Raw genomic sequence first — 72,089 nt, 5'->3', positions numbered from 1 at the left:
TCTAAAGGCTCAGTCAATTAGTCACTTAGCAAGTGGGTTTATTAAGGGTTTGCTATGTGTGGCACTGTTCTAAGTGCTGGGAATGTAAAAATAAAAAAAGGGGGGGTGGGGGTGGAAACAGCAACTGCCTTAAAGGAGCTTTCATTCTAACACAGAAAACACCATGCAAAAATCTATGACTATATGATACATATGCAATGTAAATGGAAGGTAACTTCAAAGGGAAAATATTGGAGGAGGAAAGCCGTGTCCAAAAAATGGTTCCTTTTTGTTTCCCAACAAAATTTTGTCCTGTCCTGTGCTTCTCAATAAACAAAATGAAGAAGGTAACTTGGTAGCTACTTTTGTAGCTCAACAATTCTGCATAGCCACACTCTCTTACAAATAATTTATGTCTATCTATCTATCCATAGAATTCTCAGGAAAAGGAAAGGAAATAGGATAAAATCAAACAAGAACCAAACCGGTTGTTGGAATCTCACAAGTTTGAGAATCAACGAGCAAAGGATTGGTTGGGGTTGTCAGGGTAGAAAAGTCAGTGAGTAGGAAAGTGAGAAGGAAGAGAGACTTCCTTCCTTCCTTCTTTCCTTCCTTCCTTCCTCCCTCCCTCACATCCTTCCTCTCTCCTTCCCTCTCTCCCTTCTCTCCCTCTGACCATATGGGGGGAAATCATACCCTTACATGTGAGTACCCTGCCCAAAGATCACTAAAACCTTTCAAGACATCTTGGGGTTTGGGGGCTAGATTTTTTTTCTCTTCCCTACTTATTTATTGTATCATTTTGAAAAACTTGGACAATTAACTCTTTTGTCCCTTGTAGTTTCATTTATGAGTTCTTGAAATAGATCAGGATCCAAATGGAGCTACTTAACCATACCTTAAACCCTCTAGCTCTCACTGATGGGCCAATAATAGGCCCCAGCCCAAGTTTCATTTGGTCATTGTTTGAGTTTTGATGGCTCAAAGTGAGTGTAAACAGAAATTGTTTCTGTTATGGACAGAAACTCTGAGTTTAAAAAGGCCAAGATCTCCCACTGCATCTGGGGTCCTCTCCAGTCATCCTGACCTGTGTCTTACCACTGGGTTCAGATGACCCTGGAGAAGACAATGAGGCAAACTTTGCACAGCTCTGCCTCACTTAAATCCAATTCACTGGCAAGTCAAGATATCTAACCCTGATACCATGGATCCTCTTTCAGCAACAACAATAAAAAGAAATGTCAAATCAGTCAGCAAGCATTTACTAAGCACCTACTGTGTACCAGGAACTAAGCTAGACAAGGAGGATCCAAAGACAAAGAATGTTTCATCATTGATTGGACAAACCATTCAGCATATTCAGTAAATGAGATCAGAAACTGAGTCCAGGGCACAGTACAAATGAAAAGTAAAATGAATTCTGTTTGATCTAAGTTTCCCAGAAGACCTTGAAATCTCCTCTTTGCAGCTGAACCCCCAGAGCTGGTAGAATAAATTCCCAGTTCATCTAACACTCAGAAAAACTACCTCCACTGGGGAGGAAATTGGAGGGGGGAAGGTGAGAAGTCAATAGGGATGGAAGATATCACGACATTGAGGTAATGTACAGTGGAAAGGACACAGGATTTGGGAGTCAGGGGATCTGAGCTCAAATCCTGGCTCTCCCACCTCTTGGGAGAGTAACTTTGACTGATGGCAAGTCACTTTAGCCTCTCTAGCCTCAGTTTCCTAATGAATAAAATAAAAGAGTTGAAGCAGATGACCTCTAAAAATCTCAGGTCTAAATATCACAATCTTCTCCTGATAAAAGGGCAAAACGAAGATTCTGGAATCTCTGGGCTGTAAGGTTTGGTCAAGAAAGAAAGAAAAGAACAGTTCCTCAGGTGAAGAATTTAATTAGGACAAGAGCTTTCATTTTGGTCTTCATATAGTTCATTTTTATCTGTCTTTGTACAGAGAATACCCAATACTTGAAATACTCAATGGATGTTTGTTGACTGCCCTCTGAGGGTTTTTTTTTTCCCACCTACTCTGCATTTATCTTATATAATCTGATTTCTGCATATGTTGCTTCCCCCAATAGAACATAATTTCCTTGAGTATACGGACCATTTCTGCTTTTCTTTACCTCTCCAATACTTAGTATGGTGCTTGATGACATAATTAATGCTTAATAGATGTTTGCTGATTGATTGATCCCCTCTCTTCTCCCACCACCAGTTTCTTTGAAAAATGGGTCATTTTCCGAAAGAAGATCCCGCTGTCTTCCTGACATTCAAATTACACAGGGAAGAAACAGAGCAACCACCCCGCAATCTTCTATGCTCTCTCTCTCTGAGCTGGCTACTTTTTCCCAATCCTCAGCCCCTTCCCTTTCCCATCCCTGATCGCTTTTTTCAGAAACTGTTTCCTCTCCAGGGGTGGGGAGGGTTACAGGAGGGGCAGGGCAGACTCATACAGGAAGGGAACAGCACTTACAGCTGATCCCAACTCCCTCCTTTCTCCATTTATCCTTTCTATCTGCCCCAGCTCCACAGGCTCATTTCAGGATGCTTTACTTTAGGACTGAGCAAGTGACTGCTGTAGATGCCATAACTGGCCACCAGGTGGTGCACAATTCCACTCCCCATCTCCCCAGACCCCCAACCTCCCCAGCCAGACTAAGGCAGGGACAAAGAAAGCCCTTTTCATCTCAGTGTTGCTGAGACTAGGCTGGGATTTATCAAAGGACACTTTCACTAGAAGGTTCAGAAAAACAAATGCAGAAACTAATGAATTTACAGGGTGTTCATGAATGATCCTAGTTTCTAGACAATAATTAGTTTTGCTGGGACAGTTGGAGTGGGGGTTGGGGAGGAATTCCCTTATCCTTCACATAGGATAATAAATTTAGAGCTAGGATATAATGTAAATATCTTTAAATTGTTTGAATAATAAATATCAATATTTAAAATATGAAATTAAAATGAATGTTTAAGATTGTTTTTACATGCAATTGAGAAAAATAAAATGTTATTTGAAAAAATATTAAATTAGATCATTAAAATTAGGAATCCCTAATTTTACAGATGAGAAAACTAAGACCCAGAATGGATAAGGTGGAATATGAACCAAGGTCTTCCTGATTATCCACTGTACCACACCGCTTCTCTTCCTCCTCTATCTAGCCCCACCCACCTACCCACCTATTTCAAACTTAATTGGAGATCTGTTTTTAAGAAAACACCAAATGTCTAGCCTGAAGTAGATTTCACTTAGGTCTGTTTCCACACCTTGTGGGAATCAGTCCCTTCCAGAATCTGCTTCCTGAGAACACAATCAAAACAGGTACTGTAGAAATAGAACTGGATTTAGATACAAAGGCCCTGAGTTCAAATTCTGACTGCTATGTAGTCATGCTATATAATTTTGAGTCAGGTCATTCCCTGTCTCTGAGCTTTAACATTAGGGAAGTAGATAAGTGTCAAATTCAACAATGGGGGTGGGGGTGATGGGAAGCCAGATTAAAATGTAATTAATAAATTTTAACAAAATTAATAAAATATAATGGAACATGTTGTTCAGTCATTTTGGTTGTGTCTGACTTCAAGATCCCATTTGGGCTTTTGTAACAAAGTATGGATCAATTCTCTGCTGCCTGTGCTAATTTTGGCCTAACAATTAACACCAAGAAAACACAGGTGTTCCATCAGCCACCACCACACCATCCACATGTGGAACCATCGGTTACAGCAAATGGAGAAGTTTTGAATGCTGTGGATAAGTTCACTTACTCTGGTACCGTACTTTTCAGGGATGTACACATTGATAATGGCATTAACACATGCATTGCCAGAGCTAGCTCAGTGTTTGAGAGGCTACAGAGGAAAGGATGGGAGAGAAAAGGTATTAGACTGACTACCAAACTGAAGTTCTACACAGCTGCTGACCTCATTGTTGTATGCCTGTGAAACCTGGACAGTCACCCGTGCCATGTCAGGAAATCGAATCGCTTCCATTTAAATTGTCTTAGGAAGATTCTAAAGATCACTTGGCAGGATAAGGTACCAGACACTGAAGTCTTTACTTGAACTAAACTGCCAAGCATTCAAACTCTGCTTCAGAAAGTGTAACTCCAATGGGCTGGCCACATTGTTCGAATGCAAAATGTACGTTTGCCAAAAAGACTATTTTATGGAGAATTCAAATAGGGCAAGTGATCACACGGTGGTCAGAAAAAGCGAGACATGCGATATACTCCCAAGGTCTCTCAAAAACTTTGGAATTGATTTTGTGAGGTGGGAGACATTGGCACAGGACCGCTCAGTGTGGCATGCCCACATCAGAGAAGGTGCTATGTTCTATGAGCAAAGCAGAATTGAAACAAGACAAAGGAAACAGGATGCGCAAATTTGGAGTAACCACCCCAGATATTCACACAGACTATCTGTGCCCCATCTGAGGTAGAGCATTCCAAGCTTGTATGGGTCTGATCACCCACAGTCAGACACACTGAAACTTGACTTCATCATAGTCATGTCAGTTTGGTCCTCTTTGACTATAAAGGACAACAACCATACTAGAGTGATTCGCTATTTCCTTCGCCAGTTCATTTTACAGATGAGGAAACTGAGCCCAACAGGGTTAAGTGACTTGCTCAGGTTCATACAGCTAGTAAGTGTTCCCTCTAGCTAGTGGCAGCATTGTAGGAGATCAGGGGTGATCACAACTGAGGTGTGGAGGGGTTGTACTCCACATGAGTAGAGGGAACACCTTCAAATCGTAGATCACTGAAGTCTTGAAATAAACAGTAGCAATTGCAAAGACTGTGGAAAAGGAGAACCAGAATTTCGGATAGACCTTCCTTGACTGGAATCAGTGTACAGCTGGAATAATTCTTAGTTGGGATTTAGACAAAGAAAGTAGACGCTTTAGGTATACTCCTATTTCAGATAATCACAGAATCTCAAGACTTCCATGGCCAACTAATCCAACCCACAGCCAGCCTCTCTTCCTGTGCAGCATGACTTATATAGTGGTGGCTTTTTCTGCTTTGTAGAGTCAAAAACATTTAACCACTAGATGGCGGTAATAGCTACTTTCCTGTTTCTGTTCAAGGAGAATTAAACCAACCTCCTCTTCAATCTAGTATCTACAGTACTCCATTCCACTGAGGGGGCATGCTATGGAAATTCCAGTCTCTCTTTGGGTCCCCAGTGAGTCAACAACCTTTCATTCCCCAGTTCTGCCTCTTGATGTGACTTTACCAGCGCCAACAACTCATCATCTAGAGGTTAAAGATTAATTGATGTGGATTTATGCAATCAGTATCAGCTCTGATTTTGCATCCTAAGGCAAAATCCCATCTCCTCACTGACCTTGTGATCATTTCATTGGGTCCAAGTCACATCACCTTTTTGGCACAGTGAAGTTGCTCCCCACAGAAACGGACAGAAGTGTAGCTTCTATCAGATTAACTATGAACAGTTGTTGCATCTTGGAACTGAACCAAAAAATTTGTAAAGGATCTATAATTTAAAAAAAAAAAAACCTACTGATCTGTTGTCAGCTTCTCTCCGATATGGGCAGTGTCCAAATACATATGTCACTCTGAACTCAAGAACTGTAGGAAATGAGCTTTGCAGTTTGATAGCTGTCCTCCACTCTCATTCCCCTACAACTCTATTTGCAACGGATACAAAGGAATACATACAATTCAAGGTTCATAAGTGATATTTGACTCATGTAGCCAGTAAGAGCAGTCATTAGAAAACTTGGAAACTGAACCGAGGACTTGTATAGCATTGACTCAGGACCAGAACTGGAACTGGTATGAACTGAAACTCCTAGTATTTGCAAACTAGCTCCTCGAAAGGGAGAAAGGAAAGGATTGAAGGAGAGGTCCTCATGGCAGGCACTAGCACGGAGGAAACTATCATTTTCATCTTGCCCTGGCATCACCTTCTCACCTTAACCTTTTATTCTGCTGCAAAGACAGGGCATTTTCCTGCTACAAACTTTCTCATTTTTAATCCCTACCTGCAGTCAAGGCATGTGGCTGTTTTGCATTCTAATGGGAGGGGCTAAGCAGCAAGAGGGAGCTACAGATTTCTTCTCACAGAGACAGTCAGAACAAAGTGGAAAAAAAAAACAGGACGAAGAATATCCCCAGGGCAGTTCCCTGGCCTGTCTTCCCCTTTAGAATGGAAACTCTTTGAAAGCAAAAACTGTTTTTCCTTTGACTTTGCTTTCCTAGAGCTTAGTTAGGACAGTGCTTGGCACCTAGTAAGGGGGTAATAAATACTTGTTGGTTGGTTAGTTGGTTGATTGATTCCACTTGATTTCAAGCAGAAAATATGAGATAAGCAGAGGCTTCAGGAACAAGAAAGAGGGTTGCTCACCCTTTTACCCACAATTCTACATTCCCTAGAAGCTATAGGAGAGTTGAGAAGACAGAAAAGGAGACATTCATTCAGCCAACCTTCTATTTCAGCAATCAGTGCTGGCACTATTAGGCAAGGTTTGAAAAACATCCACTAGAGAGACTCTGACTACTTCAAGCTAACCTATAGAACTTAAAACACACACACACACACACACACACACACACACACACAGAGTCACTCACTCACCAGTTGATGTATCCTAGGCAACTTCCTATGTTGCCCCTAGTGCCAGGTCTGAAATTTAGCAGTGTCTGGTGGAAGGTAAAATTACAGATGGCTGAGTCTCTATAAAGCTGAGGGGCTAAATGAATTTCCCTAGCCCTTGCTATAGCTGAATAATAAGTCTGGGATCCATAGCTGCCTTGGGTAGTCGATGAGGGGAAGAGGGCTCATGAGACATTTACTTTCCTCTAGCCCTTTAAGGTGTACACAGTTCTTTCCCCCTAGCAACACCGTGTTGTGGGTGATACAAGGGATGATCATGCCCTGAGGCTCAAGTAGGGTTGCCCCTGGTCACATAATTGAATGCAAAAGAACCAAATTCCCATCTAGGACCTCATTCTAGGTCCTACATCTTTAATATTTTATTTCCTATATCCTATATCCTTAATCTACCTCCTACCCTGAATGAAGATTCAGAACTGTAATTCCTAAGTGTTCTTGAGTTATTCTCCATATAAGATTGGTCTTATTATGTACTTAAAAACTGTTTATGTGTGCAAATGCCCATTTTATTTGGCATTTGCTAAGTTCAGAAAAAAAAGTAAAATTAATAAAGATAATTTGATAAAGATGAATGAGACTGAAATGTGGATAGAGTTATCATCATTACTGTGGTGTGGGTATGTATCTCCCCCAATAGCTGTGCCTGTAATACTTTTCCTTTGGACTAATATTCTGTGCCCAGATCTGACTTAAGTTAATGCCAAAAGCACCAAACCAATGTCACTGTGACCCAATGACCAAGCATGCTTAAATGATTGCAGGAAGTGTTCGTGAAACCTAAAATTCAGTAGGTGAAGATTTTTTTCCTTTCCTTATTGATTTAATTTTAAATGTAGTAAATTGCCTGTTGGGGACACAAAAGTAGAGAAGACCCCCACCTACTCCTCTTCTACTTTTCCCAGCCGCACACTAACCCCTAAAATTTTTTGTTCCAAGGAATTCCTCCAAGCACCATAAGACCTTTCCCTTTTCTGGGCAGACACCCAGATGCTAGCCCCTGATAACAAGCAGTCCACCCTAGGTCATGTACTTAGATTATAATCCCAGGCACACTCATTTTAAATGGAATTTTCTCACATGGAATGACATAAGACTTGGTTAAAAATTATTCATTTGAAAAGTATATTTGAGTCTTAAGAGTAAAACACAACAAAAATATTGATAGAAGCTCTTTTCGTGATGGCCAAGAACTAGAAACTGAGAGGATGCCCATGAATTGAGGAATGGCTGAACAAGTTGTGGTGTATGAATGTAATGGAATACTATTGTGCTATGAGAAATGATGAAAAGGAGAACCTCAGAGAAGTCTGAAAAGACTTATATGAACTGAAGCTGAGTGAAAGGACCAGAACCAGGAGAACTTTGTACACGGCAACAACCACAGTGTGTAAGGACTGTTTTTGATAGACTTAGCCTTTCACAGCAATGCAAGGAACTAAAACATTCCCAAAGGACTCATGATGAAAAATGCGATCTACATCCAGAGAAAGAACTATGGAGTCAGAATGCAAAATGAAGCATTTCTCTTTTGTTACATTTGGTTTGGCTTGGTTTTCCCTTTGTTTCTCCAATTTTTAATTCTTCTATGCAACATGAGTAATGTGAAAATGTGTTTAATAAGAATGTATGTGTAGAGTCCATATAAGATTGTGTGCCATCTTGGGGAAGGAAGGGGAGAAAATTTAAAACTAATGGAAGTGATTGTTTAAAATCGAAAACAAATAAATTAATAAATTTGGGGGAAAAGAGTAAAATACAATATGGACAATGGAAAGCCTATTTTAATTGACATGAAATTTCTAAAAAAATTAATTCATCAAGTAAGAAGTCTCAGAGAATCCTGTTGGGGAGAAATGGGGCAAGAAGAAAAAATGTAAGACCTTCAAACAAAAATTATTGACAGTTCATCTATCCCACAACAGCTTTAGCATGTTGCTTTAGACTAGTGTTGGGAACTTTTAGCCCTATCTCCCCACACATCCCTCATAAAAATGGCATGTTTCTCTTCTTGGCAAGATCTACTGGATAAAGACAAATTCCAGACCTCAGTAGAAAGAAAGAAAATAATAAATACACATAATATATTTAAAACACAAACTTTAGCACTTTGTCTATGACCAGGGTAAAAAAAAAAAAAAAGCCAAGAGAAGTTTCAGTTTTGCTGAAATACTGCCAGACTTCCTCCAGAGAGTAAAAGAAATATTAAGACTTGGAGTAGTTCCCAGAAATATTAAATAACTGTTGTCTATTGTTTTGGTTATAGGAATGAGTGCTTGCTAATATGTGTTCAAATCATTAGGGTGACTATGTATAATAAATTGGTGAAGGAAGGAAGGAAGGAAGGAAGGAAGGAAGGAAGGAAGGAAGGAAGGAAGGAAGGAAGGAAGGAAGGAAGGAAGGAAGGAAGGAAGGAAGGAAGGAAGGAAGGAAGGAAAAAGTATTTATTGCTTACTATGTGCCAAGAAGGGCAGCTAGGTGGAGCAGTGGATAGAGGTTAGGTTTGGAATCAGAAGACCTGAGTTCAAATTCCACCTCGGACACTTACTAGCTGTGGTAAATAGCTAACAAATAAAACCCCTGGGCAAATCACTTAACCCTGTTTGTCTCAAACGGGGTCACGAAGAATTGGATATGACTGAAAACAATTAAACAAGAAATGTGCCAAGAGCTATGCTAAAGTGCTGGAAAATAAAGATCAAAAAATCAAGATAGTTCCAGCTCCCAAATGAGATATGCTTTAATTAGGAGAAACAACACATAAAAGAAAGTTCATCAATAGAGAATATGAAAAGATCCAGAAATCCTAAGGGTACAACAGTAGGATAGATGGCAAGATCCAGGGGTGCTTAGAGGTTAGTTAACAATGCTAGGGGAGTTCAGAATTTAGAGGTAGAGCAGATGGTAAAGACTGGTGGATTTTTCTCTAAACTTTTGAAATCTGATTTTCTAAAATCTAGGGTGCATGCAGTGAAGTCACTAGGGGTTGCCAGAGAGTCTATCATAGGCTCCTGAGTATTTTTCCTTTAAAGTCCAGGGTAATTAGTCTCAGAGGTTTATACCGTTCTTTTCCTCTGAAATTTTTGGGAGCCTAGTTATGTCAAGACTTCAGGAGATAATGGAAGATAGAGAGTCCCAGAGTGCTATGGTTCATAGATTAATAGAATTCAATAAGTTTAGAACATCCAGATAAGGAATCGTTTTCTTTCTTTAAGCTCTAAATAGAGTCTGGTCTCTTTGCTCTATCATAACGTCTGAAAAAATTATCCATAGTAGGTATATTTAGACTTTCTTACACATATGCTCTATGGCAAACACTTGTTCAGAACACAGTAAAAATTTATCTTTGTTGGAGAAGCAGTATGGTATAGTTGACAGGAATCTGTGTTTGAACCTTTGAAAGCCTACGTTCAATTCCCACCTCTGACACACACTGGCTGTGTTACCCTGGGCAAGTCGCTTAACTTTTCAGTGTCCTCAACAATTCTCTAAAACTATAAATTTTAGAGATATCCAGCCTACATTTGTAGAATGTATTTACCTACAAATTCCCTTTGTCTATAAAAACACAGGTCTAGTTCCTATTGATATATCTATCTTTATCTGGAAACATAATCCAAAATTAAATTTTAAAAAATAAACCATTAAACAAGTCTGAAATAAAAGAGCAAGAAACCCCAAAAGGTAAGTGATGCCATTCATCAGTCTATGATAAGGAGGAGGAGACAAGTAGAGAGTGCATAAATTCACCAGGTCCCACAGGTACCAAGAGGGAGGAAGTGACATAAATTGCAAGTTTTGTCCAGACAGATCAGTCCCTAAAGAGATCAGTGACCAAGGAAAGAAAGGTTCCAGCTGCTCATGATTTCAGTAAACCCAAGATAATAGTGTACTTCACTTAGGATTGGCTCCCACTGCTCTTATGTGTCCACACTCCCTGCTCCCTCTCTTTAGAATGCCAATATTCTCAGGCCCTCCTATCTCATAAGGCACCTGGATCTCTCAGTCCTATAGCTTTTCTTCTGGCTCAGAATATTACATGTCCCAGCCATCCACATGACCAACATGTGACTACATCAGCCTACTCAACAAGGATTTGTCAGGAACTTACTATGTTCCAGGCACCGTGCTAAGGGCTAAGGATACAAAGAAAGGAGGAAAAAACACTTCTTGCCTTCAGTGAGTATATTTTCTAATGAGAGAGACATCATGCAAATAATTGGGCACATAAAAGTTATATCCAGAGTTGATGAAGGTATGAAGGCACTAATAGAAGGGGTTAAGAGAAATACGGCCTCCAGGGATTTGATCTGAGGCTAGCAGGGAATTCTTGATAGTATGAAGCATTCCCTGGTGCTTCTAGCACAATAATCAGGAATTCATTGGTGTGGAACAGGGTGTAAAGAGGGCAAGTCTAAATCAGATTAAGGAAAAGTCCTTCTTTGTCCTTCCTGAGTTCTTTTCCTGAATGGATGTGGACATCACCTTGGATCAATGGAGAAGTGTGATGAGAAGCTGCTGGAGCTTGCCCTCCAATTCACCTGGTATCTGTTCACCCAGTCCTGTCAACGCTAAAGCTCCTGTATGAGTCCTCACTTGAAGTTATTGGATTCCAGGGCCCAGAAGAGCTACATAATAATGTCCTACTACCAGGTTAGATGTTGATTTCAGTGTATGAAGAGAATTTGGGGGAAGGAGAGGTGATTTTATAGCAGTGGTCAAGAGCTGGACTGAAGCAGCCACATTCTTTCTTTTCCTTTCATCACCTCTCAACTAGTAGTTCTCAAACAATTCAAATCTCTGATCCAAAAGACCTGTGGGAGTGTAGTTTGACTTGAATACCCACTCTTGGAACCTGAGACACTCTTGGAGACAGGATGAGGGGAATAAGATAACTTGCAAAAGTCCCGTAGAATAAAATTAAGGATGATTCAAGGTTGTACTGAGACTCTAAACCTACCAGAGTCAAGTCAAGTGGCCTCTCTGGGTCTCAGCTTCCTTAACTGTAAAAGGGAATTATATGATCTCTATGAAAAGCTTTATTTTTCCATTATTCTTTAATTTGTACTCCCTGGGGGGATTTGGGTAGGAGGTGGTAAGAAAGTAGAAGGGAAACTAACATAAAAGTTTTCAGTGCTATTCAAGATTGTCTTGGATTCTTACATTCTATTCATGAGTCTTAGGGGTTCAAAGGTGAGTTTAACTGTGTCTCTGGCTCATTAAAGGGACTCTCCTTGCTACTTCTAAAAGCAGGTAGATAGTACAGTGGATAGAGTTCTGGGCCTGGAGTCACTAATATCTGAGTTCAAAATTAACCTCAGACATTTAGTAGTTATGTGATCCTAGGCAAGTCACTTAACTTCCATCTGCTTCTATTTTTCCTCCACTGTAAAATGGGGATAATAGTAGTACATCTACTTCCTAAGATTGTTGTGAGATCAAATGAGATCATATTTGCAGAGCAATTAGCATACTGATTTACACTTGATGCTTGTTTCCTTCCTTTGTTTCTGCAGAAATAATTCATTTTCTTTTATACTTAAGTAATTTCTTTCTCTCCCTCTAGTTCATAAACAGAACTAGTCAATGGGGCTATTTCTGACTGTGGAGGTGTGTGTTCCTGTGTGTTTTGATTTGGGGTTAGAAGCCATAGCCAGTAGGATGAGAAGAAAGAAAGATGTATGAGGAAAGGACAGGCAGGATTTGGTTCACAGAACTGTAGAGATTTGGAGGTTTATACTTGCCCAAATTGCTCTGATCTTACCTCAGTCATCTGAGTTGGGAATAGAATTCTGATTCTAAAGAGAAGTAAGAGCAGGGAAGCAGGAGGTGATTTTGTATTTTGTATCTGGATGAGATCAGTCCTGGAATCCCATTCCCAGGGATATCCAGAGGAGGCTGGAATGATGAAGAGATGAGGTAAAGTGCTCTACACTATAACTCCTAATTGTGGGGTTATTGTGCATGGAAATGCAAATGGTGGGGTACAATAACTTTTGTGTGAATATGGGCACAGACCAAGACAAATCTGCTAGGCACTATAGGATTTCTCTGCACCTAAGCACAAATTGGACTCCCAAACTCCTCCTCCTCCAAGGGGTCACTTGGAAAACTGTCTACTGACACTGACCCCAGGACCTGGGTTGGTGGAGAATGGGGGTGGATCCTCCACTGCCCTAGCCCCTCTGCCTTCCAAATATGGCAAGAGGCAGAAATTCCTCTATGGAATGGCTTAGACCAAGATTTAGAAATCCCTCCCATTGCCTGGTTGTGTGCATACCAACCTTCTCTATCCCTGGATGATCATCAACACATTTCTGGATGTTAGGATATTCGTCAGTGAGTGTTTTACCTACCCATCACTTGGTGCTCACATGCACACATGCCTGCCTATATTCCAGAATCCAGCTGCAAGTGCTGCAACCCTGAGGACTTTAACCCCCCTGTCTCAGACCCTTGGTCCAGGAATACCTCTACACTAAGATCACCTGACTGATATGACTCCCATTTTCTCCCAACCTCATCCATCATCCACTAAAACTAACCCCAGCACCATTGCTAGGCAGGTCCAAGACTCACCCAGCTGATATATTGCTTCCTCTTAAATGGAATCCAAAATACCATGCCACTCCTCCATCCTCAAAGACTGAGACCTCCATCCACTTTGTGAAAATACACCTGGCCCTAGAGCGCTGCCTTCTCTCTGATTCAGATCCAGGCACCATTCCAGAGCCTCATTTAACTTCTAACATTCACACAGGAATCCTCTCACTGCAGCTGAGAAATCAAATCCATCAACCCCATTGAGACTGAAGACAGGATACTCCTCTGCAGTTCTGAGTCCTATGAATTAGTGTTAGGAACCCTAGAATCCCACTGGAGCCCACCCAGAGCATGAATGGGGCACCCAAAGCCTTCCACATATCCTTGCAGAGGCCATTTGGAAAACCACCCACCTGCTGACATGGACCCCTATGCTAGATCCCCAGCCAGTCTCTGACAATTGCAGTGTCCACAACAGCTTTGGAGTCACACTTGAGGAATCTCTCTACAGCTGCTCTCAGCCACCCACTCACTCATCTTTTATTTTTAAATAGTAATTAAATAGTAATTTAAATAGTAATTCCTTTTTTCCAATTTCCTTTTTACATATGTAAAGACAATCTTTAACATTCATTTTTACAAAATTTAGAATTCCAAATTTTCCTCCCTCCCTCCCATCAAGACTGGTTTGATAAAAATGATGGGGAAATTCAGAAGCTGCAAAATGAAAAATGAGAACTCCACAGGGTTTACCAGCAGAATAGTTCATCCATCTTTTAGAAGGCAGAATTTAATTCCATCAAAAGTAAAGTACAAGCAAAGCTTAGAGAGATGCAGGATTCTTGGTTCAGAAAGAAGGCAGATGAAATTCAGTTTTTATATTGCTAAGAGCTAATTCATTCATAACTGATCATTCCACAATGTTACTGCTACTGTGTATAATGTTCCTCTGGTTCTGGTCATTTCACTTTGCATCCGTTCATGTAAGTTTTTCCAGATTTTTCTGAAATCTGACTGTTAACCATTTCTTTTTTTAATTAATTAATTTATTTCTAGTTTTCAGCATCCACTTCCACAAGTTTTAAATTTTCTCCTCCTCCTTCCTCCTTCTTCCCGAAGATGGCATGCAATCTAATATAGGCTCTAATATAGGCTCTATTATTATTGAACATATTTTCATATTAGTGATGTTGTATAGAAGAATTAAAATGAATGGGAGGAACCATAAGAAAGAAAAAAACAAAAAAAATTTGAAAAAGAGAGCAAATAGTGTGCTTTGATCCATTCAGGATCCATAGTTCTTTCTCTGGATGTGGATGACATTTTCTGTCATGAGTCTTTTGGAGTTGTTTTTGCATTGCTGAGAAGAGCTAAGTGCATCATAGTTAATCATCACACAATGTTCCTGTTGCTTTGTACAATGTTCTCCTGGTTCTGCTCACTTCACTCAGCATCACTTCATATAAGTTGTTCCAGGTTTTTCCGAATCATGTCTTATAGTACAATAGTATTCCATTCGATTCATAGGCCATTTGTTCAGCCATTCCCCCAATTAATGAGCAGTTTCAAATTTTTTGCCACCACAAAAAGAGTTCCTATAAATATTTTTGTGCACATAGGTCTTTTTCCCTGTGTTTTGATATACTTGGGATAAAGAATTAATAGTGGTATTGCTGGATCAAAGAGTATGCAGTTTGACCTATTAGCATAGTTCCAAGTTGATCTTTAGAATAGACATGTTCACAATTGCACCAACAATACTTTAGTGTCTCAATTTTCCAACATCCCCTCCAACAATTATCATTTTTCTTTTCTGTCATATTAACTAATCTGATAGATATGAGATAGTAGTTCAGAGTTGTTTTAATTTGCATTTCTCTAATAAATAGCAATTTAGAGCACTTCTTCATATGACTATAGATAGCTTTGATTTCTTCATCTGAAAACTGCCTGTTCATATCCATTGAGAATTTATCATTTGAAGAATGGCTTGTATTTTTATAAATTTGACGGAGTTTTCTACATATTTGAGAGATGAGACACTTGCTATAAATATTGTTTCTCAACTTTCAGTTTTCCTTCTAATCTTGGTTGCTTTGGTTTTGTTTATGCAAGATCTTTTTACTTTAATATAATCTCTATAGATCTCACAGGTAAGTATGCCTTGCTCTCCTAATTTGCTTATGGTATCACCTTTTATGTATAAGTCATATATTCATTTTGACCTTATCTTGTTATATGGTGTAAGATACTGATCTATACCTAGTTTGTGCCCATTTTTTCCAGAAGTTTTTGTCAAATAGTGAATTCTTCTTTCAGAAGCTGCATTCTTATGGTTTATCAAATAGTAGATTACTATGGTCATTTAGTACTATGTCTTATGCACCTAATCTATTCCACTGATCCACCACTATTTCTTAGACAGTAGTAGATAGTTTTGATGGCTACTGATTTATGATATAGTTTGGGTTCTGATACTGCTAGGCCACCTTGATTTGATTTTTTTTTTCATTAATTCCTTGATATTCTTGACCTTTTGCTCTTCCAGATGAATTTTTTTATTTTTTTCTAGCTCTATAAAACAATTTTTGGTAATTTGATTGGTATGGCACTGAATAAGCAAATTATTTTAGCCAGAATGGTCATTTTAATTATATTGGTTTGGCCTACCCTTGAGCAATTAATATTTTATGATTGTTTAAATGTGACTTTGTGAGAAAAGTGCTTTGTAATTGTGTTCATATAGTTCCTGGGTTTGCTTTGGCAGGTAAACTCCCAAGTAATTTGTATTTTCTATGGTTATTTTAAATGGAATTTCTCTATCTCTTGCTTATAGGCTTTTGGGGTAAAATGCTGATTATATGTGTGGGTTTATTTTATATCCTACAACTTTGCTAAATCTGTTAATTATTTCAACTAGGTTTTTTTTTAGTTGATTCTCTAGGATTTCCTAAATAAGCCATCATATCTGTAAAGAGTATTAGTTTTGTTTCCTCATTGTTTATTTTAATCCCTTTAATTTCTTTTTCTCTTCTTATTGCTATACCTAGCATTTCTAGTATAATATTGAATAATGGTAATAATTGGCAATCTTGTTTCACCCTTCATGTTATTGAGAAAATTTCTAGCTTATCCCTATTACAGATAATGCTGGTTAATGGTTTTAGGTAAATACTACTTATCACTTTAAGGAAAGCTCCTTTTATTCCCATACTCTCTAGCATTTTTCATAGAAATAGGAGCTGTATTTTACTTAAAAAAAAAAAACTTTTTCAACATCTATTAGATAATCATATGATTTCTGTTGGTTTTGTTATTGATATGGTCAATTATACTGATAATTTTCCTAATATTGAAGGATCCCTGCATTCCTGGTATAAATCCCATCTAGTCATAGTGTATGATTTGATCCATGTGATATTTTGCTATAATATCCTTACTAGTATTTTATTTAAAATTTCTGCTTCAATATTCATTAAATAAATTGGTCTATAGTTTTCTTTCTCTGTTTTTGCTCCTCCTGGTTTAGGTAACAACACCATATTTGTGTCATAAAGGACTTCACCTATTTTCCCATATAGTTCATATAGATTGGAATTAATTGTTCTCTAAATATTTGGTAGAATTCACTTGTGAACCCATCTGGCCCTGGGGGTTTTTTCTTAAGGAGTTCATTGATACCTTGTTCCATTTCTTTTTCAAAGATGGGGTTATTTAGACATTCTATTTCTTCTTCTATTGATCTGGACAATTTATATTCTTGTAAATATTACTCAATTTCACTCAGATTGTCAGATTTAATGGCATATAATTGGACCAAATATTTCTTAATGATTGCTTTAATTTCTTCTTTTGGTAGTAAATTCACCTTTTTCATTTTTTTATTAAATTATTGTATTTGTTTTCAGTGCTCTACAATGACTGCCATATATCTTAGATTTTTTCCCTCCTTCTTCCTCTATCCCCTCTCCCTCCCTACTCCCTCCCTGAGACAGCACACAGTCTTATATAGATTTTACACATACATTCCTGTTAAATACATTTTCACCTTAGTTATGTTGCATAGAAGAATTAAAATGAATGGGAGAAACCATAAAACAAAACAAAGCAAAACATAATACAAAAGAAAATGGTCTGTTTCATTCTGCAATCCAATTCCATAGTTCTTTCTCTGGATGTGGAAGAAATTTTGCCTGAAGAGTCCATTGGGAATTTTTTAAATCCTTGCATTGCAATGAAGTACTAAGTCTACCAGAAAAATTTCTCGCACATTGTGGTTGTTGCTGTGTACAGTGTTCTCCTGATTCTGCTCCTTTCACTCAGGATCAGTTCATGTAAGTCCTTCCAGACCTCTCTAAAGTCTCCCTGTTCATCATTTCTTATAGTACAATAGTTAGTATTCCATTACATTCATACACCACAATTTGTTCAGCCATTCCTCAACTGATGGGCATCCCCTTGATTTCCAGTTTTTGGCCACCACAAAGAGAGCTGCTATAAATATTTTTGTCATGTGGAACTCTTTCCCATTTCTATGATCTCTTTGGGATACAGTCCCAGAAGCGATATAGCTGAGTCAAAGGGTATGCATACTTTTGTAGCCCTTTGGGCATATTTCCAAATTGCTCTCCAGATTGGTTGGATTGGCTCACAGTTCCACCAACAATGAATTAGTGTTCCAACTCTCCCACATCTTCTCCAACATTTATCATCTTCCTGTTTTGTCATGTTAGCCAATCTGATAGGTGTGATGTGGTACCTCAAAGTTGTTTTGATTTGCATCTCTTTAATGAATAGTGATTTAGAGCATTTTTATATGACTATAGATAGCTTTAATTTCTTCCTCTGAAAACTGCCTGTTCATATCTTTTGATCACTTATCAATTGGAGAATGACTTGTATTCTTGTAAATTTGACTCAGTTTTCTATATATTTTAGAAATGAGACCTTTATCACAGATACTAGTTGCAAAAATTCTTTCACACTTTTCTGCTTCTCTCCTAATCTTGACTGCATTGGGTTTGTTTGTGCAAAAACTTTTCAATTAATGTAATCAAAATTATCCATTTTGCACTCCATAATGTTCTCTCTCTTGATTGGTCAAAAATTTCTCCATTCTCCATAAATCTGACAAATGCACTATTCCTTCCTCTCCTAATTTGTTTATAGTATCAATCTTTATACCTAGATCATGTATCCATACCTAGATACATGTATCCATGTATGCATACCCTTTGACTCAGCTATATCGCTTCTGGGACTGTATCCCAAAGAGATCATAGAAATGGGAAAGAGTTCCACATGACAAAAATATTTATAGCAGCTCTCTTTGTGGTGGCCAAAAACTGGAAATCAAGGGGATGCCCATCAGTTGAGGAATGGCTGAACAAATTGTGGTGTATGAATGTAATGGAATACTAACTATTGTACTATAAGAAATGATGAACAGGGAGACTTTAGAGAGGTCTGGAAGGACTTACATGAACTGATCCTGAGTATCAAGCATTGGTCTATGCCAAGTCTCTGACACACTGTTACTCAGTTTTCCCAGCAATTTTTGTCAAACAGGGAGTTCTTATCCCAGAAGCGGGAGTCCTTAGGTTTATCAAACAGGAGATTGCTATATTCATTGACTACTGTGTCTTGAGTACCTAACATATTCCACTGGTCTACCGCTTTGTCTCTTAGCCAATACCAAGTGGTTTTGATGATTACTACTTTATAATGCAATTTGATATCTGGTAGGGCTAGGCCACCTTCCCTAGCATTACTTTTCATTAGTTCCCTTGATATCCTGGACCTAGCATTACTTTTCATTAGTTCCCTTGATATCCTGGACCTTCCAAATGAATTTTGATATTATTTTTTCTAGCTCTAGAAAGTAATTATCTGATGGTTTTATTAGTATGGCACCGAATAAATAAATTTAGGTAGAATTGTCATTTTTATTATATTGGCTCGACCTACTCAAGAGCAGCTGATCTTTTTCCACTTACTTAGATCTGACTTTATTTGTCCAAGTAGTGTTTTGTAATTGTGGTCATATAGTCCCTGGGTTTGTTTTGGCAGGTAGACTCCCAGATATTTTATAGTGTCTACCATAGCTTTATATGGGATTTCTCTTTCTATCTCTTGCTGCTGGGCTTTTTTAGTAATATACAGAAATGCAGATGATTTATGTGGGTTTGTTTTGTAATCTGCAACTTTGTTAAAGTTGTTTATTATGTCAAATAGTTTTTTACTTGATTCTCTGGGATTCTCTAAGTCTATCATCATATCATCTGCAAAGAGTGATAACTAGTTTCTTCTTTGCCTATTCTAATTCCTGCAGTTTCTTTTTTTTTTCTCATATTGCTACAACTAACATTTCTAGTACCATAAAGAATAACAGTGGTGATAATGGGCATTCTTGTTTCACCCATGATCTTATTGGAAATGCATCTGGCTTACCTCCATTGCATATGATGCTTGCTGATGGTTTTAGGTAGATACTGTTTATTATTTTATGGAAAGCTCCATTTATTCCTATGCTCTCCAGTGTTTTCAATTGGAATGGGTGTGGTATTTTGTCAAAAGCTTTTTCTGCATCTATTGAGATAATCATGTGGTTTCTGTTAGTTTTGTTATTGATATGATCAATAATGCTAATAGTTTTCCTAATATTGAGCCAGCCCTGCATTCCTGGTATAAATCCTACCTGATCATAATGCATTATTCTCATGATAAGCTGCTATATTCTTTTTGCTAATATATTATTTAAAATTTTTGCATCTATATTCATTGGAGAAATTGTTCTAGAATTTTCTTTCTCTGTTTTGGCTCTTCCTGCTTTAGGTATCAGAATCATATTTGTCTCATAAAAAGAATTTGGGAGGACTCCTCCTTCCGCAACTTTCCCAAATAGTCTATATAGTATTGGAATTAACTGTTTTTTAAATGTTTGATAGAATTGACTTGTTTAATAGAATTCAGCTGACCCTGGAGATTTTTTCCTAGGGAATTCATTGATGGCTTATTCAATTTCTTTTTTCTGAGATGGGGTTATTTAAGTATTCAGCGTCCTCTTCTGTTAATCTGGGCAATTTATATTTTTTAAAATATTCATCCATCTCATTCATTAATCTGGTATTTACTTGGGGATTTTCAATTTGTTTTTTTTTCTAGCTTTTTCAGCTGCATCCCCAATTCATTGATCTCCTTTTTCTCTATTTTATTCATGTAGGCATTCAAAGATAGAAAACTTCCCCTAAGAACTGCTTTTGCATATCCCAGAAGATTTGGTAGGTGGTCTCATTATTGTCATTCTCTTGAATGAAGTTGTTGATTGTTTCTATGCTTTGTTGTTTAACCTACTCATACTTTAGGATTAAATTATTTATTTTCCAATTAATTTTTGGTTTATCTATCCATGACCTTTGACTACATATAATTTTATTGCATTATGATCTGAGAAGGATGCATTGACTATTTCTGCCTTTCTGCACTGGATTGTGAGGTTTTATGCCTGAGTACATTTTCAATTTTTGTATATGTGCCACATACCATTGAGAAAAAGGTATATTCTTTTCTATTCCCATTCAATTTTCTCCAGAAATCTATCATATCTACCTTATCCAGAGTTTTATTCACCTCCTTAACTTTTTTCTTTCTTATTTTGAGGTTCAATTTATCAAGTTCAGAGAGGGGGAGGTTGAGGTCCCCCACTAGTATAGTTTTGCTGTCTGTTTCTTCCTGTAACTCCCTCAACTTCTCCTCTAAGAATTTGGATGCTATACCACTTGGAGCATATATGTTTAGTAATGAAATTGCTTCATTGCCTATGGTGCCTTTTAGCAGGATATAGCTTCCTTCCTTATCTTTTTTGATTAGGTCTATTTTGGCTTTTGCTTAATCTGAGACTAGGATTGCTACCCCTGCTTTTTTACATGAGCTGAAACACAATATATTCTGCTCCAACCTTTTACCTTTACCCTATGTGTATGCCCCTATTTCAAACTTGTTTCTTGTAAACAAAATACTGTTGGATTATGGTTTTTAATCCATTCTGCTATCCGTCTCCATTTTATGGGAGAGTTTATCCCATTCACATTCACAGTTATGATTATGATCTGTGTCTTTCCCTCCATCCTCTTTCCCTTCATTTATGCTTTCAGTTCTCCCTTTTCCCTTCCCCTTTACAATAGCTTTAATTTTTTACCACCACCTCCCTCAGCCTTCCCTCCCTTGTTTCTGCCCCCCTCCCTTTTACTCCCCTTTTCCCTTACTACTTCTTACCTGCCTTATAGCCTCCCCTCCCTTTCCTTTCCCCTTCCCTTCCTATTGCCTACAGAGCTAGTTATATTTCTATACTTAATTGAGTTTGTTGTTCCCTCCTTGAACCAAATCTCAAACTGTGCTCATCTTCCTTCCCTCTTTCCCTCCACTGTAATATATTTTTGTGCCTCTTCCTGTGATGTAACGTACCTTTTTCTGCCTCCTCCTCTTCACATCTCCCATTACAATCGCTTCTAAACCCTTAAATCACTTTTTTGTCATCATATCATTTACCTTATCCCCCTCCCTCTATCTATGTATATCATTTTATATATCATAATGAATATACAATTCTCAAGATTTTAAGGAGCTATTCTCTTCAGTGAATTCTTTCTTCATATTTTTAAAATCATTGGCCAGTTTTTCTTCTATTTCTCTAATTTGACTTTTAAAATCCTTCCTGAGCTATTCCAAGAATGTTCTTTGGTCTTGAGACCAGTTCATATTCCCTTCTGAAGTTTCGGATGGGAGTACAGTCTCAGTGCTGACCTCTTTGGTATTCTTATTTTGGTCCTTGTCCCCATAGAAAGATTCTATGGTCTTTTCTTTTCTGCTTTGCTTCTTACTCATTATGATCACCCTTTTCCTGGCTTTTAAAGTAGATCTCTGCTTCTGGAGCACAGAGGGCTCTGTCCCACAATTCTTGTGCCTTGAACTTGAGGCTATGTATGTTGTGGCCTCTGGTTCTTTCAGCTGGAAGCTAAAATGCTGCAGCTTACCTAGTGCTGAGCTGGTTGGTGTTTGAAAGCAGAGGCCAGGTGAAGTCTTTTCTTTTCTGGGTTTCCCCAGAGTTACCCTAGCTGTGTAAAGTATGGGCGAAGGGTGGTCTGACCACAGGAGGTCTCCTCTGCTGAGCTAGAGCATAGGCAAGCTCAGCAGTTGGTGAACTCATCTGCACTACTGTCTTCCCAATTTCCCTGGGGTGCTGAGGTACATCTGGGGTCCTGGTGTTGGTGGTTGTGGGCTCCACCCCCCTGGGGCTCAGGATCTCCTCCCAGTTTGCTGAGGTGACATTGTCTGGGACAGCTCTGGTCCTGCAATGATCCCCTTCAGTCACAGCAAGAGGGACCCTCCTTAGCGATTTTCCTGACCTCACAAGACAAGAGACTGTTTACCCCTTCTCTTGATCCCACTGTTCCAAGTTTTTTCCTGGAGAAATATACTCTGGGCTCTTCAAGGTCAACAAGGAGGGGGAGATAGCAATTACCAATCACTCCACCATCTTGGCTCCTGGAAGTTCAAGTAGGTGACTAACAGATATTTAATCTGTGGGCTGATAATCTCAGGAGCAGCTGCTGTAATTACTTGGGGATCTGTGCTTCTCTCTCCCTCCATTCTGCTGGAGTCCCATCCTGAGCTGATATGTTTGAGGATCCACAGCCCATCTTCAGCTTTAGACCTCCTGAGGCATCGTGCTCCACCCTGCCATGGCAGGACATGCTAGTACACCCTGTGCACTGTGTGCTCCTCCCGTCCTGCAAAACAGGCACCCTTTTCATTTTTGATACTAGACGTTTGGTTTTCTTTTTTTAAATCAAAATAACCAATGGTTTATCTACTTTATTGGGTTGGGTTTTTTCAAAAAACCTGTTTCTAGTTTTATTTATTATCTCAACAGTTTTCTTACTTTCACTTGTATTGATCTCACCTTAGGTTTTCAGGATATCCAATTTGCTGTTTAATTAGGGATTTTTAATTTGTTCTTTATCTATTTTTTAGTTGCATGCCCAATTCACTGATCTACTCTTTTCTCTATTTTATTGATGCAAGAATTAAAAAATAAATTTTCCCCAAAAGTACTACTTTGACTGCATCCCTTTAATTTTGGCATGCTGCTCCATTGTTGTCATTTTCTTAAATGAAAATGTTTCTGTGATTTGATCCTTGACCCACTTTAAGATTAAATTATTTCATTTCCAAATAATGTTTTATCTATGTTTCCACCACCCTTTATTGAATGTAATTTTATTGCATTATGATATGAAAAGGATTGCTAATATTTTCACCTTTCTACATTTGATTTTGAGGGGTTTATATCCTAATATATAGTCGATTTTTGTGTAGATACAATATACTACTAAGAAAAAGATATATTTTCTATCTCTATTGAGTTTTGTCCAGAATTCTGTCATGTCTAACTTTTTAAAAATTCTATTTGCCTCCTTAACTTTGTTCTCATTTATTTTGGGGTTGGATTTATCTACTTCTGAGAGGGGAAAGTTGAGGTCCCCCACTAGTGTGATTTTGCTATTTTCTCCTGTTACTCATTTAACTTCTCCTTTAAGAATTTGGACACTATACCACTTGTTGCATACATGTTTAGTATTAATATTACTTCATTATCTATGGCATTTTTTAGCAAGATACAGTTTCCTTCCTTATCTCTTTTAATTAAATCTATTTTTGCTTTTACTTTTTCTGAGATCTTGATAGCTACCTCCACTTTTTTACTTCAGTCACAGCATAACTGATTCTGCTCTAACCCCTTACTTTTATTCTGAGTATCCCACTGTTTCAAGTGTGTCTTTCTGCTTCAAGTGTGTTTCTTGTAAAAAAATGCATTGTAGTATTCTGGTTTTTAATACATTCTGCTATCAGCTTCTGTTTTATGGGAGAATTTATCCTATCCTCAGTTATTACTGTGTATTTCCCCCCAACCTATTTTTTCTCATTTGTCTTTCTCCTTCTCCCTCCTCGCCAGTGTTATGCTTCTGATTACCACCTCCCCCAATCTGCTTCCTTCTGTCAGTCTACCCCCTTTATTTAGCCCCCTCTCCTGCTGTTTTTCTCTGGGATATGATATTTATACTCAACTGATTGTGTATGTTATTCCTTCTTTGAGCCAATTCCAATGAGAGTAAGGTTTAAGCAATGCTCATTGCTCACCCTCCCATCTCCCCCTCCACTGTAATGGGTCTTTATATGTTGTAATGTAGGATAATTTGCCCCATTCTACCTCTCTGCCTTCTGTTCCTAGTATAATCCTCTCTCAACCCTTAATTGTTTTTGTCATCTTCTCAAAGTTATCTTATACCCACATCCTGTATCTATGTATACTCCTTCTAACTGGACTATTGTGATACAGAATTTCAATTATCACCTTCCATGTAGTGATGTAAATAGTTTAGACATTGCTTTTCTTATTTCTTTTGCCCATTTACCTTTTTATGCTTCTCTTGAGCCTTGATATTAAATATCAAATGTGTATTTCCCTCCATCCTATTTTTTCTCATTTGTCCTTCTCCTTCTCCTTCCTCACCACTGTTATGCTTCTGATCTTGTCTTTTCCTCAGGAAAGCTTTAAAGCCTTCTATTTCATAGAATGACCATTTTTTCCCTTGAAGGATTATGTTCAATTTCACCACATAGGGGATTTTTGTTTGTAATCATAGTTCCTTTGCTTTCTGGAATATCATAGTCCATGACCTCAGATCCTTTAATGTTGCAGTTGTTAAGTCCTGTGGATTCCTGGCTGTGGCTCCCTGATCTGCTTCTTTATGATTGCATGCAATATTTTTCCTTGCCCTGTGAGTCCTGAAATTTGGCTACAATGTTACTGGGAATTTTCATTTTTGAATCTCTTTTAGGAGGTGATTAGTGGATTCTTTCATTATATATTTTACCCTGTGGTTCTAGGATATCAGACAGTTTCCTTTGATCATTTCTTGAAGTATGATGTCTAGGTCCTCCTTTTGATCTTTGCTTTCAGGTAGTCCAATGATTCTTTTTTTTCCTTGTATTCTCTTTTAATTTCATTTCTATGGTTTTATTTAATTTGAAATTTATGAAATAAAACAAGTATTTCCATAACATTGCATAATAAAAAAATTTGATTGCACATGAAACTGCAAACTTATTATGTACAATTTGCTATTCCTTTTAAATTTATAATAAAGTTATCATGTAAAGTTCTTTTTTTCTTAAATTATCTCTCATGGAAGATGGTGGAGTAGAAAGATGCACATATACTAGCTCTTCCCCCACAGTCCATAAAATACCTGGAAAGGTCACCCTGGGCTGGAAGGCTGATGGGAAATGTCTGTCCCACAGGACATGGAGCAGAGCCCAGCCCAGCCTTGGCTGTGCAGCTCGGCTCTGGGAGGAGGACGTGAGCAGTCCTTGGGGGCAGAATCCCCAGTCACAGTACCAGTGGTTCACAGATCCCTCAACCCACAGGCACCAAAGGTCAGTGACAGGGTTTATTCAGCAAGCCAAGAAGGGAGAAGGGCCTTCCCATAGCTCCAACCTCAGGTGGAGGCTGCTTCAGGAACCCAGCAGCAGCTTCCAAAGCAGGCCATATAGCAGCTTGCATCCATTTTGGATCATAAAACCCCTGAGGGTACTGAGCAGCTGACTCTTACCTCAGCCCTGAGTAGAGGCCCTGCCCCCATCTAATACTCCTCAGGAATTTGAGCAGCTGATCTTTATCTCACACTGAATGGTGGGCCTGCCCCTGCAGCTTATCTGAATCTCAGCCCCCAGTGCTGTCTTGGTGGAACTGGAGGACAGGTGGTTGTGAAGAGGAAACTCTGTTACTCAGATTCTGGGCACAAAAATTTCTACTTGCTCTCAGACCAGTGTACACACTTGATTGTACCACCTTGAAGGAACTGAGATCTTACAGACCCCCAGAGTATACCGTACTCTTGACAAAGGACCCAAAAGTCAAGTAACTGGTTGGGAAAATGCCAAAAAAAGGGGACGGGGGGGAAATGAGACTATAGAAGGTTACTGTCTTGGTGAACAGATATCTTCTCCCATCCTTTCTTATGAGGAAAAACAATGCTTACCATTAGGGAGAGACATAAAAGTCAAGGCTTCTGTATCCCAAACATCCAAAATAAATATTCAATGTTCTCAGGCCATGGAAGAACTCAAAAAGGATTTTGAAAATCAAGTAAGAGAGGTGGAGGAAAAATCGGGAGGGGAAATTAGAGAGATGCAAGAAAAGCATTAAAAACAGGTCAACACCTTGCTAAAGGAGACCTAAAAATATGCTGAAGAAAATAACACCTTGAAAAATAAGGTAACTCAATTGGCAAAAGAGGTTCAAAAAGCCAATGAGGAGAAGAATGCTTTCAAAAGCAGAATCAGCCAAATGGAAAAGGAGGTTCAAAAGCTCACTCAAGAAAATAGTTCTTTAAAAATTAGAATGGAACGGTTGGAGGCTAATGACTATGAGAAACCAAGAAATCACAAAACAAAACCAAAAAGAATGAAAAATGGAAGATAATGTGAAATATCTCATTGGAAAAACAACTGACCTGGAAAATAGATTCAGGAGAGACAATTTAAAAATTATGGGACTACCTGAAAGCCATGATCAAAAAAAGAGCCTAGACATCATCTTTCATGAAATTATCAAGGAAAACTGCCTTGATATTCCAGAACCAGGGGGCAAAATAAATATTAAAAGAATCCACCAATCACCTCCTGAAAGAGATCCAAAAAGAGACACTCCTAGGAACATTGTGGCCAAATTCCAGAGTTCCCAGGTCAAGGAGAAAATATTGCAAGCAGCTAGAAAGAAACAATTTGAGTATTGTGGAAATACAATCAGGATAACACAAGATCTAGCAGTTTCTACATTAAGAGATTGAAGGGCATGGAATATGATATTCCAGAAGTCAAAGGAACTAGAACTAAAGCCAAGAATCACCTACCAGTAAAACTGAGTATAATACTTTAGGGGAAAAAATTGTCATTTAATGAAGTAGAGGGCTTTCAAGCATTCTTGATGAAAAAAACCAGAGCTGAAAAGAAAATTTGACTTTCAAACACAAGAATCAAGAGAAGCATGAAAATGTAAACAGGAAAGAGAAATCCTAAGAGACTTACTAAGTTGAACTGTTTACATTCCTACATGGAAAGACAATATTTGTAACTCTTGAAACTTTTTTTCAGTATCTGGGTACTGGGTGGGATTACACAGAGAGAGAGAGAGAGAGAGAGAGAGAGAAAGAGAGAGAGAGAGCACAGGGTGAGTTGAATAGGATGGGATCATATCTAAAACAATGAAATTAAAGGGTGAGAGAGTAATATATTGGGAGGAGAAAGGGAGAAATGGAATGGGGCAAATTATCTCTCATAAAAGAGGCAACTAAAAGATTTCAGTGGAGGGGGAAAAGGGGGAGGTGAGAGAAAATATGAAGTTCACTCTCATTGCATTCTACTCAAGGAAGCAATAAAATGCACACTCATTTTGGCATGAAAACTTATCTTACAATACAGGAAAGTTGGGGAGAAGGGGAGAAGGTGGGGGGAATGATGGAAGGGAGGGCAATGGGAGGAGGGAGCAATTAGAAGTCAACACTCTTGGAGAGGGCCAAGGTCAAAAGAGAGAATAGAAGAAATGGGGGGCACGATAGGATGGAGGGAAATATAGTCTTACACAACATGACAATTATGGAAGTAATTTGCAAAACTACACAGATATGCCCTATATTGAATTGCCTGCCTTCCCAATGGGGATGGGTGGGGAGGGAGGGAGGAAGAGAAGTTGGAACTCAAAGTTTTAGGAATAGCTTTTGAGTATTGCTCTTGCATACAACTAGGAAATAAGAAATACAGGTAATGGGGTATTGAAATTTATCTTGCCTTACAGGACAAAAGAAAAGATGGGGATAAGGGAAGGAAGGGATGTTAGAAGGGAAGGCAGATTGGCGATAGGGGTAATTAGAATGCTCAGTGTTTTGGGATGGGGGGGAGAAATGGGGAGAAAATTTGGAACTCAAAATTTTGTGGAAATGGATGTTAAAAACTTCAATAAATTAATAAAAATATTATCTCTCACAGATCTAATTTCTCAGTCAGTTTTTTTTTCCAATGAGGTATTTTACATTTTCTTTTATTTTTTCATTATTTTAATTTTGTTTGATTCTTGACATCTCATAGAGTCATTAGCTTCCCCTTGTCCAATTATAATTTTTAAGGAACTATTTTCTTCAATAAATTTTTGTACTTCTTTTCCATTTTATGTGCTTCCTTTATCAAACTGTTGACTTTTTTTAAACCACTCTCATTTCTTTTCCTAATTTTTCTCCTACCTCTTTTGATTTTTTAACTCCTTTTTTAAGCTATTCCAGGAGTTCTTTTTGGGCTTGAGTTCGATTCACATTTTTCTTTTAACATTGTTGCCCTCTTTTGAATTTGTTTCTTGATCTTCCCTATCACCATCATAACTTCCCATGAGCATGTTCTTTTTTGTTGTTTGCTCATCTTTTCTACCCTTTTTCCTTCCTTTTAAATTTGAGCTCTGCCTCTGGAATGGAAGGGACACTGTCCTAAGTGTCTTACACCAGGGGTTGCAGGCCCTGTCTATTTGTGTGGTGCTGAATTGGTACTGCCCTGAGGCCCATGAGGGACCCTCATGCTGCAGGGATGCGGGTGTCTTACTACTCATCTGTTGCACCAAGGTGAGAATTGGGGGTGACTGGTGCTTCATGGTGTTACAGGTCTGACAACTCATCTAGTTCTACACTGAACCCCATGGAGCGTCTCAGAACTGGCATCTGAACATTCACTCTGCTCTGCATTGAGACATGTGGGGGGTCCTGGCATCGGCATTTACCTGGTGCTGCATTGGGACTCAGGGCTTCCCACTGGCTTGTTGAGGAAGGACCTACAACTGGTTTGTCAGGATGCTTCCTTTCCTGGACAGTTCTCCCTTTTTTATCCAAGTGAGACGGATCTTTTCTGTTGACCTTCCAAATTTCTTAGCCTAGAAAATTGTTTTACCCCATCTTTTTGCAGTTTCTGCCATTCCAGAATTCATCTTTTGATGCTATTTTATAGTTATTTGTAAGTAAAAATGGGAGAGTTCAGGTGATTTCCTGCCTACTCTGCAGTCTTGCTTCCCTGAAGTCTCCACCCACTCCTCTTGACATTGATCCCAGAACCCCACCTGAGTAGCTCAGAGCCTAGCCCACCTGCTGACAGAGGACTCAAATGCCTTCATAGCAGTTTGCAACCTCATGTCTCCTTTTTTCTAAAGAACTTTTTATTTAAGTCTTTTTCTTTACATCAACAAAATTTCCCCTCAGTACTCCTCTTCCTTCCCCTTCTAGTAATTTTTTTTTAAAGAAACACATAAAAATGCAGAGAAAAATCAAAATAAAAATTAATACATCAATAAAGTCTGAAAATATGTACAATGTACACTTATGGTCCTCCCAACTCTTTAGGGGCTTAAGTTAGGGCTCTCATATATTTTTGCTTTTGAGCCATGCTTGCTCTTTATAATTTTTCGACCTTCACTTTTGAGGGTTGACCTCATTCTTTCTCTCTACAACCTTAAAGGAAAACAAACTTTTCACATTCTAAGTTGCCCCCTAGAATAGCAGCTACAACCAAGACTCTCTTAGCTTTACTGTTCTTAAGGATACAGTAATAGTTGCTGTAGTCTCTGTAGTACTTTTGAAAGAGCACTTGAAAAAAGGACATTGGCAAACTAGACACCATCCAGAGGAGACCCACCAGGGTGGTGAGGGAACTAGAGAACATGACATATAATGTCACTTGAATGAACTAGAGCCATGTGCCCCAAAGAAGACTTAAGGGAGACATAACTGTCTTCAAGTATTTGAAGGAAGAGGAATCACAATTTTTCTGTAAAGACCTGGATATCAGAACCAGGAGCACTGGGTAGAAGTTATAGAAGCATATATAGACCTAATCTAAGGCTAAACTTCTAACAATTAAAGCTACCCCAAAGTGTAATGAACTGCCTTGGGTGACAGTAAGGCTCCTCATCACTGATGGTCTTCAAGATACAAAGTGAATAACCACTTGTCAAAGACACTATAGAAAAGTCTCTTCTTTCAGAGCAGGATGAACTGCCTTACACTCTGAGACCCCTTCCAATATTTAAATTCTATGATTCCTGTAATGACCCACTCTCCTGTTTTGCTGCTGAAGCAATTTCTCAATGTGTTTTTGTTTCCTAAGAGTTGTGTAGAGAAGGAAAGATAAGATCCAAAGCATGTCCTTAATCTGAGGGCACAACCCTTTCCCCATCCTTATTATATTGGCCTAACCAAAGTAGGAAGGACTAACTTTACACTTTATGAAGAGAAGAGAGCCTTTTACCCTCAAACACCCTTGCCCATCCTCACCCCCCTCATCTTCTGCTATTTGCTTCTGTGGCTAGAACTGCCAGATAAGCATAATTTTATTTAAATACAAAACTCTTCTTTAAACTGTCCTAGGCACAAATATCCTCTAATCCAAAAGTGATTCAGCTTGTGCTGTTTTCCTCTACCACAAACCACTTCTACAAAATGCAAACAGAAAAAACTCACAAGGATTTTTTTTCCATGTCAATTTGTGAGACAGCTATAAACTCTCTAAAAATGACCCCTCTGCTTTTTCGTTAAAACTCCCCTTCATGTTCAACCTTAATGAAATCTTGGTTAAAAACAACAACAATTTCTGACAGGAATCAAAAAGCTGTTATGTGAACTCAATCTAGTTAAGTCAAAAATGTAGAGAGAAAAGGAAAAAAAACACACTTGAACAGCTGAGGACAACTGTGCTCCAGAATTCACAGAGTCACAGAACCACCAAATTCCAGGTTGCAAAGGACTTTAGGCAGCATCCATGCAAAAGCTCTGCCCTAGAACTCACTTCATCATTATGCCTCAAGACACTTGTTCTATGTACCAGACAGCATGACTGAATGGTTGGGCACAAATCCACCTCAGAAGATGGGAAATTTAGTGCTTAGGGATGTAGATAAACTCTGGAAAAAGGAAAGAATCTTGACATCCATGGAAAGCAATGCCATTTTAAAGTGAAATTCAAGACTGAATAAGGCTTCATTTCCCATCAAAAGCCTCCAACCATGTTTCAGATCTCAGAATCACAGAATCATAGAAGAGATGTGAAGAATAACTGATGCATGTTCTGTATTTTCTGCCTGTGAATGATCACTATATGGGAATTGCAGAGGATTATTCAATTTAATTCAGTTCCATAATATTCATCAGACACATGGAAATCACCATGATAAAAGTGATGCAAATACAGCACCCACTGTGGGCATGCTCTCCCAGTAGGTTGGGTCCTCAAAAGGCAGCTGATTAATTTTCTCCTCATGGTACTAGGAAAAATCAGAAGGTGTGTGACTCTCATGAGCTCCTATTTGATGTATTTCACAGTATCAGTTAACCAGTTGATATCCCCAAATTTTCCCTCAACTAGTTGATACTAGCTTTTACAAAGAAATATTTACTGAGAGGGTATATCAAGGAAAGAAATTACAAAAATATATTCCCAAACTATAGTAGTATAGTGTCTTTTGTATGTAGTTCATCCCTGGGGAGGGTGGGCACAATCTTACAGCACAAAGGTACAAAACTACCCATGTAGTGAAAATACGTGACTTTCTCCTGTCTCAGAGTCCTCACCAAGACTCCTTCTGAATGTGGTATAGTTGATAGATGAACCTTTCCCTTGTTTAGCTTGGCTGGCTCCTTGCTGAAATCAATGTCTCAGTTTCACAGTCAGTCTACTACAGGTTTGGGCCAAGAAGGTAACCTGCCACCTGATCTGGCTGGCTCCTCACTGGACTTGACTACTGCCATCACTGACTCCGAGATGCCAGTTATTGGTGAGACCTTGGAAAGCTTTGATACTTCTCTTGACCTTACCAGTTGCTTGGGTGATTCCAACTTGGCATGTTCATTCACCCTAAGATCTAGAAAGAATAAACACCAAGAGACAACATAAATAGAGATGTATTACATTTACAACTACATGGCCCAGCGGAAAAATTAAAGTAGCTTGAGTTACTTACTGCCCTTCCTCCCACCAAGGGACTCACAGCAATCTAGCTGCCTTAAAGCCAAGAGACTGTCAGAGGAAGAAAGTATACCAAAAAGAGCATAACATATCAAATCTTAGCAGTGCATTCTCAACTCTAGCTCAGCCTCTACTGAATCATTACTTCTACTAGTTTTTCATCAACCAGAAGACTTTTCATCATCAAATAGTCACTTGTATCTGGAAACTGGCTCCCCAGAGTTCTACATCCATGATTGGCAGCAGGAGGAGAATGTGGTCCATTCTTTATAGAACTTACCAGGAAGTTCAAATCTTCACATACTCTATTGGGCTCTCATTTAACCAGTATCTCATTACACAAAGATGAAATAAAACATAGCCTCTACCATCAAAATGTTTACAATACAATGGGGCAGGGCAGTTAAACCATATACACAAATAGTTATTGCATGATGCTAAATGTAATAAACAACCTATTTCCAAAAAGTACAGGATTTGGAGTGGGGGAAATGCATTGGAATCCCAGTTTTGTCACTTACTAGTTTTATGACCTAGGGCAAGTCCCTTTCATTCTATCCAACCCAGTTTCCTCATCTTTAAATATGGAAATTAGACTAGATGAAATTTAAGATACCTTCTAGTTTTAAACTTGTGGTCAATATCTTTGATTGAAAGCAAAGGAGTAACCAATAGAAAGGGCTTAGAGACTTTTGAAAAGGAAGAAATCTCATGTGAGAAAGATTCATCAAGCAGACAGCAACTGAGTGGCTACTTCAAGGAATGAAGGGCATTTAACATTTGGAGATGGGAGAAAAGAAGAGCCAGGCAAGGAAGAGGCCATTTGAAGCATAGGAAGAAACATGAGTGGTGTCACAGAGGCAGGAATTTGAACAGGGACACTAACCCTGAGTAGTCAGTTGGCCTGGAGGAATGAATGAATCCATGATGGGCAGTGTTGTTCAATAAGTCTGGAAAGGTAGGTTATTGGCAGATTGTAAAGATCCTTCAACTCCAGAATAAGGAGATTATGCTTACCTTCCCCTACCACCCCACCCCCCAGATTTATTTAGCAAAAAAAAAAAAAAAAAAATCAAATCTTTTGTAACTGAGTCAATGAAAATAATTCTAATAAAGCAAACTCTTCAAGCAATCCAGCTCTGGGCATAACCTTTACCTTTTGCCTCCAGAGTCTCTGTATCCTGCCCACTATATTGTGGTTGCCTCAACTTCCCGAGCAGATGGTCTGTGCATTTACACTTTTCCTTTTCTCCTTAGGAAAGAGTGAGTAGCACAGAATGAGTAGGCATAGGTGAGTTACTATCTGCAGTATCAGTCTCATTACATTAACTTTGCCCTTAAAGTCACCCCTCTTACAAACTTCTCTATTTCTTGAGGACAGCACCAGTCTCCAGTCTCCCAAATTCAACCTCTTACCTATCTTTAGGGCTGTTCATTTGTATGCAATTGCTTTCTTCAAAGCTACCAATGATATCTGAATTGACAGATCTGATAGCTCTTTATCAGTCTCTGATCCATCTGCATCATTTGATCCCATTGACCCAAACTCTTCTGCTAAACCCTTACTCTCCTCTTTGCACTACCAAAAGCAATGTAGGTGTACCACTTTTTTTAAAAAAAAATTATACCTTCGCATTTCAAAAACTTAGAAACAATTTTTAGCCTGTCTAAAAATATTCCAAATGAAACATACCTTAATTGTTAAAAATATAATGCAACTCCTAATTAGTTTGCAACAGCAATTGATTGACAGCAGGAAGGAAATTTCAACAAGAACTTTTGAATAATTAGTGGCTCGACATTTAAAATAAACAACATGACTTTGGAAGCACAGCCAACAATGGGTTGTTTATCTTTCTGAGTTGCCTTTCAGCTTTGACAACCAAGCTTAGACAACCATTAAGATAAAGTAGCAAAATAAACTCAACTTAGAACGTCTTTAAATCCCTATATCACAAAATTTTCAACCAATAGTTTCAAAAATAATTGAGCATATCCTATCCTATCATTCTCAATGAGATAACAAAAGAGGTCACAAGTATCATTTTTAAAAAATATCTATTTTATCTTTTTAAATATATTTTTTGTGTCTATTTTACACCATATAAGATTATTAATACTGTAGTATATTTATATTATTCATTAACAAATACATAGTAGGATATGCTCAAGAATTTTTTTACTGATAGAAACATACAAATTTTTTATAAGTTTGGGGACTACTAGATAAGATGATCTCTAAGGGTCTTTCCAGCCCTGAAATTCTATGATTCTATGATTTTTGTCCCTTTGGTTGTAGGATAGGACTATTTCTCCCTTCAATGGTACAGACTTCCTCTTGGACCCTAAACAAATGCTTTTTAGTCCACTCTGTGGAACTTAGTTTTAATAATGACCAATTCAGCTCTGGAGAGGCTGGAGAGAGGCTTCTCAGTGGGTGGGGCAGCACAAGGCTTGAGTTGCCTCTGGGCCAGGCTCTCAGATGGCACCCAAATGAAAGTGAAGGTCAGGCCCACCAAACATTCCTAGGCATCCCCCCATCCCCCCTCCCTGCCATTCCTCCTCAAGCCTGAACTTGTCTAGAAGCCCAAGGTGGGCTTTTGCCCCTTTAAGGGCCCTTTGTCCCTTTAAATTTTGCCCTAAAAATAATATATGTTATCAGAATAAGACAGGATTGCCATCCTGGACAAGAAGGTTGCCTGTGATTATAAAAACACATATCTCCATTTATCAGATCAGTTGGCTAAAGACTTGAATATTTCTGTGTGCTGGATGTGTTCATCATATTTCTGATTTCTTGGAAAGTTCTATGCTAATGATACCTGTACCACAGGCACTTCTAAATCTATATATGTCTTTGCTTTAAAGGAAACACACTGACTAGTGATGTTATAATCTGGTTAAATTCCTTTGAATAAGAGCATAGCAATTTCAGTGGTACTATCTGATTCCATCATAGAAAGCTCCTTTACTGCATGGTCTAAAAAGACCTCTTTTGTTTACTGCTCACAGCAGATGGGTTCCAGTAGGCCACAATCATTTTAACGGTATACTAACCATTTCTTAGTGAACATCACAGTATTGATTCACCTATATGTTTTTTTCTTACTCATCGATTACTAATGTTAGTCTGACCCTTAAAAATACCTGTTTGATTTGTAGTAATAGTGCCTACTTGTGATTACCTGCAAACTGGTCAGATCCTACTTTATCAGGTACTTAAACCAGACTATGGTACCTTCTCCAACTCCCATCAACATTCTTTGGATGTTAAAGAGGTATCTCTCTGGGACAAAACTTGAAAGCATGTGCAGTACTCCCATCCTATGGAATTACTAAAAGGATTATAAAGAAATGAGTCTTTGCCCAGACTCGTGGCACAGTTCCTGCCACTGAATCCCTTGATGAGATTATAGCTAAAATTAGGGGATTAGCCTTCTCCAATTGCATGGCTGTGGATTTCAGGCCAGGTAATAAAGGAGATGATATGTTCTTATTAGAAAAGAATGCTTTGCTTACATCCTGATTCTGTTCTCACAGGATGCCAGCCTTCTGTATTCAAACTGAGTATTATGTTCCTTGAAAAGTGACCCATTTCTGAATTCAAAAACATAAGAAGAAAATGTCTCCCCCAAAAACCACAAGATTGAAGGATCTCAGAAACTTGCATTGATTATTACTGTTGTTTTCTGATATTACCACATAACAGTTGCAAAGCTCACTTTCCTGTATCTTGCCAAATAATATGAAGGATGACTCAGAAGTAGGGACTGGCTTAGCCACTTTAACACTCAACACTTAGGCACTGGTAGCAGGAGCTCACCGAATTGAGTCCCCAAAAGAACCTTTGAAATCATTCCCAAGTTGCTATGACCAGGAACCAAGATTAATCTGAATCCAAAAGGAACCTGGATCACCTGTTCAGAAACAACCTTTAGACAAATAAAAAGCTTAAGTATTTGTTATCCTGACCATTGGACAAATTAAAACTTCATCCCAGAATTTAGAGCTGGGAAGTTAGAAATCATATAGTCCTACCTCTTCGTTAAGTTAAAAAGGAACCTGAGGCTGAAAGAGCTTTGACAAAAGGGTTCTCTTTTGTATCAATAATTAATGTTGAATCAGTACCAAGGTTTTTTACCTTTTCTACTTCCTCATCCAGAAACCAATCAGCATTGGAAATCTTTCTAAATGACTTGCCCAAAGAGCCCAAACAGGAAGGCTGAGATCTAATCAGGCAATAAAAGAAAGTCTAGGCTAATGGGTGCATGGCTACTTTTTGTGTGGGCAGATAGGTCTGGGGAAATGTGAATCCTCCCTTTTGTTAGACAGGTGATACGGAAGTTGAGAATAGTTGACCAAGATCTGGGTAATTGAAGTTACCTACCCTAATACCCTAGTTGTAATATAGCCACCTGTCCTCATTTATTCTCTCATTATTAATCAGAGGTGATTGCCACCCTCAGCAACACCTGCTCTTCCAAAGGCAAATAAATTGTGAACTCACCACCATGGGGGTCTTTGGTCTAAAAGAGAGAGCAAAATGACCATCCTTTTATTAAAATGCTGGCACTATTAGGAAAAAGTATTAAATTACCCAGAAATTATGTCTCTTGATTTTTTTTAAACATCACAAAAGTTAAATGAATTTCCCAAGGTCATACAGGTTTGTAGTTGTAGGTAAGCAGAGAGCTTACCTACAACACAGAGAGAGAGCAGCAGGCTTGAGGTCAGGAAGTCCTAATTTCAAATCTGACCTCAGGGACTTAGTAGCCATGTAATCCTGGGCAAGTTACTTAACCTCTGTTTACTTCAGTTTCCTCATCTATAAAATGGAGATAAAAATAGCACCTACCTCCCAGGCTTGTTGTGAAGAGAGAATGAGAAAATAATTATGTAGCATTTAGTACAGTTCCTCGCACATAGTAAGCATCATAGAAATGTCGGCTGGTCATAGTAGTAATAGTAGCAGCTACACTAGCAGTGGTAACAATGGTGGCGCCTTGGGTGGTGGTGGTGGTAGTAGCAGTAGTAGTAGAAGTAGTAGTAGTAAACTCCAACACCTATACTCTTTCCACTGAACCTCACTACTCCTTGACAATTTGGAATCTTGGCCTATGTATAAACTGTATCTTAACAGTCCCTAAGAAGTCCCTCCCCAAAGGCTCACTCAGAAATGAAGTTTACAAGACATTTTTCCCAACTAGCTTTTATCATGACAAGTAATTATTAAAAGTATTTGAACAACTTTGTCCTACTTTTCAAAAAACTGCTTGAATAGATTTTCAAATATCTATCTGGGTTGAAACAAGGCATCATTTCTTTTGGGAGAACAGGGAGAAAAAGAGATCTACTTTGTGTAGATAGCATTATAGGCATTTGTCCTGCTTATACATATTTTTTCTTTTCTCTTCAGCAACCGAAATCTTGCCCTCCAGTGAACTGGCAGCCTGGTGGATGTGGGTCCTCTGTCCAAAAGCACATCCACACTTTCTGATCCTATGCCAGTTTTTCCCATCTCTTTCACTAAGCATTCACAAGATCATATCATTTCAAAGTAAGAAGGATCTCAGAGGCTTTTTAGTCAATCTTTCCCTGAAAAAAAATGTCCTCCTCAACATGAACAACAATTATGCATTAAGTTTTTGCTTAAAGACCTCAAAGGAGCTTGGGAATGGTAATCTAAAATTATATCAAGGTCAGTTTTGAAGGAGAGTGGACAGCTGGATTTCTACAAGAAGATAAAGGGAAGAAAATGCTGAGATGCTGTGCTGAAGATGGCTTGAATGAGTATCCAGACCAGAAAACTGTATTAGATGATGTTCCTCCCCAGACTGCTGTAGGAAATGGAACCTCTAAATGGACAATTCATTGACTTACCTTTTTCTTTTGAGTTTCTGTATCTATACTTATAAAAGAGGACTGCCCCCTTGTAATTTGTCAATGTATTGGTCAATTTTGGTCCCTTCCCATATTCATATAAAAGGAAATAGATGAAGGGAAGAATTCATAGGGGAAGGAAAACGAAAAGGCATTAATTGGATTTAGGTATGGAAACAAAAATTTTTAATAAAGAAAAAAAGGGTGGAGTTTGTGGAAAACAAGGAAGGTGTTGTGTTTCCACAGGGTTAAAACTCATTCCAGCTTTAAGTGGTCAGAGTTGTGACCTAGCACAGTCAGAATAAAGGTCAGAAACTTGAACTATTTTGGGGAGAGCCTATCAGAGAGGAGAACATGAAGTCACATGGTCAGAGAATGGTATGACATGGACTCCAAAATTTGGAACAGCATAAAGGAGATTGGATTGGTCTAAACAAACTGTAGTCTTCCTATAGCCTTACTTGAGAGCTACCTGTCCATTCAGGGGGAATGAAAGTACAATTAATAAAAGCTTTCCTGATTTCAAAAAAACAAAAGACCTCAAAGGAAAGAAAATCCACCACATCCTAAGGCTGTCCATTTCACTTTTGGATGATTTAGGTGTTTTAATTTAGATACTGAATGTTTTAATTTAGATATCTCCTTCTCAGGTAATAGTAGTAGTAGTAGTAGTAGTAGTAGTAGTAGTAGTAGTAGTAGTGAAATAATAATAATGACATTTATATAGTGCTTCAACATTTACAAGCTTCTTTTATAAATATTATTCATTGTATCCTCATAACAGTCTGTGAGGTAGGTGCTATTATTATCCCCTTTATACAGATAAGGAAAACCGAGGCTAAAAGCAATTAAGTGACTTGCCCAGAATGATATGGCTAACCCTAATTTTTGGATAGGATTTGAACTCAGGTTTGTAACTCGAGTCACTTATACTATGCCATCTTGTTTGCCACCTAGACCAAAGACTGGTCTCCTAGAGGACTTAACTCTTTCACCTTCAGAAATTCTGCCCCGGGGACCCATCCCATATTCCTAAACTTGTTCCAGCCACAATTCACTCAACTCCCTAGCTGTCATCTCTCCAGCTATCTTGCTACTACACAATTATTTTCCATTTTCCAACTCATTCATCCCATCCTAGTTTCCAATCTTGAAACTACATTGAAACTAACAATGCTATTACATCCTTTCTACAAAAAGACTGTGTCGATCTACTGCCTACCCTACCCTTCTGCTCAATATCTCTTTAACCTCCCAAACTAATACTACTTTCCCTGGCTACTACTTCCCTATTTGTGCTCCTTGAGGGCAGAAACTGTCGTCGCTTTTGCATTTATATTCACAACACTTATTATAGAGCTTGGAGCATAATAAACATTTAATAAATACTTTTTCATCCATTCATTCATAGGACTTTTTTTCTCACCCCGATATTAAAATGGCTCTATTTCATCAAATTGGATGTTCCCCTGATGACCCAGATCAAATCTATCCAAATCTATCTATTTCATGAGACTCCTGTCCATGTCTTTTCATCAGCTCACCTCAGGAGGCCCACCCAGCATCAGGAAGTCACACCTTTCTTTTTCCCGAAATAATGAGAATAACAGTAGATCACTCTATCTGTCCACATACCACTCCTCACCCTTGCCACATAACCGGTCTGTCTTTTCTTATCATGCAATTGCTTCTTGAGATCTTTGATTTCCATTCTTCTTCAGTCTCATTTCTTCTGCTACAGCCTGGCTGCATCCACTGATGAAATCCTAAAGCTGCCCAGCCCCAATATTCTAACTTCTTATGGGTCACACTGAACATACTGACCCCAGACCCAATCCACATATTTGAACAGGTGTGTTCTTGTACCCAACCACAATCACATCACTCATTTAGCCCAAGACAGGACCACAATACCTAACTATCCATCTTGACCAGACAGGACCACAATAGCTAGCCAATCAGAAAGAGGCATGACTAGGATGTTTGATCACTAAACCATGGAAGGGAACCCCTTCCCTATTATCTAATTACTTAGCAAACCCTTCCTGACTTTCTAATATCATTCATATTCCTATATTCTACATAAATTTTTATTGTGTGATTAACCTCATGTACTCTATAAAATTGTCTGTCTTAACTTACTGAAATTACAACTTCTTCTAAGGAACTTAGCCACTCACCAGAGTGGGAAGCTCAAATCCACAATAAATCCTGGAGTTGGTCTGAATCTTTGAAATTCTTTGAAACATTCTGTCGCATCACAACCTGACCCTCCTCACCCACTATATACATTTCTGTTTCCTTTTCTGTGGAATTTCTTTAAAAAATTTCAGAGACTGTTACGTTCCACATTTTATTGCCATTTAAGAACACTTTTAGAAAGTTATTTTATTGATTTCATAGGAAGCTTAAGGTCAGGAAAGGAGTTTTGAATTTTCCTAAAGACAACCCAGCCTGTTCTCCTCATTTTCTTCAGCTTTGGACCCAACTAATAATCCATTTTCACTGTCTTCACCAAACATATATACCGTATGTATATATATATAATGTATATATGTATGTATGTATATGTATATATACGTATATATATATATATATATACATATATATATATATATATACGTATGTATACACCATATATAACCAAACATACATATGGACAAGCTCTATAGTTTATTCATGCATCCACTTAGTCATTGCTGTATAGATCGTCAGGTTGAGCTCTTTAAAAGATCAGAGATCTTTTCCAGGATGTTTTTCTAAGACCTGTCATGCTCAAACAGGAGGATTTGGAGAGCTTTATCACCCACAGGAAATCCCTCTTTAACTGGTCTGTATATCACAGTGGCAAGCATTTTTCACAAGTGCATGTCTCTATTTTAGGACTTGCCTAAGGATTATGATCAGAAGAGCATTGAACAAGGTTATTTCTGTCATTAAATCCACCAATGAATATTTAATGATTTTGATGTATCAAAAGATAACTTATTGAAAAAACAGCATCTAAGATAGCATTTTGGCCCATTGAATCAAGTATTATTTCATAATCAACAGAAAGTCACCAGAGTAGAATTTTACCTTCTCTACATCTTTTGATTGATTGTGCAATGAGAAATATGTGGTCCATTATTAAACAGCCCTTTCAAAAGTCTGTTTGTTCACTATTACTACTTTCATTAAGGTGTTTTTAATTCAAATATAGCTGACTCCTCTATTAGATGTATTGGAGAGAGCAGCTATGGGAGAGCAGCTATATGTTAGTAGGCATTAATGCTCTCTCCATCTTGGGGGAGTGACAGGTAGGGGGACAGGGGAAAGAAGTGACAAGGTCTGAGATTATTTTCCCCCATCTTCGGTGTCTCTCCTTCCTTTACACACCATATGTATTGAACAGTCACACAATCTCATTGCCTCCAACATGGATCTCCTTTACATAAACTTGAGCCTGTAACAATGCCTTTCCTGTCTTTTCTCTTTATTGCCATTTCTACTTTCCCTATTAACAGAGGTATTTTGGAACCAGTTCTAATGAGCTTGCTAGACAATTGTTAAATTTTCAGTGTGAACATTTGCACCTTTGCAATTAAATACAAATCAGGGATTAATTTATTTTTTGTGGCTGTCCAGACTTAAGAAAGTGTTAATAAAGAAGATTAAACTCATAAGTGAGTGTGCATACCTCTCCCCTGCCCAAAAAACTCTGATTGCCAAACATTGACCAACACACCTCTATTTTTCTCTATAAACATTGCTTTAGCTCAGCAGGAGTGCTGCAGAAGGCTCTGGTAATGAAATTGTCACCAAACTTGAGTCCTGATTTACACAGTGCTTTGAAGTTGGAGAAGTGCTTTATATTCATTTTCTCGCTTGAGCCTCACAACATCCTTTCCTATAAGCTCATCGGTAACTGTGAAATTAGCACCCACATGTGGTGGTTCCACAGTCCCTGACAGTGAAAGCAGTTTGTAAAATATTTCATAAATCTTTCCCATTTTTCTTCTATTTATTTTCCTCCTATTTTTGTCCTTATATACTCATGGGATGACTTTGCTTATCAAGATATCTTGCCAAGCTTTCATTAAACTGGTTCTTTCCTCCACCTTTCTAGCTACTTAGGATTCTCCATTGTTTGTCTTTCACTGACCTAGGTTTACAGAAGCCAGGATCATTTCCATTCCACCAGAAGATACTGGGGGAGGTTGTCAGTGAGACAACTGAAACAGCACAAAACACATACTAATGATGAATTTCTGCAGCAGAATCATTTCCCTACTTTAAAAGACAGTCCAAATGTACAAGGGAGCATGTGCCTAGGAAAGCAGTCAATTTATTTTTTTTTATTTTTTATTTAACTTTTAACATTCATTTTAACAAAATTTTGGGTTCCAAATTTTCTCCCCTTTTGTCCCCTCCCTCCCCCTGAAACACCAAGCATTCTAATTGCCCCTATCACCAATCTGCTCTCTCTTCTACCATCCCTCTCTGCCCTTGTCCCCATCTTCTCTTTTGTCCTGTAGGGCCAGATAACTTTCTATACCCCTTTACCTGTATTTCTTATCTCCTAGTGGCAAGAACAGTACTCAACAGTTGTTCCTAAAACTTTGAGTTCCAACTTCTTTACCTCCCTCCCTCCCCACCCATTCCCTTTGGAAGGCAGGCAATTCAATATAGGCCAAATCTGTGTAGTTTTGCAAATGACTTCCACAATAGTCGTGTTGTATAAGACTAACTATATTTCTCTCCATCCTATCCTGTCCCCCATTACTTCTATTCTCTCTTTTGATCCTGTCCCTCCCCATGAGTGTCGACCTCAAATTGCTCCATCCTTCCCATGCCCTCCCTTCCATCATCCCCCCACCCTGCTTATCCCCTTCTCCCCCACTTTCCTGTATTGTAAGATAGGTTTTCATACCAAAATGAGTGTGCATTTTATTCCTTCCTTTAGTGAAATGTGATGAGAGTAAATTTCATGTTTTTCTCTCACCTCCCCTCTTTATCCCTCCACTAATAAGTGTTTTGCTTGCCTCTTTTATGAGAGATAATTTGCCCCATTCCATTTCTCCCTTTCTCCTCCCAATATATTTCTCTCTCACTGCTTGATTTCATTTTTTTTAAGATATGATCCCATCCTCTTCAATTCACTCTGTGCACTCTGTCTCTATGTGTGTGCGCATGTGCATGTGTGTGTGTGTGTAATCCCACCCAGTACCCAGATATTGAATAGTTTCAAGAGTTACAAATATTGTCTTTCCATGTAGGAATGTAAACAGTTCAACTTTAGTAAGTCCCTTATGACTTCTCTTTGCTGTTCACCTTTTCATGCTTCTCTTCATTCTTGTGTTTGAAAGTCAAATTTTCTTTTCAGCTCTGGTCTTTTCATCAAGAGTGCTTGAAAGTCCTCTATTTCATTGAAAGACCAATTTTTCCCCTGAAGTATTATACTCAGTTTTGCTGGCTAAGTGATTCTTGGTTTTAGTCCTAGTTCCTTTGACTTCTGGAATATCCTATTCCACGCCCTTCGATCCCTTAATGTAGAAGCTGCTAGATCTTGTGTTATTCTGATTGTATTTCCACAATACTTGAATTGTTTCTTTCTAGCTGCTTGCAATATTTTCTCCTTGACCTGGGAACTCTGGAATTTAGCCACAATGTTCCTAGGAGTTTCTCTCTTTGGATCTCTTTCAGGAGGTGATCAGGGGATTCGTTCAATATTTATTTTGCTCCCTGGTTCTAGAATCTCAGGGCAGTTTTCCTTTATACTTTCATGAAAGATGATGTCTAGGCTCTTTTTTTGATCAAGGCTTTCAGGTAGTCCCATAATTTTTAAATTGTCTCTCCTGGATCTATTTTCCAGGTCAGTTGTTTTTCCAGTGAGATATTTCACATTATCTTCTATTTTTTCATTCTTTTGCTTTTGTTTTGTGATTTCTTGGTTTCTCATAAAGTCATTAGCCTCCATCTGTTCCATTCTAATTTTGAAAGAACTATTTTCTTCAGTGAGCTTTTGAACCTCCTTTTCCATTTGGCTAATTCTGCTTTTGAAAGCATTCTTCTCCTCATTGGCTTTTTGAACCTCTTTTGCCAATTGAGTTAGCCTATTTTTCAAGATGTTATTTTCTTCAGCATTTTTTTGGGTCTCCTTTAGCAGGGTGCTGACCTGCTGTTCATGCTTTGACTGCATATCTCTCATTTCTCTTCCCAGCTTTTCCTCCACCTCTCTAACTTGATTTTCAAAATCCTTTTTGAGCTCTTCCATGGCCTGAGTCCATTGAGTGGGCTGGGATACAGAAGCCTTGACTTCTGTGTCTTTCCCTGATGGTAAGCATTGTTCTTCCTCATCAGAAAGGAAGGGAGGAAATGCCTGTTCACCAAGAAAGTAACCTTCTATAGTCTTATTTCTTTTCCCTTTTCTGGGCATTTTCCCAGCCAGTGACTTGACTTCTGAATATTCTCTTCACACCCACTTGTCCTCTGGATCCTCCCAGCCAGCACTTGGGGTCTGAGAGTCAAATGGTGCTTCCCAGCCTCAGGGCTTTGGGTGGGGGCAGGGCTGCTAGTCAGTGTGAGATTAAGTTCAGGTGCTCAGGTCAGGGCAGGGCCGCCTCATGGGGCTCAGTTCCCTCAGGGGGTTTATGCAGAGACCTTCAACAATGGATCCTGGCTCCTGCCTGCTTGCGGAGCTCCAGTCTGCTCCCGCCTCTGCTGCTGCCTCCCGAGGGGGCCTGAGTTATGGGGGCACCCCACTCCCCTCTCGACCTACCAAAGAGACCCTCTCACCAACTCCCATCACCTGTGGATGGAGGGACCCACGTGGCCGCTGGTGATCCCGTCCCTGAATCCTGCTCGGATCTGCTCCTCTCAGTGCCACGTGGCCATAGCAGGGCTGGGCTCAGATGGGCAGCGCGACGGAGATTTTGAGAGAGGTTTGCAGGGCTCTCTGAAACAGAAATCTCCTCTGCTCCAACGTTCTGTGGCCTCTGCTGCTCCAGAATTCACCAGGAGTTCTTTTTTACAGATGTTCTACGGGCTGTGGGTTCAGAGCTATGTGTATGTGCGTCTTTCTACTCCACCATCTTGGCTCCGCCAAAAGCAGTCAATTCAAACTTATGGAGCGGCAAGTCCATCCACCAGCTCATCCATAAATATTGATTAAGCACCTTCTATGTTCTAGTGCTAAATTCTAGTTGATTGTTCTAAGTGCTAGGGATAAAAAGAAAGGGAAAAAATTTACTAAAACCAGTTTCTGCACTCAAGGAGTTCACAATGTAATGGAGGAGACAATACATAAAAAAGAAACTGAGAAGGTGGGAAAGAGGGATCAGGAGGGTGAGAGGGTATCATGAATGAGGGGGCAGGATGATGTTCTGCAGCTGGGAAATGATGAGACAGCTGCCATCAGCTGAGAAGATAGAGAGAGGAAAGGACTATGAGAGACTTGAGAGGGAAGTGCTGTGAGATGCTTGAGAGGGGAGTTGATGAGGAACAAACATTGTTGATGGTGGAAGAGCGAATAAGGTCGAACTAGACCCACCATACCAAAATGGAATATCCTGGGCTATAGAGGGAGTTGGACAAGTAGGATCACTCTAAGTAATCCTTCACTGGACAGAGACTAGAGGGAAATAAACCTCATACAGAGGTAAAAGGGAAGAGGGAAAGTCTTGCTATTAAAACAGGAAGTAGAAGGCATGCAAGCTTGTAAGCTTCATAAAATGTGAAAATCAAACAAAAATTAATTGGTGAGGGGATGAGGATAATTGGATAAAGTTGGAAAATGGGCATTACAGTGCAAAGTATTTAAGAGAGGAGGGTTCTGAAGCTGCCCCTGCCGCCAGTTACCTGGGTGACCTTGGTTAAGTTTCTACTTCATTTTCCTCCTCTATAAGGAGTAGGAAAAAATCAGCCCCTTCCAGCTCTTACATTCTGTACTTCTACAAAATGTAAAGGGAAAGGAGTTGGCTTCTCTCCTCTTCTCTGCCCCAGTCCTTCCTTTTCCTTCCCCTAAGGCCTAGGCCTATAACTATTCATCAGAAATGACCTTTTTAGCCTTGGAGTAGAACAGAGATACAAAAAAAACACATATGGAAACATTCCCTTCATCACCCAAGAGAGAAGATACAGGTTAATCAGAGCAGTTTCACAATTGGTTGGGCTTTGAATAATCTCTTCAACCTGCCCTCTATACTGGAAAATCCAGAGTCAGAACTCTAATTCCATACAGTTCAGCCCTCTTCAGGACCAAGACACCCTCCCTTTTCAGGTGAGCTGCTGCTTGGTGACTGAGAACTGGGCAGGGGCCTTCCGAGCTGGCACTAACACACTGGAGGCCCTCACCAGTACATGAATTAATGGCTTGAAAATTGGATGGGAAGGAAGGGTATCCTTCAGTATCTTAGTTAGGAAATTCTGCACTTTCTGTGATTCCTGAGAATTCTAGTGCAACGTTAAGGTCTTTTCAGGTATGTAGATCAGAATGCTGGGCCTGGAGTCAGAAAGATTGGAATTCAAACTCAGCTTCAGACACTTACCAGCTATTACCATGGGCAAGTCATTTAACTTCTGTTTGCCTCAGTTTCCTCAACTGTCAAATGAGGATAATAATAGCACCTAACCTCACAAAGTTTTTGTGAGAATCAAATGAGATACTGTCAAGTTCTTAGCAAAGTGCCTAGCACATTGGAAGTGTTATATAAATGTTAATTATTATTAATATTATTAAGGAAAGGAGGTTAGTAAAGATAAAGACCAAAATGACATCTTGGTGTGCACATGAGGATTTTAAGATTGCTTGTAATAACATCCCGAATCCCAGAGATCTGTGGTCCAGCAGTTGGTAATCATGGACCCAGTGGGGGTGTCTCTAGTCCATTCTATAGAACACATAAGTAAGGATTATGAAAGATTATCAATAAGATTTGCAAAGGATAGGAAACTGGGAACAGGTTAAGTAGAATCCATACCAGTGGAAGAAAGACCCACGTGGATAAGCTCCATCAAAGTATCCAAATGACTTATAGTGGAATGAAGTCTTTCCTCACCTCTTTCTCCTAGAAGGTCCTTGAACTTCCTTCCAAGTCCAGCTTAGTTAGTTATTAAGCTGTCAACTCCTGACCTTAGTGTCCTCTGTGTGTGTGTGTGTGTCTCTCTCTCTGCTTCTCCCTCTCTCTCTTTCTCTCTCTCTCTCTCTCTCTCTCTCTCTCTCTCTCTCTCTCTCTCTCTCTCTCTCTCTCTCTCTCTCTCTCTCTCTCTCACCATATTTGATCATAATCTTACCTTTCTATCTCTAACTATGCCTAATTCCTCTTTATTCTCAATATGACCTTCAATCCCTCTATTGCAGGGCATCAACCCTGCTCTAGCTACACTCTCCTCCCTTCCAATTCTTCACTCATTAATGAACCAGTTCAAATCTGCACTGTTCTCTGTTCTTGAATCCCTTGCTCCCTTGTCCTTTAGGAGATCACAATTTGTCAAACTCCAACACTGGATTACTTTTATTATCTGCCTTCTTTAATCTTGTTCTCATCTTACTGAATAGTGCTAATAAAAATTAAGAAATTATGCAGATTCTATGCATTATTAATTTATGCTAGGTACATTACAGAAATTCCATTTAAAATAGCCAAAGACAATATTAAATATTTGAGAGTCTACCTATGGAGAGACACATAAAAACTATATGAACACAATTACAAAACACTTTTCACATACACATACGCATGTACACACAGACAGAAACAATTGGAGAAATATTAATTGTTCATGGGTAGGCCAAGTCAATATAATAAAAGTGACAATTCTACCTAAATTAAGTTACTTTTTCAGCACTATATCCATCAATTGCCAAAGAAGTTATTTTATAGAGCTAGAAAAAAATTCATCAGCAAAATTCATCTAGAAGAATTAATAGTCGAGAATATCAAGAAAATCAATGAGAAAATAAAATTAAGTAAGGCAGCCTAGCAGTAGTAGATTTCAAACTACATTACAAAGTGATAATCATGAAAATAATCTGGTACTGGCTAAGGAACAGAACAGTTAATCAGTGGAATAGATCAGGTACACAATATACAGAAGTAAATAACCATAACAGAACCAGAACATTGTACATAGTAAAAGCAGTATTGTAATGATAATGAACCGTGAAAGACAAAACTACTCTGATCAATACAATAGTCCATAATATTTCCAAAGGACTCATGATGAAAAATGCTATCCACTTTTAGAAAAAGAATTAATGAACTCTGAGTACAGATTGAAGCATATTTTTCACTTTCTTAATTTTTCTTGCATTTTTTAGCAATATGACTAATATGGAAATATGTTTTTCATGACTTCACATGTATAATGGGTATCATATTCCCAATGGATGGGAAGGAGCTGGAGGGAAGGAGAGAATTTGGAACTCAAAATTTAAAATGAATATAAAGTTAGTGATTATTTTTTAATTTATTCTAGACAATCTAAATTTGCCTCATACTTCACTGAAGAAAATTGAGATCATTCATTGAAAACTCCTCTTATCCACTCCTCCACATCTCATGCAACTCAAACATCCCCCAATAACTTCTCTCTCACTTGGGTCTCTGATGAAAAAGTAGCCTTTCTCTTTGCCAAGACCAATCTTTCTCTCTGTGTCCTTGATCTCATATCCAGTAAATAGTTCCCAGCATCATCCTTACTCTCACCAATCTTTAGTCTTTCCTTAATAATAACATTGCTGATGCCTGTAAACATGCTCAGTCCTTAAAAACAAAAAGCCAAGGTGATTTTCCTAAAACACACATCTGACCATGTTACCTTCATGTTCAATGAGCTCCAGTGACTTCCTTCTGTCAGTTAGTTGGTTTTTCAGTTGTCTGACTCTTCATAACTTCATTTGACTTTTTTTGGGGGGAGGTGGCAAAGGTACTGGAGTGATTTGCTATTTTCTTCTGCAGATCATTTTACAGATGATAAACTGAGGCATACAGGGTTAAGCAACTTGCTAGTAAGTGTCTGATCAAGATTAAACTCTAATCTCCCTGACTCTAGGATTAACAGTCTATCCATTGCACTACCTAGCTGCCCTATAAGATCCAGCTACAGCAGCCTATTTTTATTTCCTCAAATTTGATATTTTATCTCCTTTGCCCATTCTTCTGCATTTCCATGCCTAAAATGTTCCTTCTCACTTGTACCTCTTACTTTTCCTGGCTTTCTTTAAGACTCAGATGAAATGCCACCTTCTGTTGGAGACCTTTCCCAACACATCTGTTACCCCTTCCCACTCACCCTAACTAGTCATGTCTTCCTCTCTCAGACTTCCTTCCATCTATTCTGTATTTGAGTGTAAATAACAATTGTTTCTGTTTTGGCCAGGCACCCTGAGAGTCTTCCCTTCCCAGATTGATTTTTTGTTTTTGTTTTTTTATTAGGTAAAAGAAGACATTCTTTGCCTTATTTCTTACCTTGCTTTAATCATTGAATGAACATTTCCTCAGTCAAAATGAGACCTGGGAAAGACCTTAGCTTAAAAAGGCCAAGGTCTCCCACTGCATCTGGGGCCATCTCCAGTCATCCTGATCTATATCTTGCCAGTGGACACAGATGACTCCAGAGGAGAGAGTGAGGCTGGTGACTCTGCACAGCCCTCCCTCACTTAAATTCAGTTCACTTGCGAATCAAGGCATCACCTCCCTTCAAGAATGAAGGACAAACAATAATTCTGTACATATCTTGTACGTACCTAGCTATCTACCTGCTATCTGTCCCCCATTTGAAAATGAGTTCCTGGGGAGTCAAGATTTTTTTTCTGTTCTACCTCTGTATCTCAGATGTTTATGACAGCTCCTGGCATGACATAAGCTTTTAAAAACTACTTGTTGACTTTCCATGGTTATCCTCCCTCCAACTTCCTCTGACTCTACAGTGATTGGCCAGAAAGATGGTTTATTTAGGCTCGAGAAGAAGAAAAAGGCTGAAGTATCTAGTAAAACAACCACACCTCCCTTCAGGAACAGGACTGGAGACCAAGCCAAGTAGTTCCAAGTTAGTCTGAGCTCTGTCTTTCCAGTGACCTCAGTACTGAAAAAACTTACAGAGGCTGAACTCTACCTCCAAACAGTACACCCCTCTACAGGACAAGGACTTCCTCACTACTCAGGTGAGCTGCTTCTAGAAGTGACTGAGGAACAGGGAGACCTTTAGAGCTGGCATTAAGCCACTAGGGCCCCTGAGCAATGCATGAACTGATGGGGCCCTTCTTGGGAATAGGGGAAGGGGATGAAGGAGGAGAGTCCTCCAGTTGCCTAGCTATGAAATCTTGAATTTTTTTGTGAATACTGACACCTAAGGTCCCACTTACTATTCATCTCCTAAAGTTACTCTAAGGGAGTTCCTGGCTCTTATCTTTTGGCATTTAATAATGCAGTAGACAGGCAAGGTAGTGAAGTGGAAAGAGCCCCCGGTTTAGACTGAGAGCAACTGGTTTCCATTCCAGCATCTGTAACTTGCTACCTGCTGACCTTAGCCAAGGCTTTTGACCTCACTGGGCCTAATTTTATTCATGTGTCACATCATACACTGTAAGTTCCCTTCCAGCTTTAAATCCTCTGATTCCAACACAGGTTGCTTAAGACCCAGAAGTTATATATCTAGTAAATTACAGTTGGAGTTGGAGGACCAGAGCAAGGTCCTATTACTCCAAATCGGTGGCTCTCTCCCCTGAATTCCATAATAGAAGGTTGGAGTATTTGAACAATTTTCTTGGATAAGAGGAATAAGGACACAATTAGGATCAATGGGCTGAAAGTAGTAAATGAAGATTTTCATTTGATGTAAGGAAAACTTCTGTTTCCTAGAATCTCTTCTCAAAATAAAGAGATTCTTGGCAAGTGATTCATATGGATGGCTTAGAATTAGCTATACTCAAAGTTCTGATGTTTTTTCTGTTTGGTCATTTTCAGTCATGTCCAACTCTTATGGACTCCAATTGAGGTTTTTTGGCAAAGGTACTGGAGTACTTTGCCATTTCCTTCTCCAGCTCATTTTACAGATGAGGAAACTGAGGCAAACAGGGTGAACTAACTTGCTCAGGGTCACATAGCTAAGTGTCTGAGGTCGGACTTGAACTCAGGAAGATGAGTCTTCCTGACTCCAGACCTGGCATTATGAGAACTTAGATGCCTAAACTCTGATGGGTTTTAGAGTCAAGAAAGTCTGAAACCAAAATTCTTTTCTGAAATGTATTCTTTATGTGGAATAGGGACAAGGTCTAAACCTGTTTTTCGTTAGTATAACAAACCATCCCCTAGGTGAGGAAACTCCCTCTACTAATTCAACTGAGCACCCTCCCTGCAACTAAAGTCTGAGAGAGAATGACCTAGGGCAACAACATCGAACAAAAAGATTATGATCCCTGGGGGCTATACATTGTTTTAGAAAACCATGAATTGACCTTATTTATGTTTTATCATATATTTATTTATTTTGTGAAGTATTTACTAATTACTTTTTAATCTGGTTGAACTGTCTCTCTCAGTGGTATTGTTGGCCACAACTGACTGGCAGAAACATCTCTGGTCTAAAGTTTTGAGAACTTCAGCAAGATTCCCAGAGTCATACAGCCAATATGTATCAGAAGCTGGGTTTGAATTCAGGTCTTCCTGACTTTGGGCCCACTCCACTATCCCAATATTCTCTAGTATATACAACAAAGGACAAAACACTTTTATCTCTTTTTCCTCATCAGTAAAATGTGAACTTGTACCAACATCACATGATTATTATTGAGACTTAAATGAGATACTGCACATAAAAATGATTTCTAAACACCAAAGTGCTGTATAAATGTTGGTTACTGTTCCACAATATAAGGAAATATAAATGACAATTACAGTTAGGCTTAGTGGAGAGGCAGCAGATTATAAGGAAAGAATATTAGGCTTGGGAGTCTATATGCCTAGGTTCTATCGCAACCCTGACACTCAGCTGTTGGATCTTAGCAAGTCCCTTTTACCTTATTCCTCTGTCCTGGGTCATCTCTAATCATCCTAATGAATATCTGGTCATTGGATCCAGATGGCTCAGGAGAAGAAAGTGAGGCTGGTGACCTTGAATAGCCCTCCCTCTCTCAAAACAAAGTCAAGTGCAAGTCAAGTCATCATTTTTCTGATGGCATGGTCTTCTTTGGCAACAAAGGAAGAATATGGAAGTCAAGATATCACCCTCATGATCCCATTGGTCTTCTTTGAGAACCAAAGATGACCAAGAACAACTACAGTCAAGTGTCTGCCCTTCTCCAGACTCTAGTCTCCTCATCTACCAAATAAGCTGCCATACAGTTTTAGCATTCTCTGATTCTGTGAAATAAAATAATTCATAAGACCAGTTGATTTCTATGCTGAACCCTGGATCATGCTCACTCCTGCTTGATGTGGACCCTCAGTCCTCACAGAAGAGAGGTGTCAGGTGAGCTGTAAGAATGGAAGAGAGGAGGAATTAATGTTCCTTTCTCCTTTGTCCCCCTAGGAGCATGTTCTCCTTATTTGAGCGAGAAGCCAAGAATGTGGTCAAAGAGTTGGGTCAGAAGCAGCTGAAACCTGTCACCAGCTTCCACAGCTCTACCCAATTCCGTCCTTTCTGTCTGTTGAGGAAGAAGACAAAGAACATCTTTACCTTATTTTGGGAAAAGCCTCCAATTCCCACTGATTTCTCACTCATGGATATTCTGGAGCCAAGTTCCACAGACCCAGGTACAGTTTGTCTGGCAGATGGGACAGAGGGAGGAGGTAAACCACAAAGGGTAACTGCAAGTGTGCCTGGCAGTGCATGCAAGAGGTTCCGAACTACAAACACACATAATGTCCACATTAGGGCTCACTCTCAAGGTCTTTCCCAAAAGAATTTCCTCATTGGCCTGTTGTTGACATCTCAGATTTCCCCATTTCCTTGAGTTCATTGCCCTCAGTTCAAATACTGTGAAATGGAATAACACATTTATGTAGTGTCCCTCCCCAGCCTGTAGATTGATTCTCTGTACATAATAGATGCTTAAACAGCTTGGTGGAAAAGTGGATGGAGCACTAGACCTGAAGTCAGAAAGACCTGAGTTCAAATCCAGTCTCAGACATGTCACTTAATCCTCAGACTTAGAATCTCTGTTTGCTTAAGTTTCCTTTACTGTAAAAAGAGGGTAATAATTGCACCTACCTCATAGGGTTATTGTGAGCATAAAATGAGGTAATACTTGTGAGACATTCAACACAGTGCCTGGTATAGAATCATTTTTCATTTGTGTTTGACTCTTTGCAACCCCATTTTGGGGTTTTCTTGGTAAAGATGTTACAGTAGTTTTCTCTTTCTTCTCCAGGTCATTTCATAGATGAAGAAACTGAGGCAAACAGAGTTAATGGACTTGCCCCAGGGTCACACAGCTAGTGAGTGTCCAAGGCCAGATTTGAACTCAGGAAGATGAGTATTCCTGACTTCAGGTCTGGTTCTCTATCTATTATGCCACCTTGCTGTTCCTTGGCATAGAGCTGATGTTATACAAATGCTAGCTATTATTATTAATAATAAATATATAATGAACAAATAATTATCATAAAATTTATCCTGCATTTTCCATCATTATATCAAAGCCATTTCAGTCAAGAGGAGGTCTTGATAAGTTGGATAAGAGAGAAAGAGAAATAGATTCAATTCAATTGACTTCAATTCAATTGAAGATACATACATTTATTTAGGGGCTTATTTATTATGAGAGGTCCCATGCTTGGTGCTGAGGATACAAACAGAGATAGCACACTGTCCCTGATCTCAACGAATTTATGCACTAATGAAAAGGAAACATACATCACTACAATTTAAGTTTAATGAAACAAACATGCATTTACACATTTGCAGTTCACTGTCCTAGGCACTAGGGATATAAAAAAATATGCTGCGAAAAGAGAGATAGCCTCATTTTTTCCACCTGAGATGTATCCTTAGCACCCAGCACCATAGCAGTCTCTTAATGAATGGTTGTTTAGGGATGGCTTGATTGATACTGAGTTACCCATCACAGGAAGGCTTCAATCAGAGGCTAAATGACAGGGATTGGAGATGTTGTAGAGGGGCGTATTCAATCACAAATGGGATCCACTCCAACTCAGACATTCCGAATCTATGCTCTCTAGCTTGATGAAGTGGTGGCAAAAAGGGGAGATGGAAGTGCCTTTACAGGATGTGAGCCAAAAGTTGGGCCTTAAACGAAGAAAGTAACTTCGAAAGATGTCTATGAGATGAAGAACAGAATGCATTCCAGGCATGGAGTACGAAATGGCCTGGCCCAAATCACATGATGAATAAGTGAAAGATACATTTACATCTTGGATGACCCTGGACAAGTCACTTCATCTCTTGAGCTACCGCTTCCCTTTCTGTAGTATGAACGAGTTAGATAACATGCTAATTTCCCTACCCACTATAAAGGTATGATTCCCTAAACCTATGGTCTAAACATCATCTACTTTCCAATTTATCATAAGGCTGGCCCAAACCTTGGTCATGCCCACTCTGCCACTTATTTGATGACTTACTGGCTCTTAGTATAATCTCATGGCTCTGTTTTTCTCTCTCATCCAGAACTGAGCTGTAAAGGACCCTTTAACTTCTCTGAAAAAGTGGATGAGCAACTGCATACTGATGTGGATGTCTTTGCAGGGGTAAAGATGGAGGTGTCTGGTGGGGCCATGATGTCCCATAGCTCCTCCTTGGAGATGCAGATTCTTACTGTCCCCCACACCACATGGACAACTCTGCAGAAGGATAGGTGAGCCACACAGAAAGAAGGAGTAGAAATTGGATCCCAAATAACTTCTCATTGGCCCTGAGAAATGGGGAGAAAAACCCTAACAGGCAGGCATCCAAAAGTTTTTTTTCTCCATTGGAACAAACCCACCTCATATTAATCCTGACCCCCAGGTTAAAGGAGGAAAGGGTCCAAAAAGCATCAAAAGTCTCCTTTTGGGCTCTTCAATAGGAGATTCTGTCTCTTCCCAGGTGGGAAGGGGGACACAGGACCTGAAGTTAGAAAGCTTGGATTCAAATCTAAGATCTAACACTATTTAACTCTAGCTATAAATCTATGACAAATAAATGGGTTGTGATCCGTTATGATCAGCTGTATGACCATGGACAAAGCAGTTAACATCTCTGAGCCTCAGTTTCTTCATCTGCAAAATGAGGATAATAAGGTCTACACAGCCTACCTTATAGGATTGAGGTAATGAAAGCACAATCCCAAAGCACTAAGGAAATGTGAGTTATTCTTGGTATGTGTTCTACACCTTTAAAGTGACAGTCATTTCCTAGTTCGTGTTTATAAAGGGATTGAAGGTTTTCAAGATCCTTTCCTTACAACTCTGGGTTGCAAGTGGTGTAAATATTTTCATTTCTATTTTTCAGATGAGTAAATTCAGGCTTAGAAAGGTTGGATTGCTGGAGCAGGGCATGTAGCCAGTGTGTCATAGAAGAACTAGAATCTGGTCTTCTAACTCTAAAAACCTGTATATTTTCCATGATGTGAAACTGCCACTAATGTGGCACTGTATCCATTGGGTTGTAGATGAGATCTGGGTTAACTCCTCTAATTAAAACATATTCAAAGTCTGTCCTCCATAACTACCCCAACACATACCTCCCTTACTCATATCCCCATCTACTTTGTTATGTCCCTCTTTTCTCCAACTATTCAGTACTATCTACAATTACCCTCTATTTGAGTTGCCTTTATCTGCTTTTTCCTCAATAAAATCAACCTACATTATGTCAACTTTTTCAGAGCTGTATGTGGAGGAGTTTGTTAGCACACCAGATTCATATTTGTATTTGCTAAAGGTTTCCTATACATGCAGTCATGTGGCTCACAGTGACAACCAGTGCAGATCCAGGAGATGATAAAGGAGAGATGTTTTTGTAATGAGGTCTTCCTGTTGACTTTCAAACCCCACAATACAGGATGCCACCTGAGTTATGAATATCTAGGACCAATTATGCCACTAAGTGGCAGAGCAATATCTAGATATTGTGGGGTTGGAGCTGGGCTGTTTCCTTAATTGACTCCCATTTTCACTAAATGTCTCAAGTCCAATGATCATGAATTCTTTCCCTAACTCTTACCATGAGAGCTTGGTATTATAAAAGTTTAAATTGTGCATAACTGCCACAATGCTCAAAAGAGGAGAATGTCCCAAAAGAAGCAAAGAAGAACCCTCCTTCACATGTACCCCTTATCTTTCTCACTTATATCCCCCAGGAAACTGTTGAAACCAGAGCATTCTTTCCTTTGGGAGTGTTGTTGTCGAAAGGAAGACCTATACGTGGTGACAGAGGCTGTGGAAGTCGTGAATGTTCCCGTTTTCCACTCCATCAGCAATATGGAGGGTGATGGGAACATTACTTTCCTTGGAACATCAACTGTCAAGGTACAAAACCTGCCCAGACTGAAGGGAGGACAGAAAGAAAACAACTAGCCTGCCCTAGCTCATGTTGACCTCAAATCTAGAGACCCCCATTCTGGGGCACATTATGCAGAATGAGACCAGAATATGTATACATATAAATATAGATACATACAAAGATGAAAGAGACTAAAATTTCTCTTTTCTCTGCTTTGAAAACAATCTCCCCAGTTATGGAACCTCATCTTTTCATAGTACTTTAACAACCCTGTGAGATAAATAATATCTGGGCTTTTATCTCCATTGTAAATCATTCAGTATCTATGTGCCTCACTTCCTCATCTGTAAAATGAAACCTTTGGACTCACTGTCTTATAACATCTCTTGCAGCTTTCATTCTATGATCCATGATTGTTACTTTTACCTGTGAGGAAATTGTGGTTATGGGAAGTTTGGCCATGGGTCTCAGGAAATGTTTGAACATCTGACATGAAATCTAGGTCTCTGTGACTCCAGGCTGTCTGCTTTTCCCACTGTCTTTCAGATTATTATCAACTCTCATAAAAGGTATTTGGGGCACCTATGGGCAATGACAATTCTGCCTGGGAGTAGGACATGGATTAGCTAGAAGTGGCTCAGTAGTTCCAAGGAATCACAAAAAGGCATGGCACCATACTTGAATGATACAGGGTGTACATTTGGAGTCAAGGAACCTGGGGCCAAATCCCATTTCAGTTACTAATTGAATGACCCTGAGCAAATCATTTAATTTATCTGATTCTCAGGTTCTTTACCTACAAAATAAGTACAATAACATTTGCAGAAAAGCTCACATTTCTGTAAATTTGAAATTTACAAAGGATGTTCCTTACATAAGTCTTACGAGGTGTACAGTAAAAATATTGTCCTTATTTACAGACAGGAAAACTGAGTTTCAGAGACTTTGAGATGTTTGATACAAAACTAAAACACTAACTGCCAAACACTTTGGACCCTGAAAGAGCAGCATAAATAAAAGTGGTCATTGTGACAAGACCATCTTTCTCAGTCCTCATATATATGCCACATGTCCTAGTCAACCATTCACTAACCCTGAACCTAATCGACAAGCTCAGGACATAAGCTATGTCCAAGATTAAACATATCTAAGCAGTCTGATGCAAAATTATAGGAGCTAAACATTAAGTCAAATTTTAAAATAACCACAACAATACAGAATTCCAGGCAGTCCAAGAGAGGCAACAATGGTTCAGAAGGAAGAGTGCTGGATGTGAAGACGGAGTGCATGAATATGAATACTGTGTTGACTTCTTCATACTTACGAGATTTTCAGCACAATGGGATAGAGGACTAACTATTTCTATCAACTAACTGTGGGTTCTAAAAATATAATCCTAAAATCTTGATTTTAAAAAAGTTTGTCATTCACCGAGCACTCACCAATTTATGAGAAATGATAAGTGTGCATAAGGTCAGGATAGTGAGAAGTCAAAAAAAAAAATTTGTTATGGAGAAGCAAAAAGGAGGGAAGGTGGAAAGGTGAATAATTTAGACTGGCCAATTTATTGGGTATTTATGAGTCAGACTCTGTGCCTTTAAGCACTGGGAATATAAAGAAATGTAAAGAAAAAAGATATTTATTAAACACTGTCAGTCAAACCCTGTGATTTTGAGCATTGCAGATACAATATCTGGACTCAATAAGTTCACAGTCTACTGAAGGGGACAGAATGAAAACAAATACATTCAAACAAGCTCCACAGAAAGGAAAACGTATTTATTAAGTACATGCAGTGTGCCAGGCATTGTGCTAAGCCCTTCATAAACATTATATCATTTGACCCTCACAATGATACTAGAAGGTAGGTGCTATTATAATCCTATTGTATAATTGAGGAAACTGAGGGAGAAAGGTTAATGGACTTGCCCAGCATCACAAAGCTAGTAAGTTTCTAGGGCTGGATTTGAATTTAAGTCTTCCTGACTCCAGGCCCAAAGCTTTATTCACTGAGCTAAATATACCTTCATATTCAAGTAAATCAGAGATAATGCCAGTGGGAAGATGCTAGAATTGCAGAGGACTGGAAAAGGATTTCGGCAGAGACTAATATTTAAACTGAGACAAAAAGGAAGCAAAGTGTCTTAGAAGGCAGAGATGAAGAGGGAGAGTTTCCAGGCATGAAGTAGAGTCAATGGAAGGCATGGCATCAGCAGATAGAGTATCTCGTGTTAGAGAAAGCTGGAAGGCCAGTGTCATTGGATCTTAGAGTATGCATAAGGAAGTGAAGTGAGAGAAGACAAGGAAGGTTGAAAGAGGCTGTTTTAAAAGTCAAATAAGGCTGCTGTATTTGTTCCTAGAGTAACAAAGAACCATGCAAATTTACTGAGTAGGGGAGTGGTAAAGTGAGACCTACACTTTAGGAAGATCACTTTGGCAGCTGAAGGGAGAACAGACTTAAGTAGGGACGAATTTCCACAACAACAACAACAAAAACCAATCAGCAGTCGTTCGAAATAGTTCATACTTGAGCTGATAAGAACGTTCACCAAGGCAGAGGCACTCTAAGTGGAAAAGACGAAAGTGTATGGGAGACACCTACGTTGGAACCCTTAGAAGATAGAAAGTAGCGCTCATGATCAATGAAAGGGTGATTGGAAAAAGAGTATAACAAAGCTGTATATTATCACCTTATTTATTTAACCTATATACTGAGTGCCTCATTTGAAATTCCAAGCTAAATGAATCAAAGGCCAGAATTAAGTTCACCAGTAGGAATATCAACAATCTCAGATATGCAAATGATACTGCTCTGATGGCAAAAAGTAAAGAATTAAGAAGTCCCTTGATGAGAGTGAAAGAGGAAAATGTAAAAACTGCTTAAAGCTTCATATTAAAAAAAAATTCTAAGATAATGGCAATTAATTCCATCCTTTCCCAGCAAATGGAGGGTGATGAAATGGAAGTCATAGCAGATGTTATATTCCTGAGCTCAAAGATCACAACAGATAGCAACTAAAGCCATGAGGAAAAAAATGCCTCATCTTTGGAAGGAAAGCTATGAATAATCTGGACAGCATAATATAAAACGGAGATACCAGCCTGCCGACAAAGGCCAAAAAAGATAGTCAAAGCTATGTTCTTTCAGTAGTAATGTTTGGCTGTGAACACTGCACCATAAGAAAAGCTGAATGCCACTGAACCATCATTTTTGAATTGTGGTGGTGGAGAGGAATTTTACGAGTCCCTTGGAGAATAAAAATATCAAATCAGTCAATACTGAAAGAAATTAACTTAGACTATTCATTGGAAGGACAAATACTGAAGCTGAAGCCTAAATACTTTGGTCACATAATGAGAAGAGAGGACTCATCGGAAAAAACTTGGATGTTGAAAAAGATTGAAGGCAAAAGGAGAAGACAGCAGGGTAGATAGATGGATAGAGTATCATGTAAGCAATGAACATGAGCTTGGACAGACTTTGGGAAATAGTGGACAATAGAAGGGCCCAACATGCTATGGCCTATGCAATCACAAAGAATTGACCACAACTGAACAACAAAATGAGTTCATGAAAGCTGATTCAATCACTAAGTAGAAAAGACTCAAGAGGAGAGAAGAAGGGGTCCCAAGATAGAACCATGGGGGATGCCTATGATTAAAAGGGATGACCTGGCTGAAGATTCAACAAAGAAAACTAAAAAGGGGCAGGTAAATAAGTAGGAAGAGAATCAGGAGAGAGCAATATCATGAAATCCTGTAGATGAGAGATCATCAAGGAAAAGAGGGTTATTAGCATTATCAAAGGCTCCAGAGAGACCAAGAAGGATGAGGATCAAGAAAAGGCCATTAGATGAGGCAACTAAGAAATCACTGGCAACATAGGAGATTGTTGTGACAGGTGAATGACAATGTAGGAATATAATGCTAAGAGTTAAGAAAAGAGTGAGGGGAAAGGATGTGGAGTCACCAAATGTAGATAGTTTTCTCAAGAAGTTTAGCCACAAAAGGGAGGAGAGATTAAGGAAAATAGTTAGCAGTGACAGATTAAGTGAGAGATTTTTTTCGAGGGATGGGGACACACGGGCATATTTGTAGATATCAAAGAATCAGCCAATATACAAGGAGAGATGAAAGCTTAGAGAGAAAGTAAGGGTGATAGAGGGGATAATCAGATGGAGAAGACAGGATAGAATGACATCAAGGATGAAAATGAAAGGGTTTTCTTTCACATAGAGAAGAGATACTTCCTCATGTGAAACAAAGGTGAAGGAGATAGTAGAGAAGTCACCTGAGTGATGTGAATGACATGGAAGAGAAAAGAAGCTCTTGGCAAATGGTATCAATTTTTTCAATGAAGTATGAAGCAAAATTCTCAGCTGAGAAGATGAGGAAAGGGATGTCATGGGAGGTTTGAGAAGAGATGAAAAGTTGAAAAATCTACTGTAGTAAGATGATTAACTGATCAGGGAAGTGTGTCTTATCATAGAAATGGCCATGTTGAGACCATGGAACATCAGACTGGAGTGGTCCTAGTCAGTATAGCTACATGACTTTCTCTGTTTTATTCCGTAGCTTGTGAATAGGAATCAAGATATTAGATGATGAGAGAAAACCAAACCTGAGATTTGGCATTGCACCGTCAACAACAATATAAAAGGGCAGAGATTTAAGGGTAGAGAATAGCATGGAGTTGAACTGATTCCCTAAATGATGATAGAAAAGGCAGGAGAGAGTACAAAGTAAAAGGGTGATATTCTTGAAAAAAGGTGAGGAGTGTAAGAGATCACAATGAGAATGAAGAATAGGTTTAGGGCTTGCTAGGCAGAAATAAAGATGAAGAAAGACAAAGAAAGCAAGATTATAATCAAATCAAAGAGTTTCAGAATTCATGAAAATAGAAGCAAAACATTTGTGGATAATGGCAAGCTAAAGAGAACAGTCTTCTCTATGTAATTGAGGTGGAGTGAAGGCATAGGTCATGGGCAATAAGGAAACTTGGGAAGTCAGATTTCAGGGTATTTGGGGGAATATTTTATGTCAAAATTTCTTACTATGAGGACAGGAGTTGGTGTAGAGCAGGGGCAGGGAACCTGCAGCCAATAGACCACATGACATGAAGGCCACAGGTTCCCACCCCTGGTATAGAAAGGTAGACTCTGAGCCAGTCACTGAACTCATTGGAGAAGGAATGAGAATGTCCTAATAGTCAGCAGATTAAAGTTACAAGAGTCTTGATGGGTGATAAATATGGAATGAGTGACCCCCAAAGGAGGAGAGTCTGGAAACATAATGGGGAAAAAAAGGAGAATTCTGACTCCTCCGCTATGGCCAGTGTGTCCAGTGAGTCAGGGGTATAAATAGATCTATAACTGGCATGGTTGCATGTGGGCTGAGGATGCCCTTTCATCAAGGGGTCCCAGTCCCAGTGAGGACCAGGAGAAGGAAGAAGGAAGAAAGGAAAAGTTTCAAAATGAAAGCAAGTCTACTACCTGTGGGTCCCTCATTTTTGAGAACAAAGTGGGACATTGAGGAAGGAGAGAATAAAGAAGGTTCTCGAGGATAGGGAACAGTTTTTGGACAATGACGGCATTGGATACAGAATCACTGGGACATGGAGAGTACAATGGGAAATGAGGAAGTGCTAATTTTTAAAGAATGACTTCAGACAGATTATCAGTGACTGGAGAGAAGTCCATTGAGGCAGGCAGTCTATTCAGAGCCCTCACTTAATTTGGAACAGGTGGTTATACCAAATCCAATGAGGACCAGAAGGCCAGAATTCAAGAAGGCAGGAGTAGACAGAGGTAAAACTTGAAGAAATCTGGACAGAAAATAGAGGCTGGCAATTCAAGATGGGTTTGGCCTGGGAAAGGCCCCTGGATCATTAGAGGAGTCCCTGGGACAAAGACAGGGGGAGCAGAGGCCTTGAGACCTGGATCAGAGGCTGGCATAGGGCACTATGGAACAGGACTTGGGAGGACAGAGGATGGTTGGCTAGGTTCAGGCCAACACAGTCTCAACACTGAGAAGTGTTGAGTGCTGCAATTCAGAGTATTTGGATATTTCATACAACCAAGAGTCAAGAGACCTGGATTTAAGTCCTAACTCTTAACATTAATTACATAACCTTGCTTACAACATTTTCCCTTTCTGGGTCTGTTTCCTCATATTTAAAATGACAATGTTGTAACTACATGACTCTAATAGCAATTTACAAGTGCTCCGTGAATTGTCCCTAGCACCATTCCTCACACGTTGTACCCACTTAGACAATGCCCCATGCAACAAATAAATTGTTTCCAGCTTTTCTGAGCTCCCTGTTACACCCTGGGGATGGGAGCAGATGGGGGAGCGTGCCAATGACTCTAATCACACTCTCACCTCTCTTCTTTTGTCTTGAATATGACTGCTGCCTCCCTCACCCCAAAAAAATCCCTGGACCTTTATGAAAATGTCATCAGACTCAGAGCCTTAGTTTCCTTATGGGCCCTATTCTCCCTCCACAGGGCCAAGGCCAAGGCCACATAAACAAAAAGAAGTCATTGTCTATCCCCTCGGGCAGTATCCTGGCATATAGGATGGTGAAGCTTCTTATCACAGAAAAGGAATGGGGTGAGTTGAGTTCAGTAAATGGGGAAGGCAAAATGAAGGGTAATGGCAGAGTGGAAAGTGAACTGACTCTAGAGCTAAAGGTCCTGGGTTCAAATTCTGCTTCTCACACTGCCTTTGACTGTGACAATGGTCAAGTTCCATCACATCACTGGGTCTCTTTCCTCACTTGTAATCTGAGGGGATTGGACTAGATGGATCCTAAGATCCTTCTCTGCTCTAAATCGTGAACCTTTCACTGTTAGGCCTGGCTGTGCATTGGAAAAGAGGGTAATAGGAGAGGAAGAGCCCAGGAGTAACATCAGGCTCTATACATCCTTTCCTACACCTCCAACTAGGAGTCCTGGATGAGTCCATGGAGGTTGAGGCATGTCTTCCTGGACCCTCGGGATGACCACAGAGAGTAAAAGGCCAAGTGACCCACTTGGAGATTTCCCCCAGAAATCAGGAAATAATAGAATAGACAAAGTTTCACATTCCACCTTTCTTCCCAATCCCCCCTAATCTTTGTGTATCTCCTAGAAACCCAAGAACCCAGTGGTATACCCTGCCTATCCAGGTCCTACTCTCATTCAGTTGTCCCTCCCTAGACAATGCCCCAAGCTTTAAAATCCTTTCTTTCAAGTCACCTGGTCATCTAGGAAGAAAGTGTTCTAAGAAACCAATTTTTGCTAAAACTCTTTAATATACTCACCGGGGAGTATCTGAACATTAAAAGAGGATTCAGAGAAACAACAATATTCTTGCCAAAGGAATAAATCTATAATTGTGCAATGACTGATAGTAATAAGAAGTTGTAGAAAAGGTAGCTTGTAGCCATGGGAGAAGACTCAGGTGTTCTTTTGAGGCTCCATCCCCTACTACACTATGTAACTAACAGCCCTCTCTAACTCAAAACAAAGTCAAGTGCAAGTCATGTCATCATTTCTCTGATGGCAAGGTCTTCTTCAGCAACAAAGGATGGATATAACAACAAGAACAATGTAACTACATAGAAATAAAACAAGTTTTATTTCTAAGAAAAGGAGAAAGGCTGATCTTCCTCTGAGGAGAGAGGGAGAACCTAGAAGGAAAAGTCATATTATCATCTAAATAATGGAAGGATTAGTAGTGGTGCTCTCTGGGATCCAAAAGGAGCACGGGAATGAGAAAAACTCTCAGGGAATGAATAATAACATTCTTTTCTTCTGGGTCTTGGTCCTATCCAGCTATTCTTTACATCCTTGATGATAAGAAAACATTTCAATATATGATGGGTGAGTAACACATCTTGGGGTTCTTCCCAATCACCTATGAGACCCTCCTGAACCCCTCAGTCCCAATAAAGATGACCATGGAGGAGGAGTATCTTGAGCTATTCCTCCAAATAGACTAATTTTCTCTGTCCCCTTGAGCCTCCTTCAAGTCTCTCCCTAGTGCCCAACAATTACTTAATGGATCGTTTCTGATCCTCACTGCAACAGATCATGAGGATGATGGGAAGATTTTCCTTCTCCAGTTATGGAATGGGGTGAGGGTGGTGAGTTTGATGGGAGCAGGAGGATGTTGATTAGAGCTTGAGTCTCACATACAGAAACCTAGCCTCTGTCCCCATTTGCAGATGATCCCCCATGGAAAATGGAAGGAAAACTTCTATTTAAATCTCGTGGGCAAGATGGTAAGACTTATCTAAACTCTCTCTGGTTCCCCGGGTCCAACTGACCATGACCCTACCCAACTCAGTTAAGAAAAGACTGTACAGTTTGAAACTCTATGATCAAACACAGTAATGGTTCTACTGTCAATCAGCCCATGAGAGTCTAGGGATGAATTGGGAAAGGGGAAGATCTTGATGACTGGCATGCTAAACATTGTGAAAGATTATGGTTCAGTGTCTCACTGGATAACTTGTGTTTTCTCTCTTTCTAGTCGAAATACAGGAAATGACATTAGGTAAGTGATCTGAATTATATGGAGGAAATGGAGAGTAGAAATGTCTGCTTTTTGCAGAAATATTCCAATAGACTTGCTCCTTTTTATTCCTCAACTGAGGGCTTGTGTCTGTCTCCTATAATCGTGAGTATTATCACACAAACATAATTCACATCTTATAACACACTGATGTTTTTAAGTGTTATTCTCAGAAAATATAGCCCAGGATGTATTAGAAGAAGTAGTGTGGTGTGGTAGCAATACTGACTGAAATCAAAAGATTCTGGCTTCAGATCTCAACTCTGCTCTTTATTCCCTGAATAATATTGAGAAAGTCCCTTGAACTCTCTGTGCCTCAGTTTCTTCCTCTGCAACATGAGATAAGTTACCTAGATGACATCTGAAGAACCTTCCAGCTGGATCCCTATATTACTTTCTAACCAGATTGTCCTCTCTGATCTCTTGCACTATTAGATTCAGGATCAAGATTTATTCAGGTTCAGAAAAAGTAATATTTGTTATTAATTCAATACCTAGTAAACACATACTCCATGATTTTGTGAGTGTGGATGCTACATTCCTATACCTATAGTAGAGAGATTCATAAATGTTTGTGACCCACCCAACAAAGCTATAGTGACTTACCATCCAGTGATGAGCCTCTTCAGGTCTAAGCCCATCTATTACTCAGATAACACACCACTTAATTTTTCACTAAGTTTCCCAGCTTCCACTTTCTAAGTTCGTCAAACCTGAGGCAACTTCTACCCTGTAGAGCAGCCTACAAAAACAAGGGTCACCTCTCTGACATGATGTTCCATCAAAGGAGGGCCTTGGTGGAGTAGCATATATCTGAAAGATACTGGCAACCCAGGTGAGCTTAACTCTTCAAGCCTCAGTTTGCTCACCTGTAAGACAGTTCATGAAATTGTTTCTAATATTTCTTTCTGTTCCCAATCCTCTGATCTTATGATTGCAACAAAAGTACGTGATCAGAAGTATTGGTTTATCATATGCTCACATCTCCCTCATGGCTCATTCTAGCTACTGGGCAAGCTACACAGGAAATCCAGGTCCACCTGTAGGAAATGAAGGGGAGCAAAAGAATTTCTTGCCTTGGTTTGGCTTTAGTTCCCACTCCCCCTCTGCTTTCAAGTGAACTTGAACTTAGTGAACCAGAACTTAGTTTCACATTTGACCTAGAAAATAGTCAAGTCCAAGTGATCGATCAATATCCACTCAGTTTGGCTATAACAACTTTCAAAATGTGAATTTATTCCAACAAAATTGATATATTAGAGATCATTTTGAACATCACTTGAATTTTGAGTTTGCTACTAATTTACAGTAATTCTGACACCCTCTGTAAACTTTCTGTTTTTCAGGGTAAAATGCCATATTGATTGTATAAGTGTCCTATTGATTCAATATCTTTTGGTGCAATAGGAGTTGTAGGCAGAGGAAGGGTGGTCTGCCCCACAATGAGCACTGCCTGCCATGGTCACCAGTGCAGAGCCATGGCCTGTCCAAATAGTTTATTCATTCCAAGACTTAGGCTAAGTAGCAGGTCAAGACTGAAGGCATTATTCCATGTATTTCTTAATTGACTTTATTGGATATTTATCTTTTTTTATATGGAACTGATGAAGTTTTTTAGCATTTTGCCCCAAACAATTTCTCTCATAAGCCCTGTGGTTTTTATTAGGTGATTTTGAGGAATGAATATGTATAGCAGATCTGATTTTATATATATATATATATATATATATATATATATACACATAGTACTCAATACAAAAAGGACCCTTGATATAGATATAGATATAGATATAGATATAGATATAGATATAGATATAGATATAGATATAGATATAGATATAGATATAGATATAGATAGTACTCAATACAAAAAAGACCCTTGACCAGGTCGTGTTCAAAGGAAACTAGGAAAAAATTGAAATTTCTGATGTTGCTAGTTGAAGTTCACTTGGATTTTACTGGCTTTGGGGTCTATGTATGGTCTGGAGAATTGTTAGAATGGGAAGGGCCCCCAAACCTCAACTTCTTCCTTGAGATCCTAGAGCAGAGACTAGAGCAAGGCCTTGATTAGAAGCAGCAAAACACGAATAACTGCTGAAGAGTAAGGGTTTAGTAGTACCCAAGTTTGGAGTTCAGTGAATGATATCTTTTTTCTTTTTCATTTTTATATTTATTGATATGGTTTGCTTTTATAATATATAACATTCATCACTAAAATAATACTTCCCTAGTCAACAAACCATCTCTGATAACAAAGAGAATAAGGAGACAAAGAGTCAGAGACAGAGTCAGAGAGAGACTAAGAGACAGAGGGAGCAAAACAAAAGAGGTACGAAAAGGGAGGAACACAAACAAAGAAATACAAAGATGGGGAGAGAGGGAGAGACAAAGAGAAAGAAAGAGAGGCAGAGAAAGAGGAAGGACACAGTCATCCAGAGTCTACTATGTGCCAGGCACTGTGCTAAATGAAAGGGATACAAGGAGAGGCAAAAAACCAGAGCCTTTCTATCAAGGAGGTCACAAATAGGGAAAACAACATGCAAACAATTATGTATAAACAAGATATTTATCCTGTAATAGGATGAACTATCTTTAACCAGGATTAAAGGGGTCAGGAAAGTCTCTTTGCCAAGGTTGGATTTTAGCAGAGACTTGAAGAAGAAACCCAAGGAACCCCAGAGGCAGAGTTGGAGAGGGAGAGAATTCTAGGTAGGGAGTACTGAACAAAAAGGCCTGCAGTCAAGGTACCACTTAGCTCTAATTTCTCACTACCATTGTATATATAACCAGCAAAATCTATGTAGATTTTTATTTTTAAAAGCTATTATACTTTATTAAATTAGTATTGACTTCTGATGATAAATAATATAAAATCCCTGTTAGAGCAAGTGTTATGAGAAATATAGTCCCCTAAAAATAAATTAAGTAATCTTATCCCCTACTTAACTGTGTTATGAGCTCAACCCATTTAAAATTTTGCTTTCCTTACATCTGGAAGAATCACTTCCTTTCTACCCAAGGCTAATCCAGGACTTCTTTGTACCAATGGGACACTTCTATTCCAGTAGATCTGGGATCACATTAGTATGATTTGGAGCTGGAAGGAACCTTGCTTTTTTTCTTCTGAACAATGGGCTATATTGTCACTGCTATCTCTTTATAATATTATTTTCCAAGCAATGACTCATTGTAAACCTATTGTTCCATCTCCATAATCTATATTTGTATCAATATTTATATCTTTACTACAACAGAAAGGGAAGGTGATTATAAAAGACATATTAATTGAGGTGGGCTTTATTCATCACAGATAGACCTAAAAGGAAAGGTCAGTTCTCTGACCAACATGTTTACCTAATGACAGATTTCCAAAGTCTACAGAGAGAGGTGAATTTTCAGAAGACAGAGTTCGTTAGTATGCCTGGAGAAAAGAGGACCACCTTGCTCTCTGCCCTTCATGACCTTCTGGGAAACAGAAATGCACTCCAGGACCTAGAGGACATGGTGAGGGAGCCTTTGGCCCCAGATGGATAATGAAGGATTCAGAGAGACAGATCAAATGGGGATAGAGTCCAAGAAATGTATTGGGTGATGATAACATGGAGGAGGTATCATAAGGATGAGATAAGAAGGTGGGGAAGAACCTGTGGCCTCCAGGTCATATGTGTCCTTCTAGGTCATTAAGTGTGGCCTTTTGATTCAGTCCAAGTTTTACAGAACATAGGGGATATTTTTCTGTGAAGTTTTGATTCAGTCAAAGAGCCACACTTGGGACCTAGAGGCCCAAATGTGACCTTGAGGGTGCAGGTTCCCTATCCCTGAAAGGCATCCCAAATATTGATGGCAGCTACAGACTTTATCTCTGATTATTCAAGCTCTACCACCACCCTTCTCAAACAGTGCCACACAAATTGCTGTGAAGTATAGTGGGTGAAGAACAAAAAACACTGATGATGCAACAGAAGAATACAGTGCCAGACCCACAAATCACCTTTCCTTTTCCTCTTCTCCTGAAGCTGGAACAGGTTTTGGATTCGGGAGTTTGGGAGAAGATGGCAGGCCCTGAGAGCCAAATTCTAAGCTATTTGCAAGATCCATCAGGTTCCCCAATATACAGTTACATAACTGGACTTCTCTACATCCTTGGAGCCTTAGCAGGTATGGAGATTAAATATTTGGGAAATTTTGGAGGAATAGGAAGACTACAGAGGCAGAGTCTAGACAGATTCCCTTCATTGTCTTAACACATGTTTCCTATAACATCATGGTCAACCTTATTTCTAAATCCTTTCTACAACTACTTTTGTCATTTGGACTCTGGAGGAACACAGATAGCAGACATGTCGCTCATTCATTCCTTCTTCCTTTAATTCATTTTTTCAGTCAATAAATATTCATCAAAAATATACCATGATACAAGGTGCTGTAGTCTAGTTCAGACCTATAATAAGATGAAGAAAACATTTTCCTTGCCTTCAAGGAGTTTTCAATATGATTTTATTAAAAGGGAGATAATTTGTTGACAATCTCTAAAGTGTCTTCCAACTTTAATATTTTATGAATGAATGAAAGCATTTTGCCAGGAATTCCCTCCTCACCAACTGTATGAAGATCTGGTAGTGACAAAACCATGGAGGAAATGGAATATGAGAGTCTTTAAACACAAGTATATTCCTTAGTGGTGACCTTTTGTCATGCCTGCTCTGTTCTTAGTTCTGAATGACACCCAACATAATCTACTTGCTCAATCCTTGAAGAAGAAGATCCTACCTCAGCAGCTGGAGCTGGTGAGAAAGATCAGAGATCCTGTCATGTGAGGTGTGGGGGGAAGGAGAGATTGTGAAAAGGCAAGGATAAGGGCACAGTTCTGATAGAAACATCAAAGATGGTATTTTTTTTCAATATTGGTTGGGCTGATAGGGGGAAGAGGATTCCTCTGATGACTTATAAGGAATCACTTTCCTCTTTTTCTGCCCATCCCTCCAAGAAGAGCTGCTCGGGTGTTATAGAAATTCTTTTTACAATAGTTTCTTAGTTTCCCTGCAGCTTCCTCTTGGGTGAGTCCATTTCAGGAGTGAATGGGAGAAAAATTATAACTATCCATATGGAAAACTGACTGATTTTAGGAGATAGTGAGCTTTCTCTAACAGAATTCTTCAGACAGAATATGGATTCCATTTGTTAGGGAGACTATAGAAGGGATTCTTGTTCAGACATTAGCAGTACTAGGTGGGCTTATAAATCCCTTCCAACACTGAGGTTTTATTATATGAGTACTTGACTTTGGCAGGAAAAGTGCATTGCAGGATCACACCCTTTGAGAGAATACCCATAAAGAAATTTCAGCTATGGAGAATGGAGTAAAAATAATGGTTAAAAGGAGAGAAAGATTAGTACCTAGTCATCTCAATACAAATTTAGGCTGAGTGATGAAGGACAAAGAAGTAGGAATCTAATTATAAATTACTAGTGTAAATCCCACCCCTTCCCCCCTTTCTCATTGTAAATTAGATAGGATGTGGTACAATGAGAAGGGAAAAATATAATTACATAGAACTGAAGTTTTACTATACCTAACAATAACACCTATGATGTGAATGGTGAGGAAGATGACAAGTTGTCACCCCCTTGAAACAAGCCACATACACCTCTCCCTACCCAGAATCAATTCATTCTAATCATGTTTATTCTAGGTGCAAAGCATCCTAGAAGCAAACTTCAATCAGTTCCATAGATGTCCCTTCCTCCTCCAGCCAGAATTCCTCTCCAGCCTCCATGGAGAAGACCTGACCATTACCATAGGACTGATAGAGAAGTGTGGTCTGAAGCTGCAAAAGGCTGATCAACTGTTAATCTGGGATCCAGATGAAAGAAATCACCTGTGTGCACTATATGGGGCTCTTTCATGCTTATTGTCATTAGCTGAGGACTAACTTCCTCCATAGTGCTGTCACATTCCCCACTAGACCTGGCAAGAGAAGGAGGAATTTGACAGCAAACAGGCAAGAATGAATCACCCAACCTTGAGATGGGTCTTATTCAGATTCCATATAGTCTACAACTGCCCCCATAGGGCTGAGCTTAGATTCATTTGCTTTGGGGTTCATAAATGATGTGTGCTATTGCCATTAAAACTGATGGGGTAATCATAGTTCATTTCTTGCACCCTACTTAAGATCATTGCCATCTATTTCCAAGTATAAATAATCCACAGTCAAAAGAACTTGGGCATAACTGATTTGATTTGGGGATCACCACTGGAAATTGCTCCAATGAGCCCTGAAATAGGTTCCAGAAGTTCTTCAGATTGAGAGTAGCTCAAGGCTGAGACCAAGTCCACCCTGATCCAGACTCAGTCAGGAGAGCAGGGTGAAAGCAGATGAAAAACCAAGCCCAAGTCTTTAGAACTATTTAATTGAGGGGAACTTTAATTTATTATCTGACCATGAATATAAGAGATTCAGACAGAGTTGGTGGCTAGTTCTGGCCCATTAAAATAAAATTTTCTCTATAGCTAAGCATTTTTCTTCTAAATTTCCAGCTTATCTTTCTTCTGAAATCAGTTTTTCAATAAATACATTTGGCAGTGTTTCATTTGCTCCACAAATTGTTGTGATAAAATTCTGTAATAAAGAGAAACTGAGGCACAAAGTTCTGAGCATTATCAATTTATTAGCAAGGCTAGCAATTAAATTCCAAGCTCCTCAGTAGTCAAGGATGCATCTGACAGTAGGGTAGCTTTTTATGCACTAAGACTGTGATTAATCTAACACAAATATGGGTTCAGGGGAAAGGTTCACCTTTGACTTTACTATGAGTGGATTTCCAGAACTCCTGGCAAGGGGAAAATATAAAGCTGACTCACATCTCCTGGAAAATCTCATAGTAGGCAAACATCCTATGACCAGGGTGGTCTGTTGCTAGACAAAATATCACCTG

At 39.1% G+C, this 72,089-nt stretch overlaps 1 protein-coding gene and 1 long non-coding RNA gene across 3 annotated transcripts; one reads left to right on the top strand and one right to left on the bottom strand.

Annotated features, from left to right (window-relative positions):
• Positions 1–31,609: 31,609 nt before the first annotated feature.
• On the bottom strand, positions 31,610–50,121 carry LOC140500498 (uncharacterized). Its single transcript, XR_011965762.1, has 2 exons — positions 49,613–50,121; positions 31,610–32,178 (listed from the first exon to the last, which is right to left on the bottom strand). It is a non-coding gene; the product is annotated as an uncharacterized lncRNA (long non-coding RNA).
• A 4-nt stretch (positions 50,122–50,125) lies between these two features.
• Positions 50,126–71,801, top strand: GSDMC (gasdermin C). 2 transcript variants are annotated; one of them, XM_072603083.1, is made up of 12 exons: positions 50,126–50,307; positions 52,674–52,897; positions 54,852–54,960; positions 56,446–56,614; positions 63,098–63,203; positions 64,409–64,456; positions 64,801–64,857; positions 65,109–65,132; positions 68,515–68,654; positions 69,167–69,308; positions 69,864–69,937; positions 70,844–71,801. In XM_072603083.1, exons 2-12 carry the CDS (start codon positions 52,678–52,680, stop codon positions 71,081–71,083), a joined length of 1,329 nt encoding a protein of 442 aa, XP_072459184.1. In that variant the 5' UTR covers positions 50,126–50,307; positions 52,674–52,677; the 3' UTR covers positions 71,084–71,801. The 2 variants fall into 2 exon arrangements, with proteins under 2 accessions (XP_072459184.1, XP_072459182.1); XM_072603081.1 differs by having other exon boundaries at positions 54,774–54,960.
• The last annotated feature ends 288 nt before the right edge of the window (positions 71,802–72,089 follow it).

The sequence above is a fragment of the Notamacropus eugenii genome, chromosome 4, assembly GCF_028372415.1.
Source record: "Notamacropus eugenii isolate mMacEug1 chromosome 4, mMacEug1.pri_v2, whole genome shotgun sequence".
NCBI lineage: Eukaryota > Metazoa > Chordata > Mammalia > Diprotodontia > Macropodidae > Notamacropus > Notamacropus eugenii.
The sequence above is the reverse complement of the archived record's forward strand: the minus strand, read 5'-3'. Positions and strand labels throughout refer to the sequence as shown.

Excerpts from the sequence above, each read along its gene's own strand:
- GSDMC (XM_072603081.1), top strand. The coding sequence starts at position 52,678 with ATGTTCTCCTTATTTGAGCGAGAAGCCAAGAATGTGGTCAAAGAGTTG. Across the intron at positions 63,204-64,408 it reads TATCACAGAAAAGGAATGGG|CTATTCTTTACATCCTTGAT; the intron begins GTGAGTTGAGTT and ends GGTCCTATCCAG. Across the intron at positions 68,655-69,166 it reads TCCAGGACCTAGAGGACATG|CTGGAACAGGTTTTGGATTC; the intron begins GTGAGGGAGCCT and ends CTTCTCCTGAAG.